This window comes from Gymnoscopelus braueri, assembly GCF_963280865.1.
Source record: "Gymnoscopelus braueri genome assembly, chromosome: 10".
NCBI classification, from domain to species: domain Eukaryota; kingdom Metazoa; phylum Chordata; class Actinopteri; order Myctophiformes; family Myctophidae; genus Gymnoscopelus; species Gymnoscopelus braueri.
Window position 1 is genome coordinate 2,037,801 of NC_137611.1, and position 59,028 is coordinate 2,096,828.

General features: G+C 41.0%; 2 protein-coding genes across 6 annotated transcripts; both read right to left on the reverse strand.

Moving 5' to 3' along the window:
- Positions 1–710: 710 nt before the first annotated feature.
- On the reverse strand, positions 711–22,437 carry LOC308094303 (myosin-7-like). Of its 4 annotated transcripts, none has more exons than XM_080440868.1 (38): positions 22,403–22,437; positions 20,826–21,034; positions 19,632–19,775; positions 18,788–18,944; positions 18,667–18,694; positions 18,472–18,580; positions 18,262–18,354; positions 18,125–18,188; positions 16,858–16,956; positions 16,528–16,631; positions 16,284–16,422; positions 14,385–14,503; positions 14,142–14,291; positions 13,487–13,657; positions 12,347–12,653; positions 11,717–11,790; positions 10,782–10,987; positions 10,542–10,668; positions 10,303–10,439; positions 9,748–10,003; positions 9,410–9,652; positions 9,141–9,317; positions 8,903–9,048; positions 8,722–8,812; positions 8,242–8,631; positions 8,005–8,131; positions 7,804–7,922; positions 7,529–7,725; positions 6,852–7,035; positions 6,600–6,765; positions 6,275–6,399; positions 5,880–6,188; positions 5,586–5,789; positions 4,866–5,162; positions 3,177–3,281; positions 2,970–3,065; positions 2,116–2,250; positions 711–821 (listed from the first exon to the last, which is right to left on the reverse strand). In XM_080440868.1, the coding sequence occupies exons 2-38, from the start codon at positions 21,024–21,026 to the stop codon at positions 801–803; spliced, it is 5,817 nt and encodes a 1,938-aa protein (XP_080296994.1). In that variant the 5' UTR covers positions 21,027–21,034; positions 22,403–22,437; the 3' UTR covers positions 711–800. The 4 variants fall into 4 exon arrangements, with proteins under 4 accessions (XP_080296994.1, XP_080296993.1, XP_080296996.1 ...); XM_080440867.1 differs by having other exon boundaries at positions 22,371–22,437; XM_080440870.1 differs by lacking the exons at positions 19,632–19,775; positions 20,826–21,034; positions 22,403–22,437 and adding an exon at positions 19,188–19,218.
- Positions 22,438–35,162: 12,725 nt separating this feature from the next.
- Positions 35,163–56,517, reverse strand: LOC308094304 (myosin-6-like; the record flags this gene model as incomplete). 2 transcript variants are annotated; one of them, XM_080440872.1, is made up of 37 exons in its annotated part: positions 35,163–35,183; positions 37,047–37,181; positions 38,388–38,483; positions 38,999–39,103; positions 39,615–39,911; positions 40,106–40,309; positions 40,400–40,708; positions 41,314–41,438; positions 42,091–42,256; positions 42,750–42,933; positions 44,895–45,091; positions 45,200–45,318; positions 45,453–45,579; positions 45,684–46,073; positions 46,163–46,253; positions 46,335–46,480; positions 46,938–47,114; positions 47,222–47,464; positions 47,556–47,811; positions 48,025–48,161; positions 48,327–48,450; positions 48,535–48,740; positions 48,835–48,905; positions 49,023–49,332; positions 49,442–49,612; positions 49,744–49,893; positions 50,126–50,244; positions 51,123–51,261; positions 51,946–52,049; positions 52,214–52,312; positions 52,472–52,535; positions 53,121–53,213; positions 53,307–53,409; positions 54,066–54,093; positions 54,373–54,529; positions 55,541–55,684; positions 56,317–56,517. In XM_080440872.1, the coding sequence occupies 37 exons, from the start codon at positions 56,515–56,517 to the stop codon at positions 35,163–35,165; spliced, it is 5,808 nt and encodes a 1,935-aa protein (XP_080296998.1). The 2 variants fall into 2 exon arrangements, with proteins under 2 accessions (XP_080296998.1, XP_080296997.1); XM_080440871.1 differs by having other exon boundaries at positions 53,298–53,409.
- Between the last annotated feature and the right edge of the window lie 2,511 nt (positions 56,518–59,028).

Genomic DNA, 59,028 nt, shown 5'->3' on the forward strand with positions numbered 1-59,028 from the left:
GTCTCTGGAGGGGAGTCAGAGACATGCTACTGCCCCCTACTGTCTCTGGAGGGGAGTTAGAGACATGCTACTGCCCCCTACTGTCTCTGGAGGGGAGTTAGAGACATGCTACTGCCCCCTACTGTCTCTGGAGGGGAGTTAGAGACATGCTACTGCCCCCTACTGTCTCTGGAGGGGAGTAAGAGACAGTGCTAATGAGGGGTTTATGGTGGCAGGTGAGATGTTAACAGCGAGTATTGGCGACACTAGGAGGCGCTCTAGACACTGTGGGTTGACTCCGGGCCTGGCTCCTCCTTCGTCTGACCAGAAGTGAGCATTCTTCTGTGCGTCGCGTCGTCATCATTGCTGCTGGGAAAGAACATCTCATTCTGCCTAGATGGGTTTTTTAAACCCTCCTTGCAGGTTTTACTGCAGTCTGTAGCTTTTGGCTTCTTCCTCTCAGAAGAAGTGGTTTGGGCTGCCAACCCACTCCACCCACTCTGCACCAATAACGCCATCAGCTAGCTCTCTCTCTCTCTCTCTCTCTCTCTCTCTCTCTCTCTCTCTCTCTCTCTCTCTCTCTCTCATATATATCTCTTTCCCATACACAGCAACTCGACTCTCTTTCCAACACATAAACCGATGAAAAACTCTTGCCGCTGTGGTATTGATGCCTTTATACGACACAGCCATGATTATAATTAAAATAATGAGAAACAACACAGGTTCAGATGCAGATACATTTTATTCTACTGAAGAACAACAACATGCTTTAGGGAGACACACATACTGGTGTCTCAGAAGTGATTTGCCTGTGATGTTCACTCTCCATCATGCCCCTTCTGGAAGAGAAGAGAGAAGAGAAAGAGAGAAAGGAAAGCAGTGAGATGGACCGTTGAGTAAACAAGTTGCATCAAAATAAATCTTAATAAAACCTGAGTTAGTACACTATGCCTTTAATTGTTCTGAGAGCAGTTGGTGAAGTGATTGGATAACCTTGTATTCAAACGGTGGCTGATTTAAAGTCCTGCCGAAATGGCCTTTTCTGGGATTTTATTTTGAAGTTTCATTCTGAAACTGTATTTTTTCCGAACCAATCATAAGGTCCGATCCCCTTGGGCTATGGGAAGGCATTAGCCAGCCTGCAATGGCCTGCATCTCCCGCAGCCCAGAGGGAGAAAGAGAAGGGCAGTGTGACTGTGAAGCATGATTATGTTACTATGTAGCTTATTTCTCACCTCCAGTGTATTCAGATGCATATTTTAATGTCCTGTTTTGGCATCTATTGAAAGATACGTCCTCATTATGACCACGGGTTTGCTCTAAAAGTGTGAAACGTGTATTTTTCATTTCACCACGTCTTTAAAGGAGTAGTTCCCCACAAAAATTACTTATTTTCTATCAATTCAGTTTTTTAGTTTTTGCAGCATTCCTAAGCCAATAATTTGATGACCGGCGGAAAGATGCTAATGTGGAGACTTAAAGAGGTGGTGCCATGGTTTTGCACTTTTTCTGTTTTTCATGTGTCTATGAGGTTGATAGAACTTCATTAAGCCCCCTGGTGGTGTTTTTATGGTGTTTTATGTCTTCTCTGACTATTTTGAGTTTCTACCTGGAGGCTGAAACCTTGAGGGTCAAACGTGCCAATAGAGAAACAGCCCTTTAGTGACATAGTAAAAATATACCCTCCCCCTCATTATCATAACACAACAGGTGTGGGCATGAGGAGGAGGAGGGACTAGGACAGGTGGGTGGTGCTAAGGTGGTGGAGGAGGTGCTAAGGTGAGAACCAGGTATACTTAATGAACTGGAGGCGTGTCCACATAAAAACATCATTTTAACAATTTCTGTACACTTTTTTGAAAAAATCTTCCTCCTAGTATAACCATAATACCTGATGATTATGTTTTAAGGGGGGAAAAAACACTGAAAATCACGGCACCCCATCTTTAAAGGAGTCTCCTTTGTGTCTCCTACCAGAAATACACGCGGTCATCAAATTATTGTCTCAGGAATGCGTCAAAAACTAAACAAATCTCCACGAATTCAAGGCTTCATGGGGTGTGTTATTGATAGAAAATAAGTCCTTTTTTGGGTGAACTATTCCTTTAACAGTAATATACTGTATGTACACACCTTGGATCCCACATCACGAGTTTTGGCACGAAGCTTGTTGACCTGAGACTCAGCGATGTCAGCTCTCTCCTCGGCCTCGTCCAGCTCATGCTGCAGCTTACGGAACTTCCCCAGGTTACCGTTGGCCTGCTCCTCCTGTTGACACAATGTGTAGTTCATTGCAAAAACTTTATTACACCCTGTCTTGTTTTTTTTTTACATTTATTAACCCATTAAGACCGGGGACGCATCTGTGTCATTTTAAGATTTCTTTAGTTATTCAAAAAATAGCAGATCTACAAGCTCGAGCTTGTAGATCTGCTATTTGTTTTTTAAATCTTGACAATTTGTGCAAATCTTTGAATATATATTTTTAAAGCGAACATTTGTAACTCAAATCTTTGCTTGTGGGGGGATTCTACAAATGTCTTCTAAATCCTAACAGTTTTCTGGAAAAACGTATGTTGCTATATAGGCTTATCAGTGGGGCTTAAAACCATTTTCATGTCAAGGACGCCCACAATTATATGTGTTTGGCCACGGACCCCCATCTGAAAATATTTTGTTCCAGGGACCCCCCAGAAGCAAGGATTTGAGTAAACAATATTTGCTTTAAAAATATACATATATTCAAAGATTTGCACAAATTGTTACGATTTTTCAAAAAATAGCAGATCTACAAGTTCATAGCGCAGCACTCGGTGCCGCAGCATGAACTTGTAGATCTGCTATTTTTTGAATAGCCAAAGTACAAAATATGGATAAAGTGGTTACACGGATGCGTTCCCGGTTTGAATGGGTTAATAGGCTGAAAGATAAAGATAGTGCTCAGTCTATAGTATTTGAATTTCACATTAAAAGCTCGTAGCACTCACAGATTCCTCGGCCGCTCTCTTGTAGGATTTGACTTTGAGCTGCAGCTTGTCCACCAGCTCCTGAAGACGGGTCAGATGTTTGCGGTCCTCCTCGGTCTAGAGACAAGAAAACAACAAGAGTGTTTAGATCTGACACTGGAGGCTGCTTGCTTTTTGCTTGAGGACTTGGAGGAACCTTTGAACTACATTTGAAAGGGTGCCGTATACCTGATAAGTCAGCTCCTTGATGCGTCTCTCACATTTTCTTATTCCCTTTATGGCATCGCTGGACTTCTTCTGCTCACTCTCCACCTCGGTTTCAAGTTCTCTGACCTACCAGATGTAGAGAAGAAGAATCAACATATTGGCTGCCAAGGACGTACAGAAGGAGCGAGTGCATTTTACGGCAGCGGAACTGCCGCGGAACTGCCGGTGGAGGAGCGGCAAGTGCCGGCAGTGACTGCCGCAACTGCCGGTGGAGGAGCGGCAGTGACTGCCGGCGGTGCAGTGGAACTGCCGCGGAACTGCCGGTGGAGGAGCGGCAGCTGCCGGCAGTGACTGCCGGCGGAGCAGCGGAACTGCCGCGGAACTGCCGGTGGAGGAGCGGCAGTCAACTTATTTTTTCCGCCGATAAAGTATAGTTTTGGACCATGACGGAGGCGCGCCAACTCAGTAGACCTTGAGGCCAAGGAGTCGCGCCCGAGCGCCTCCAGGCGCGAGTGCCCGCGACGACCGGCCGATGGTCTACTAGTCGACTAAGCGCCGTCCGAGTTATGTACCGATAGGCACAGAATCGTAAATAATATTGGTGGGGACTGCGTTACACAAACGCAGCACACTCCCAAAGCTGGCGCCGCCGGCAGCTCCGCGGAAGCTGCCGCTGCCGGAAAATGCACTCGCTGTCCCGCCGTAAACACAGGGCTGCCAACACTCCTGGATCCCGCAGGAGTCTCCTGTTTTTTTACCATGTCTCCTGACACTCTCCTGGATCATCATTTCTTCAGTTTTTCTCCTGGATTTGGTATCAAACTCCCAAAATTCACCAGAAGTTTCTGGGGGGGGGGGGACCCCCAGAACCCCCGGTTTGGGGGTGTGGTCAGTGCATGCCATCATACAGAGATATTAACTTTTAAGTAATGAATGGTTATTATTAAAGATGGGTCTTACATTGCTTCAGTCATCAAATCAATTTCTGTAGGCCTACTTTTTTAATGGATGAAATTGTACTCATTATTTCCCAGTAGCTAGTAAAGCAAGCCTGATAAAAGTATCAAATTCATACATTTCACCAAAACACAGGAAATTACATCTACTCTGTTTTAAAAAATGTGGGGGGAGGACCCCCAGACCCCCCCACTAGCCACGCCCCCAACCAATCTCCTGGATTCTGACAGTCCAATGTTGGCAGCCCTGCGTAAACATAAATCTATTTTTTTTAATCCACAAGAGGGCGCTCTAACGCAACTTAGGAATGATCCCTTGACGCTGCGAGAGAAGGAATGGACGGATGTGACGGCATCCCAAAAAACGTCTTCTCCGTCCACTCCTATGTTAGGATTTGTAGAAAAACACATGTAGCTCGGATTTCTCCTTTTTTTTGGGTGTAAACGAGCCTTATTCAACGGGCGATAGCAACAAAATGGCCAATCGCAGTAAAATGTTTTTTCTCCGGTGGACACCCTCCCCCAGACACTTTTTGTGTACTTCCGTGTCTACAATGTGTTTACAACGTGGCTTCCACGGTTCTCCAAAGATCGTCAATTTAAGGTAAAAAATGCTGGCATGGGGATGAAAAACGATGTTTTAATCTCAGGCAGTCCATGCGTTAAAATGTAATTGTATATTTCTTGTGATTCTTCTGATTTGTTGTCACATTTTGCATTTTTGTTATTATGAACTGTGCAACATTCCACTCACCCTGGCCTCCAGCTTCTGCACCTGCTTCTTGCCTCCCTTCAAGGCGATCTGTTCAGCCTCATCCAGACGGTGCTGCAGGTCCTTGATGGTCTGCTCCATGTTCTTCTTCATGCGCTCCAGGTGAGCGCTGGTGTCCTGCTCCTTTTTCAGCTCCTCTGCCATCATGGCAGCATCAGTGATGGCCTTCTTGGCCTTTTCTTCAGCATTTCTGCACTCCTGCATCGCTTCATCCACCTCTGTCTGAAGCTGGGCCGTATCGGCCTCCAGCTTCTTCTTCTGGTTTATCAGGCCAGTGTTCTGGTCGGAGATGAAATCTTATTAGAGAACTGTGTTTATTCCATCAAGTCACAACAATTAAACATTCTGTCTAATTTCTGAGCCTTTGATTAAGAATTTCGCTGGATTTACTACTATTCATGCAATTTGTCAGTTTTGCACTGACATTTCTCCACCTCTTAAGAGCAATCACCAGAAGCTATAGATTAAGCAGTCATGCAATAATTACTCTGTTGGAATTACTCAAAGTCAACCATAAACCTCACACACAACATCCCCATTTCAACCTACAGTAGAAATAGTTATGCTCCTTTCAACTCAACACTGTAAGGCATCTGGATCATTTCAATCTACAGTTGTCACCACAGGTGGAATGTCACATCCCACATGTTGTGTCCTTTCCCAGGAGTCCTCCGTTAATGCATTGACTCTGTTGACTCTTACCTGCGAGTGCAACAACTGGACCCTTTCACTGACATCCATCAGCTCTTGCTCAGCCAGCTTGCGGCCTCTGTCAGTCTGTTCCACCAAGGATCTCAACTCCTCCAACTCAGCCTGCATGAGGTTGTTGCGTCTCTCAACGATGGCAATGTTCTCCTTCAGATCGCTATTGGCATGAAGAGAATCATCAAGCTGAAGTTGAGCATCCTGAAAGAGAAGAAAAGTTGAATAATTATATTTTGGATGTTTATATTTAGTAAGAGTGTTTTTTCTGGGTTCCCTTTTAACAAACTCTACCTTTAGATGTGCTTGAACAGACTTGAGTTGTTTCTGAGCCTCAGCTGCCTGCCTGTTGGCCTGGCTGAGCTGGATCTCCATCTCATTGAGGTCTCCCTCCATCTTCTTCTTCAGGCGCATGGCTTCATTCCTGCTGCGAGTCTCTGACTCAAGAGAGCTTTGAAGAGTATCCACAATTCTCTGTTGGTTTCTCTTTGCCGTCTCCATCTCTTCGTCCTTCTCCGCTAATTTGCGCTCAATCTCAGCCTTCACCTGACTAAACTCTAGCTGTGCTCGAAGGATCTTGCCTTCCTCATGCTCCAGTGTGGCCTAGCATGAGAAGAAGAATGTGGTCAATATCAATTGTGGAATTTGAACAAATTTTGAGTTAAGTTCAAAGTAGCATCATACTGTACCTCTGCTTCCTCCAAAGCTGCTTGAATCTCAGACTTTTCATGCTCCAGCTGTTTTCGATTCTTCTCAAGCTCATGAATACTCTTTCCAGTCTGAGCAATTTGCTCAGTGAGGTCAACTATTTCCTCTGAGGATGAAGATTAAAATAGTTGAGGCATAATTGTGGCACAATTGCACACTCAGACCGTATCTTCAATCCTTGTATGTATGGGCATATGACCATGATTTGGCCTGAATGTGCGGTTATTTCCCGCTTTTAAAGTTTTAATATTAAAATTGTCCTCATATAGGACGATGTTTTTTATTTAAAACAAATTATCTTCTTACCTTGTAGATTCTTGTTCTCTCTCTTCAGGGTCTCCAGGTGGTCCAGAGATTCTTCATAGGAGTTCTTCAGTTTGAAGAGATCAGTGCTCAGAGACCTGGCCTCCTTCTGGGAGCTCTCCAGCTCTACTTGAGACTCCTCATACTTCTGCTTCCACTCTGCCAGGACCTGGAGGAAACAAGAACACGCGTGTCATGTTCAACCACTAGCGCTCTATTGTCCTGCAGTGAAATACTTTTAGAGATAAATTCAACCTTGTCAAAGTTCCTTTGCTTCTTGTCCAGGGCAGCAGCAGCAGCATTAGATCTCTCCACGTCCACCATGAGATCTTCAATCTCATTCTGCAGTCTGTGTTTGGTCTTCTCCAGGGAGGAACATTTAGCATTAACAGCCTCTACAGCCTCCTCGGCATCCTGAAGACGCTGAGCCAGCTTCTTCCTGGATTCATATAGAATCAAATTGAACGGAATGTGAGATTAGTGTTTAGAATAGACTCGCTCCTTTGAGCTCATGCTCTCCTATTGCCTTGGTAAAATATCCGGTTGGAAACATTTTGATACAAAATAAAGTAACATGACTCAACTGGAATAGACACATTGTGTCCCATTCAAATTCCCTGACATGCTTGTTAACTGCTGTATATGGTCTTTACTCTGCTTTTTAAAATCCATTGTTTGATATTAAGGAAAAGGTACAGTAACTTGAATCTAGCTCATCAGGAACCTTCTGGTTGTTTACAATGTATCATTCATAATGGTTGCACATACTTTACCATGGAATGTGGCTATTCATTTCCATGTAACATGTATGTAGAATTATGACAAAGGACGGTGTTGAAGAGCAATGGTGTTGAAGAGCAATGGTGGAAAACAACATTGCACGAACATGGCCTGCAATGTTACGTGCCGTGCATTTATCATTATTTACTCACTTGGCCTCCTCCAGCTCTTCAGTCCTCTGGATGGCATCAGTCTCGTACTTGGTTCTCCACTGAGCCACCTCAGAGTTAGCCTTGGACATGCCTCGCTGCAGTTCAGCTTTGGCCTCCTGCTCCTCTTCATACTGTTCCCTCAGCAGGTCAGAGTCGTGGCGAGCAGACTGCAGTGCATGGGCTAATGCATTCTTGGCCTGAAGTTAAAACAATTAAAATCAGATTAATCTGTGTCATGTATTTATCAGAGATGTTCTGTTATCATCATCTGTTACCTTGACTTCTTCCTCCAGCTGTCTTTTAAGGTCCTCAATCTGCTGAGTGTAGGATAGTTTTCCTCTGGTGAGTTGAGACACCAGAGATTCCTTTTCCTCAAGTTGACGAGAAAGCTCACCTGATTTGACGCAAATTAAAAATGAATGTGTTTTAGTGTGTCATAATATTTGAACGTGCCCTTATTAAAAATCGACCTTTACCATTCTCAGTTTGAAGCTTGGCTCTCTGCGTGGTGAAGTCATTGATGGAGCGCTGTCCCTCTTCTGCCTTTGTTTTATATTCATGCATCTGGTCCTCCAGAACCCTGCACATTTTCTCCGAGTTTGTCTGAAACAGAAAGCATGGTTGTATGAAACAATCAAGAATAAAGAGGTATTATTTGTCATTCCCTCATACAAGCAGTGAAATGTTGGTGTGCCTTAAATTGGACTCCTTACCTTGGACTTAAGGATCTGCTCCATGCTGGAGACCACATCATCCAACTCCAGTCTGAGTTCGCTCTTCTCCTTCTCCAGTTTCTGTTTGACTCTCTGCAGGTTGTCAATCTGCTCTCCCAGGTCAGCCACACTGTCAGCTTGTTTCTTCCTCAGGGTAGCAGTGGTGGCCTCGTGATGCAGAGTGGACTCTTCAAGGTCTCTGCGGATCTTCTGGAACTCGGCCTCCCTCTTCTTGTTCATCTCAACCTGGGAAGCTGTTGCTCCACCAGCCTCCTCCAGCCTCTCGCTGATCTCCTCCAGCTCTCTGGCCAAGTCAGATCTCTGCTTCTCTACCTTTGCTCGGGCAGCTCGTTCTGCCTCAAGCTCTTCTTCAAGTTCCTCAATGCGGGCCTACAAGATCCAGGTCAATTGCAACTTAATCATGGATTCAGCTGCATGACATAAAAATGTTCTTCTTCAAGTTGATTTAACTGTCATTACCTGCAACTCCTTCATTTTCTTCTGAAGTTGAGTACTCATTACTTGTTCGTCTTCAATTTTTCCAGTAAGTTGGCTGATTTCAAAATCTTTTCTGATGACAAAAACGTTACAGATCATTATACCTTGACAACATACTTTTAAATCGTATTATTCACTGATATAGTCAAGAAGCAGTCAATACTTTTTCAGCCTCTCTTCTAGTTGTTGCTTGTCATTTTCCAGGTCCATGACACTCTCATGAGACAACTTTAAGTCTCCTTCAAGCTTCCTCTTAGACCTCTCAAGATCCATACGAATCTTCTTCTCTTGCTCTAAGGACCCTTCAAGCTGTGACAAGTGATACATCATACTTAGTCAGAATACTTAGTCATATATAAAGAAATGGATTGACCAAAAAAATAAATAAAACAAATTCTTACATCGTCCACTTGCTGTTCCAGCTTAGCTTTGAACTTGGTCAGAGAGTTGACTTTGTCTTCCTCTGACTGCAGGTCATCCAGTGTCTGCTGGTGAGCCTCTTGTAAGGCCTTCTTCTCCTTGGTCAGCTTGGCGATGATTTCATCCAGAGAAGCCATTTCCTCAACCAAGTTCTTCACCTACGATTTTAAGCAGTGACATGTAAACGGTGCCCCAAGCAATAATTGTTCACACAAGCAACAAAGAGATGGCAGTTAATAATATGATATACCTTGTTCTCTGTGGCATGCTTCTCTTTCTCCACTTTAGCCAGAGTTAGTTCCAAGTCATCAATATCCTTCTTCAACTCAGAACACTCATCCTCCAGTTTTCTCTTCTTAGCAGTCAGTTCTGCATTCATCTCCTCCTCATCCTCCAACCTCTCTGAAAACTCTTTGGATTTAGCCTCCAGCTGAATCTTGCTCCTGATCAGACCCTCACATCTCTCTTCGGCGTCACCAAGATTATCTTGCTCCTGTCATAGTTGAAAACATGCAGGATACTCTGTAGTACATTTGATCACATATAATATTTTGTAGATTATCTACAAAATATTATATTTTAACATACCGATTGGACTTGGAGTTGTAGGTCATTCTTCTCTTGGAGAAGAGTGACCATTTTCTCTTCCAATTCCTTCTTGCGAGCTTCAGATTTTGCATAGGCCTCTTTAAGTTTGGCAAACTCCTCCTTCATGTTAGCCATTTCCTTCTCAGACTCCGCTGACTTCAACAGTGGCTTGATCTTGAAGTACATCCTCATCCATGGCCAATTCTTGACCACCATGAAGGCACGGATATTCCACTGGATCACCAGCAGTGCATCCCTGTGGATTGTTTACTGTGTCACTATATTGCCGAGCAGCACAAATGTGAACTAATGGGTTAGATCTGTGTCATCTCAAAATATGTCAGGCATTTTAAAGGATACACTGCAGTGAAATAGTGTACAATCCGAGCTTAACCTGTGTTCTAGGTTGTACAATTGCCCACAAAAGGTGCATTTTACAAAATAACTTACAAACCAACATTATGAATATATGACTGTGAAGGTGACAAAAAGGTAGTATGTAATTGTCCATTAATGTTAATCAAATGAATCTTTAATGTGAGTGTGGTTTCCTACCGGCGTTCTACAATCTTCCCGAACTCCATTCTTGCCAGAAGACCTCGTGACCTGGACTGTATTCTTGTGATAATCAAAGCCAGTCGGTCATCTCGCATCTCCTCTAGCAGACCAAGCAGCCCAGCTTTGAAGAACACCTTAGGGTTATAGGGATACATCATGAATATCTATATTTAATGTGGTCGATTAACCTTTTTATGAGTTATTTACTCATACACGTTTACGTCAATGCTACTAACCTTTGTGTGCCCTAGTTTGTACTGGATATGGTCAATAGCCTCAAGAGAGCCCAACAGTTTCTCTGCAGCTTTCTTGTTATCAATGAATTGTCCATCGGGGATGGAAGATGGGTTCAGAATGCGATATCTTTGTCATAAACAGGAAAGAGATTCACTATTTTACCTGATGTTTTTCTGAAATATACTGAACCGACAAAAACATGTGGAAATCGTGTGTGGCAGCACTTCATTGACATCTACCTCTGTCTGAAATCTCCATAGAGGATCCTGTTGGGGAAGCCCTTCCTGCAGATCCTGATGCCTTCCAGCACACCGTTACAGCGGAGCTGGTGCATCACCAGAGGATTCTCCATGATCCCAGGAGTCTTGGTCTCGTTGGGGATGATGCAGCGCACAAAGTGAGGGTGAGTAGACCTCAGGTTGGTCATCAGTTTGTTCAGGTTCTCCTGTAAACACAGTACGCATCAAAGGGCATTCATTTGGTGTTGAAGCCATTGGCTATATAGAGCACCGAAGTCCTGACATCACTGCCAGTAGAGGGCGCTTTTCAGCAGGTTCGCGGCTTTACTTTTTGTGTTGATATCCTCATTGGGGAATCTTAGATCTTTTCATATAAGAACTGTGTTCCAAACAAACACACCACCCCGGCGATTCTACTCATATGGATATGAAGCATCGACTGAAGGTGTAAATGTACACATTTACCCAAAGAGTAACACAATATAAACACTAGAAATGAGTCAAACAACCCAAAGACTACATTTCCCATGAACGCGGCTGCTGTGGGGACAGTGATTTCAGACCCGGAAGTTGTAGTTCTTTTAAGGCAGAATTAATTCCATTTTCGCCAGAAACAGGCTGTATCAAATATGAATGAATATCATAAACGATGCAGAGCCCCCCCCCCTGACAGAAACGCAGAGGTGGTGTGTTTATGTTTGGAACACAGTTCTTATATGACGTGATCTATGATTCCCAAATAGGGATTTTAACACAAAAAATAAAGCCACGAACCCGTGAAACAGCGCCCTCTAGTGGCAGTGACGTCCGACTTCGGTGCTCTATTCTCCATGCCAAAGGATGTATGGATCAGTGTCCTCACAGACATATGGGTGGTATGACTATTCTCACTATAACTGTGTGCTTTCAATAGAAATAAGTCATCACTATCTTACCCTATGTAAACAAGATACAGTTTGGAAGGATGAGCCTTTCTTCTTGGTGCCACCACCACTTTTCGCCTTGCCATCTTTAGAAAAACATGATATTCATTAATACATTCACAGGTAAGTGTATAAACCAGTATTCATGGACTAAATAGAAAAATTGATATAATTTAAAGACAATGTTATTAATATGATTTATTTTCAGGGGGTCACCAGTCCCATAGACCTGAAATGGTTGTTTTGTCATACTTGTCATAATGTCATACTGTGTCACACAAATTGTAGTAGTCTGTAGTGACACCCCTTGTAGCTGTCATTGTAGCGTTTGTCTATATGGAAGGAACGCTGAAAAATGAATGCTACAGGGCCCTTTGGAAAGCAATTACACGTCCTCAGAAATGTATTTATTATGTAAAATACATAAAATAAATGAATGCATTTCCGACACACATGGATGAAGAAATAATGTGTAATAGTGCTTAGAGAAGTTTTCAGAAACACATTTATGTGGAAAATTATACCAGTGAAAGATGATATCAAAAATATACTTTTGTTCAATTTGAAAAAAAAGTTTACACAGAATGGCTCTTAAGGCTTATCAGAACAACATAAATATCAGTCCGTTTTCTGAATACATACCGGAGTCCCCTGCATAATCTGCAAACAGGATGCCGAGAAGCTTCAGACTAGACTTCTGGTAGAGTCCGACGACCGTCTCGTTCAAAGGGTCTTTGTTCTTCACCAGCCAGTTGTTGATGTTATAATCCACGGTACCAGCGTAGTGAACCAGGGAGAAATGAGCCTCCGCTTTGGTTTTGGAAAGCCTTGGCTTCTGGAAGTTCATGGACTTCCCCAGGTGGTTGTCGTACAGCTTGGCTTTGAAGGTGGCGTCGCTGGCCTTGGGGAACATGCACTCCTCTTCAAGGATGGACATGATACCCATGGGCTGAAAGGTCATTAACGTTAATATAACAGACATTACAGTAGTGTAGATCAGTGGTTCTCCATCTTTTTAAGGGGCGCGACCCCCCAAAATAATCATATTTGAACTGGGGACCCCCCAAAATAATCATATTTGAACTGGGGACCCCCCAAAATAATCCTATTTGAACTGGGGACCCCCCAAAATAATCCTATTTGAACTGGGGACCCCCCAAAATAATCCTATTTGAACTGGGGACCCCCCAAAATAATCCTATTTGAACTGGGGACCCCCCAAAATAATCATATTTGAACTGGGGACCCCCCAAAATAATCATATTTGAACTGGGGACCCCCCAAAATAATCCTATTTGAACTGGGGTTCCCCCATAATAATCATATTTGAACTGGGGTTCCCCCATAATAATCATATTTGAACTGGGGATGACCCCCCCCCCCCCAACCTGACAAGCACTTGTAATTGTAGGATTTGAGGCGTTACATTTAGTTTGACTCGGTTCCCACAGATAAATATAGTGAAAATATTTGCCTCTTTCTTATATTATTTGACAATTTGGCCAATATTTCACCAGTTTTTATAGTATAGTTGGCTATATAGTTTGACGATTACTTTTGCTGCAGTAATTGTCTTTTTTTTTTGTATTAAAAAATTCTTAAAAGTCCTTAAATTGTCACTTCTCTGTCATCTTAGGACCCCCCTCCCCCCCAAATCATGCGGGGTCCCCCCTGGGGGTCCCCGACCCACAGGTTGAGCACCACTGGTGTAGATGTCAAAGGCTGATTCTGCTCATCAAAATAATAATAATAATAATAATAATAATAATAATAATATTTCACCTTTTCAATCAGGTCTATACAAGCCTGTAAGTCCATGCCAAAGTCAATGAAAGTCCATTCAATGCCTTCTTTCTGGTACTCCTCCTGCTCCAGCACAAACATGTGGTGGTTGAAGAACTGTTGCAGCTTCTCGTTGGTGAAGTTGATGCAGAGTTGCTCAAAGGTGTTGAACTGCAATCATATAGGTTTGGGAATTATTGATCAGGTCGTGCAGCGAGCAGACTAGAACACACAGACAATGTCTTTATCTGCAAACCAGTGTGATTTTGTCGACAACAACAAATACAAACTAGACTAAAATGTTAGTGAGGGATCTAGTGGAGAAGAGATCCAGTAGAACTAAAAGACAAGTCATTTTATGTTTGGTTGCCCGTGGATGTTGCGCTCTGAAGATAGCAGATCTGTAGATCGGCTATTTTCAGCATGCAACCAAGTGTAAAATCAGCCATTACGACGCCATCAAGGCACCGCCAACATACATTTCAGTCGACTAAATCAACTGTAGATTTAGTTAATTATAATCTCATGATATTTAATCGACGACTAAAATATGACTAAAACTAAATGGAATTTCATTCAAAAGACTAAAACTAAATCAAAATGTGCTGTCAAAATCAACATTGACACAAACAATGTATTTTTTCTGCAAACTCACATCAAAGATCTCAAACCCGGCGATGTCCAGACAACCGATGTAGAACTGACGGGACTGCTTGGTGTACAGAGATTGGTTGATTCTTATCACCATCCACATGAACATCTTCTCGTACACTGACTTAGACAGAGCACCGATGGAGTAGTTCACCTGCAGCAGCAAAGGAAAATATGTTCTACAAACGTTACAGAATTATTTTTTAAATTACACTAAATAATTTCCCGCCACAATATCCTTCCATACCTGGTCAACACTTTGTCCCTTGGTGACCCACTCGTTTCCTACTTTCACCCTGGGGTGACAGAGACCCTTTATGAGGTCCGAGGAATTTATGCCCATCAGATACGCAACTTTGTCAGCATCTAAGGAGATAAAAATATGTTTTATTCTCAGGTAAGCCTTGGCTGCTCTTTCTCCCATGTATATTTTAGTAATGTTTCTGAAAGGCCAAGACCACTTTAGGTTTGGGTTGTGTAGTTATCTTGCCATGATGTAACTCCAAAGGTGGACAAGAAATCTAAAATAATTGCTCCATTGATTTTGAATTGATAATTAATAATAATAATACATTTTATTTGTAATGCACTTTTCATTCACAAGGAATCTCAGAGTGCCACATGGTAAAACATCATCAAACATATAAAGTTAAAAAGCAGGATTTAAAAACAGATGTGACTAAACAACAATTCAACACGAAAATGCCCTCTGAAACAAAAACGTTTTCAGGCCTATTTCCAGGGTCTGTGGTGAAGGCTGTTCCACAGGGTCTGTGGTGCTCTCAGGTCAATAGGAAGGCTGTTCCACAGGGTCTGTGGTGCTCTCAGGTCAATAGGAAGGCTGTTCCACAGGCGCGGCGCTGCCGAGCAGAAGGCCCGGTCACCCATAGTACGTAGATTTGTACCAGGGGCATCGAGGAGGAATATGCTCGTAGATCTGAGGGTGCGGGTGGAATTTTGTGGGGGCCTAATTAATTTCTGTAGGTAGGGAGGGGCATGTCCATTTATGCAGTTGTGGGTGATCAGCAGGACCTTGTAGTCGATCCTAGCTGAAACGGGGAGCCAGTGCAGTGAAAATAGGGCCGTTGTCATGTGATCATGCTTACGCACTCTCATTAGGACCCTGGCAGTGCTGTTTTGGATGTATTGCAGCTTCTGAATACTTTTGCCAGGAATCCCAATGAAGAGTGCGTTGCAGTAGTCCAGTCTAGAGGAGATAAAGGCATGGACAAGTTTCTCTGCATCTGACAGGGTTTAAAATATAAATAAATAATTCAAAATATGCTCCTCATTGACTTACATTATACGGTGAAACAGCTCTCAAAGTCACTCGTTTAGCACATAAACGAACGCAAACAAAGATGATTCAGACAATATAGAACATCACCAAATCCAGTACTGTTTCTTTTTGTAGGCCTATATAGAAATGTCAACTTCCTGCTGATTTTACCATTTGAAGGTCCGAATCCAGATCTGTGGATCCAGTCCGGGCTTTCTTCTAAATAAAAATAGCAAAATCTACAGGAAGTTGACACAAATAAAACAAAAAGAACAGTACTGGGCTTGGTGATGTTCTATATTGTCTGAATCAGCTTTGTTTGCGTTCGTTTATGTTCTAAAAGAGTGACTTTGAGAGCTGTTTCACCGTACAATGTAAGTCAATGAGGAGCATATTTTGAATTATCAATTCAAAATCAATGGAGTAATTATTTTACATCATGGCAAGATAACTACACAACCCAAACCTCTGCCAAGGTTGCCCTTTAACCACTTGTCCCTCAGCGGTCTATACTTGGCCCACTTTACCAGTTCAAAATGTATACACATCTTTTGAAAATAGCAGATCTACAAGCTCACAATGCGACGCGATGCGACGCATTGTGAGCTTGTAGATCTGCTGTTATCAAACGGCAGAAATAGGTCTGAAGTGGGTAATGTATGTTTTGTAATAATAATCTAAATTTACAAAGTAACTAGTAACTAAAGTTTTCAAATAATTGTAGTAGAGTAAAAGTACAATATTTGCCTCTGAGATGTAGTGGAGTAGAAGTAAAAGTATTGAAAATGGGAAACACCAGTAAAGTAAAAAATCCTCAAAAGTGTACAGTACTTAAGTAAATGTACTCAGTTACTTTACACCACTGACCCTGAGTGCCATCGGCCTCAGCCTGTTCCTCTCTCTGCTTCTGTTTGAACTTCATGTTCCCGTGGTGCATGATGGCGCCGGTCAGCTTGTAAATGCTGTTCTTCTCTTCTTGAGTGAAGCCCAGCACGTCAAAAGCACCCTGGAAACACAAGATGGCATCGGATCATCATAAAGCCATTATGAATGTCGGACATTGGGGATAATTATTCATCTGATTTCGGGGGAAAGTTGACATTTGTCTCACATCCGTAGCATGCAGCTCCTCAGCGTCATTGATGGAGGCGACTGTCGTCTCTCCTTGGGAGATGAAGCCGTAGTCATAGGGGTTGTTGGTGATGAGCATCATTTCTGTGGACAAGATGATTTTTTTAAATTATTGCATTTATTTTATGTTAAAGCTCTATATTCTGATTGCTTATAGACTCTATACCAGTGGTTCGGGGACCACCAGTGGTCCTTGAGGGGGTTCCAGGTGGTCCCCAGCTAAGTGATGGAGAGTTGGTAACCAAATGGACCCTTGATATAGTAAATTGAGTAAATGTTCAGTAACTGAATTTCATATGGTATTACCCACCCAAAAGTTCAGGCTTAACCTGAGACAAGATCTGGTAGAAAATGTGGTAATCTCTCTCATTCTTCAGCTGGAAGGTCACACGCGACTTCTCCAGGAGATCTGTGGAGAGAATAGATACTCATTGTCGTTGTCGTTCTGACTTCCGCACTGTTCACCTCTGTTTGAAAGTTGAACAACACAACCGTACAACCACACGACCGTAGTAGTGTATGTCATAGAAACGTCAACTAGTGGTGTAATGTAACTAAGTACATTTACTTAAGTACTGTACTTAAGTCCAATTTTGAGGTATTTGTACTTTACTTGAGTATTTCCAAATTGCAGTACTTTTACTTCTACTCCACTACATCTCAGAGGCAAATATTATACTGTTACTCCACTACAATTATTTGAAAAGTTTAGTTACTAGTTACTTTGTAGATTATTATTACAAAACATACGTTAACCACTTCAGGCCGATCTACAAGCTCACAGTTCCGAAATTGTGAGCTTGTAGATCTGCTATTTTCAAAGGATTTTTATACATTTGAAAACTGATACGGGACATTCTGCATAATTAGTACTGTTACCGCTGGTACTTTAAGTACATTTTGATGACAATACTTGTGTACTTTTACTCAAGCACATTTTGAATTCCGAACTTTTACTTGGAACAGAGCATTTCTGTATTGCAGAATTGATTGACTTTTAATTAAGTAAAAAATGGGAGTACTTTTTCCACCACTGACGCTAACACAGCTGCCATGGATGGCAGCTGTGTTAGAGTGGGCTGCCACCCCCCCCCCCCTTACACAGCCCTATGAGTAGACTTCCAGCCTGGCGGAAAAATGCACACCACTGTGTGGCAACAGTGTTGCCAGATTTTGCAAGATAAATAAGCAGGTACTACCAGGTCTACGAAACCAAGCCAAAAAGAAGTGACTATATCAGTGTAACCACTTTAAACCTATATATCGGCTATTTTCAAATGAGCTTGTACTGTAGATCTGCTATTTTCAAAACAATCTTGAAACAGATGTGAGATATTTGGAATAGTTTTGCATAACATTGTATGGGGGGACAAATACGTATTACATTGGGGGGGTCCTTGACATGAAAATGTTTCACATCCATGGGTTTAAACAACATTAGGAAGCAAGGCCAAATAAGCAACTTTACATAAAAACAAGCCCAAAGTCGCTTATAATAAGCGGACATGGCAACACTGCTGGGCGCACCTTTCTAGTTGCATCTTATTTAGTCTTTTATTCAGTCGGCTATTACTTACATGTCTCAATATCAGCAGAGGCCAACTTTCCTCGGTTGTCAAAATGAATTCGGATGAATTTACCCTGAGAAGAAAAGAAACGTTTTAGCGCTTTATCAATTTATCGATCAATACGTTTGGCTCAGTCAGACACTCACAAATCTGGAGGAGTTGTCATTCCTGATGGTCTTGGCGTTACCGAAGGCCTCCAGAGCAGGGTTAGCCTGGATGATTTGATCCTCCAGGGTACCCTGTCAAATGTATACTCAATAAATATTGGTATTACCGTTTTAAGATGTATTTGTTCTTTGTTTTTATTGGTTAACAACATACAGGTATTTTAAGATTCTATATTTTACTCTACAAACCTTTTTCTCAGCAGCTGCATCTTTTTTCCCACTTGGCACAGCAGCAATGCTGGCAAAATACTGAATGACACGCTTGGTGTTGACAGTCTTTCCAGCACCAGATTCTCCACTGAAATAAAGAATGATGATGTTAGGTTACCATTATTATACAGTATATGAAATGGTAATTTTGCTGTGTAAATGTATTTGACTTACGTGATGAGGATGGACTGGTTTTCTCTGTCTGTAAGCAAGAGAAATATGAGCCGTGAATAGTGCAGTGGTGGTATGGCTTAAGATGGAAAGACTTTGAACAAATGTAAATCGGACTGTATACCTGACAGCATGTACTGATAGGCATTATCAGAGATGGAGAAGATGTGAGGAGGAGCTTCAGCCCTCTTCTTTCCTCTGTAAGCAGCAACCACTTCTTGGTTGTAGACCGGCAGCCATTTGTAGGGGTTGACCGTCACACAAAACAGCCCAGAGTAGGTCTACGAGATAATGGGATGGAGTAGTGGATATAGCAAAGAATCAGTAGCTTTTTTTTAAATCATTGATTGAAGGAGAATGGTAATGATTAGTCTTACATAGATCATCCATGCAGCATAACGCTCTTTGAGGTTGAACAGTTAAACAGAATGGTAATGATGTTGTAGTCTTACATAGATCATCCATGCAGCATAACACTCTTTGAGGTTGAACAGTTAAACAGAATGGTAATGATGCTGTAGTACATAGATCATCCATGCAGCATAACGCTCTTTGAGGATAAACAGTTAAACAGAATGGTAATGATGCTGTAGTACATAGATCATCCATGCAGCATAACGCTCTTTGAGGTTGAACAGTTAAACAGAATGGTAATGATGCTGTAGTACATAGATCATCCATGCAGCATAACACTCTTTGAGGTTAAACAGTTAAACAGAATAGTAATGATGCTGTAGTCTTACATAGATCATCCATGCAGCATAATGCTCTTTGAGGTTAAACAGTTAAACAGAATGGTAATGATGCTGTAGTCTTACATAGATCATCCATGCAGCATAATGCTCTTTGAGGTTAAACAGTTAAACAGAATGGTAATGATGCTGTAGTCTTACATAGATCATCCATGCAGCATAACGCTCTTTGAGGTTGAACAGTTAAACAGAATGGTAATGATGCTGTAGTCTTACATAGATCATCCATGCAGCATAACGCTCTTTGAGGTTGAACAGCACAGCCGGCTCATGCAGGAAGGTGAACATCGCCATGTCTTCAATTTTATCAAACTTTGGCGGGTTCTGAGGATGGACATCGTCCTCTTTCACGGTCACGGTCTGCAAAAAAAAGATGGTTCATCCTGAGACAAGCAGTGATAAATCATAGACTTGAATCATCATCTATATCAGTGGTTCTCAACCTTTTCAGCCTGTGATATTTGAACTAGGGGGGACCCCCCCCCCCCCCCTCAGGAGTTGAGGCATTCGATTTAGATTGAAAAAGAAAGAAGCAAGCACTCATCAGACGAGTCGTTCAAAGTACAAAAAAGTAAAATAATGGGTGCACAGTTCAGGCAGAAACAGTTTCTTTGAATAGAATACCAGCGCTCATGTTCATCCATTTAGGATCTTGTTTTTTAAATAATTTGTATCCCTCGATTTTGTAACCCTTTTTTCACCCGGTGCCAATTTGCTAAGTGATCCCGGGCACTACACTCCCCCCACCAGCCTAGGGAGGCCAGGGCCGAGCTCATGCCTCCTTCAATGCATGAGAGCCAACTGACCTCCTTGTCACCTGACGGGGGAGTTTCTCTGGTTGGACGTAGTGCTTGGAAGGAACACGTTATTCCAACCAGTTCCTTTCCCCTCCATCAGGCTCCCCGGCTGACCAGGGGGAGGCAGTATAGTGACCAGGATTACTGCATGGGCATTAACTACCCTAGGACACACGAGGAGAACATGCAAACTCCACACAGAGTAAGGATCTTGTTTTTTAATTCAAGTCTTATCGCCCCCAGCAGCACTCAGTTAACCGGACATTTCGGCCTCACAGGCCTTCCTCAGCGTGTGTCAAATTCAATTCAATTTAGATGCCTCAACAAAAAGTTATTGTGAAAATAGCAGGTTGCGAGGCGTTGTGAGCTTGTAGATCGGCTATTTTCAAAACTTCTGCCTCTTTCTTATATAGTTTGACCATTTGGTGAAGGTTTGACCAGTTTTTATAGTACAGTTTGTTGATTGCTTCTGATGCCATAATCTGGGGACCCTCACAAAATCATGTGGGGACCCCCCACCCTGGGGGTCCCGACCGACAGGTAGAGAACCACTGATCTATCATGTCCCCATGCACCTCTAATTCATAAAACATGATATCTATCTTCCGCCTACCTTCTTGAACTCTGTGAAAACGGTGACCTGTTCACCGTCTCTGCTGGTGATGGAGGCCTTGACGTACTCCACCTCGGGGTCAGGGACGAAGCATTCCTTCTTCATGTCAAAGGGTCGAGTCTGGGCCTCCAGGCGCTCCCTGTCCGATTTCCTCAGATAGCAGGCGGCCGGCCCGTAGTCCAACATGGCGGCGTCTCCCATTGTTCACTCTGTTTAGCATCAAATAACAGTTCAGATACAACATTGTGTTTATTCCCTTCTCATCCGGTTTAACAACAATTAGGATTGTGGCTCAACTGGCATACGTCTACAGAATACAGAGCTCACACACATACAGTACAGTAACAACCCTCTCCTTCCTCCATGCGTGTTTTAGTGGTTTAATAAGTAGGTAGTAGTAGGTCGGGAGATGGCTTATTGTCGGTATCAGCCGAGTAACACGCGGGAGTCTGTCCCCGTTACTATGCGCTAGACCCCTGGGAGATGGATTGCTGAGGTGGAGCGCCACACCTATCCTCAGCTCCCAGTACTTACCGCACGACTTACCGCACCCAAGCCGTGCTACTCATGCGCTGAGTTGGCGGTGCCCGGGATCGAACCCATGACCTTGTGGTCTGAAGGCGAGAGCTCTACCGACTGAGCTACCCGGACACAAAGTGTTAGTGGTTTAGTAACAGATCAATTCAAAGAAACAAAGAGGTCAGACGCATACATGGGCAACTGGTGGCCCGTGGGCCACATGCGGCCCCCGGCTTCACTTAATGTGGAATCAGAATAGTGATATATTATTGATTTCAGCTGTTATGATTCCATACATGACCCGCTTTAATTACTTCAGTCCATATTAGTAGCTTAATGACTAGTATTAACATTCTATTGTCTTTTTTTTATGTCCAATGCATTAGTATTTAAGTTCATAAAGTTAACATAAGTATAACTAAATGCATTTGAAATGAAATGAAATGTTACTTTTCAGGATTCCAATTCAAAAGTAGCCAAAAAAATATCTGGATTGCAATTCCAAAATAGCTAAAATAGCAGATCTACAAGCTCAAAAAACGCGCCGCACTGCGACGTGTTTTGAGCTTGTAGATCGGCTACTTTTCCTGCTTTTGTGTGACATAGAATGGCGACTATATGTAAGTACAGTATAAGCAACGTGTCCCTCTGGAGTGAGTGTGTAAATATAGTGGCCCTCTCCATCATCACAGTTGCATCAGCCCTGACCTACAGTATACAGAGCTCACACGTGTGCAGTAACAACCCTCTCGTTCCTTCTGGCGTGTTTTAGTGGTTTAGTAACGGATCAATTCAAAGAAACAAAGAGGTCAGGGCTTTGTTATGCCTTCATTGAAATCCTGCTTCTTTTCTCTTTTCTCTTTTTTTTTTTTACACTATTGTAGATTTATTTCACACTCTACAGTCCACTATGCATTTGAACAAACAAACAAACGTTTGATTGCATCTGTTACATGCTAATTGAAACGGAATGGAAGTTCTAGAAAGTTGGATAAATGATGCTATTATAACAGCACACTTACTCACTCAAATACAGTCAAACAGTAATGATACTGTACCTGGGTAGTCTGTACCTCCCAGGAGATCGGGATCTGCGTTAGCCATGGGAACCAGAGAGAAGCCAATTAGAACGTCAACATCACTTTTCAAAGATGAAACCATCTTCACTGCCATGTTGTGTTTCAAAAGATATGAATTATACCCGGTATTAAATTCCCTGTGTGTGTTTTGCTTACCTTTTGACTCTCGACCTTTCGGTGGCTGAAGTGAAGTGATGGCACCGGTCACTGAGAGCGGGCAGTCTTTCCATTAATAAGTGGGGTTTAGTCCACCAAATATGGGGATGGATTTCAGATAAGCTGCACATTTAAAAAAAAATCCTCCAAAACGGGGCCGGACTATTGTTGCTTAGTGTTTCTATTTGTTGCTCTCACCTTGTGACAGACAAGCGGAGGACACTGAGTGGTACACGGCAAAGCAAGGGGAGGGCAGTGGATCAGAGATGGGGGGCTCATCCATATCAAATGATGCCATCTGCAGTAAATTACATGTGGTTTCTGACAGTGGTGGAAAAAGTACTTTTACTTACTTAAGTAAAAGTGTCAATACTGCAATGTAGAAGTACTCTTGTTACAAGTAAAAGTACGGAATTCAAAATGTACTTGAGTAAAAGTGCAAAAGTAATGTACTTAAAGTACCAAGAGTACTAAAATGTTTGAAAATAGCTGATCTACAAGCTCACAACGCGTCGCATCGCGACGCGCTGTGAGCTTGTAGATCGTCTATTTTCAAATAGCCTAAGTATAAAATACTGCTTAAGTGGTTAATGTATGTTTTATAATGTAATCATTTATATCTGCAAAGTAACTAAAGTTTTCAAATAATTGTAGTGGAGTAAAAGTACAATATTTGCCTCTGAGATGTAGTATTTTTACTTTTGGTACTTTAAGAACATTTTGAAGCCAATACTTTATTAGCCAATAAAATATTTTTTCTCGAGTAAATTTTGAATTCTGGACTTTTACTTGTAACAGAGTATTTCTATATTGCATTATAGGTACTTTTACTTAAGTACAAGAAATCTGAGTACCTTTTTCCACCCACTGCACAAATCTGACCCCCGCCATATTGTAGTGAAAGAACAGCTCTGGCCCGGGAGGGGGGGGGGGATGTTCTGTAAATACTCTGAATTACAAAGGAAGATAAACAGCTCAGTTGAAGCTCTAGCATGTGTTGTGCTGCTAAACGCATTTTGTAGAGAGGCGTAACGTTCCGAGACAATAAAGAAGTGCAGCTGCTGTCTGCTAGAGTTGCGGTCGGAGGACTTGTCACTCACCACTGTTCTAACCAGTTATTGTAGATCTTCAGCGCCGGGTCTCAACTTACCGCCATGGCATTGTTTCCTTGCCTTGGCGACAGAGGATAACCCTGTCAAATTCTCTGTCTGAATTTCTCTCTCTGATTGAGGAGGGCAGCCTGTGTGAGGCTGCTGATATATCTGAATAGATGAGACATAACAGGTGCACAATTGTTCTTATTTAATCCATTCAGACCCGGGGAAAGCATGTGTGTGTCATTTTAAGATTTCTTTGGCTATTCAAAAACAGCAGATCTACAAGCTACAAGCTGCTATTTTTGAAAAAATCGTAAAAAATTTGTGCAAATTATTTTCTTTTTTTTTCTTTTTTAAAGGGACAATGTTTGACTCAAATCTTTGCTTCTGGGGGTCCCTGTTACAAAATATTTTGAGATGGGGGTCCGCGGCCAAATACATGTCATTTTGGGGGTCCTTGACATGAAAAAGTTTGAGAACCACTGATATAGAAACATACGTTTTTCAAAAAACTGTTTGGATTTAGAAGATATTTGTAGAATCCCCCAGAAGCAAAGATTTGAGTTACAAATGTTTGCTCTAAAAAAATATATATCATTCAAAGATTTGCACACACTTTACACGATTTTCCAAAAATAGCAGATCTACAAGCTCATAGCACGGCACTCGGTGCCGTGCTATGAGCTTGTATATCTGCTATTTTTGAATAGCCAAAAGAAATCTAAGAACGACACGGATGTGTTCCTCGGTCTAAATGGCTTAATGGCGATGGATATACTGTATGACGTGCTGTGCCCAAATAACACAGGATGTCAGGGAAGTTCAATTGGAGAAAATCAACTGTCAAAAAACATCAGCTTTCAAACGTCCGTTGTTGTAAAAGCAGTGGCCTAAAGCAGTGGCCTAAAGCAGTGGCCTAGCTAGTTTTCATGATCGTGAACTACTAGTGAAAAACACGTTTTGAATTATGAGTCTACACCATGAATTTTCACTTTTTCTTCTTTTTTGTGTGTTTTTGGTCTCCCCTACCTCTCTTCTATCCCCAAAAATACCCCTGTTTGAACACTCAGGCTTTCACAGCAAATCTGGGGTTTTCTGTAAATTGGTCTCAAAACAGGCCAAACTGATTTGTACCCTGACGTGACGTCACGTCAGGGTACAATCCCTCCCGTTTTTCAGTTCCAACCCCCAGAAAAGAAAGAAAAAAAAGATTGTATTTTATTTTATCTTTTTTCTGTTTTTTACTTTTTTCCACACAGAACCAGGAGATAACATGCATACAAACTGGCTCAATAGCGCCCCGTGCCAAACAGGACAATGTGGTATTGCAGGTGAAAGTGATTTATAAGCCAGAGAGAAGTTAGTTGGAATGAGTAAGCATCTGAGGCTTGATTTAGGCTCAAACCTTTTGAAAAACGTTTGAGGGACATAAACAATATCATATTAAATATATATATATTTTTTTAAATTCATGGTGTAGATCCTTTAACTCATTGGCTTATCGCTCGTAGAAAGTTCTCTGCTAGCAGGTCGATCTACATTTTAAAAGAACAGGCGTTTGTTTTTCCACAATATTTTTGAATGATGACAGAAGTGTTTCTTTGTATTCCATTTAACTCATTCACTGCCAGAATACATACATCATCCACTTGCTGCCAGCGTTTTTTTTTACCTTTTGAAGTAGTCACTTAACCCATTAAGACCTGGAACGCATCTGTGTCACTTTTTCATTTGAGCTACAAAGCATTATTTTACACTTTGGCTACTCATTATATACGAGCTTGTAGATCTGCTATTTTTGAAAAATAGTGAAAATGTGTGCAAATCTTTGAATATATATATTTTGAAAGCGAACATTTTCAACTCAAATCTTTGCTTCTGGGGGGTCCCTGGAACAACATATTTTGAGATGGGGGTCCGCGGCCAAATACGTATCATTTTGTGGGTCCTTGACATGAAAGATATTGAGCACCACTGATATAGAAACATACGTCTTTCAGAAAACTGTTGGGATTTAGGAGACATGTAGAATCTGCTTCATGTCTTAATGGGTTGATATTTATCTCCAGTGTGATCGATCTCCTGATGGAGGGTTTCACTGTGCTTCCACGAAAGAAAAATAAATAAATAATAATAATAATTATATATATATATATATATATATATATATATATATATATATATATATATATATATATATATATATATATATATATATAATATATATAAACACAAAGTCGTCCTTGGCAGTGAATGAGCAAGGGAAACAAAACACAATCCCCCAGGCCCCTGCTGACCCCTGACCCCTTCCTGACCCTCAGTCAGGTGAGGAAAACTCCTTCAAGGAACACATTCCTTGAAGGGAAAAGGAACACATTCCTTGAAGGGAAAAGGAACACATTCCTTGAAGGGAAAAGGAACACAGACAGAGAGTGCAACAGATTTAGTTGAAATATGATCTTGTTCAGGATATAAACCAGTGATAAAACAAACTCTCATGAACCGCTGCTGAAGTTGTAATAATATCTTTTATTAAAAGTTTTAACAAATCTTCAAAATGTCTCAAAAGAATTTCAAACATTTCACCTTTTAATGGCATGGGTTAAAGTGGTTAAAGGTTCGATGACATTCATTTTCACCTTTTTTATTTTTAATGTTTTTTTGGGGGTTTTATGACCTCATTAACCCAAAAAATCTGAACTTTTTTTTCTGTGGTCTGGGGTTTTCTGAATAATTAGGCTGAAAAGTAATCTGAGCTTGGCCCTTCGGCAGTGAGGTCACAGTCGATTAATCCCTCCCACTCTCCTCCTCGCCCCTCCCCTCCCCTATCCTTTCCTTTGGGGGGGGGGGGGCGGAGCAGAGGCGATGATTGACAGGCAAAATCCCTCACCAGCGACACCCGCAGGCAAAGATTTCTTTTTTCATTGCAGTTGAAAAGGCTTTAGAAATGTGAGAGAAAAACACCTGCCATGGATCAATGGAGTGGAATTTTTTGTTGAAACTTTCTATACACGTTTGAAGGACCATGACAAAGACTCTGAATGTGGTGTAAACATGAATGTCATGAAACCTTTAAAGCAATACTATGTAACTTTCTGCTTCTACCCCGGATTTGGAAATGGTTTCCTGCCTAAAAGTGCTGACATTTTTACCATTGAGCTAATAGAACCTGCCTGCTTGCTCAGGGGATAAATGGAATCTTGACCATCAGGTCAAAATTGGTGTCAGATCCTGTGTCTAGGTGAGACATGACCTTTGACACCATCTAAATGTCTCAATAGAAGAACAGGGAGACAAAATACAACCTTGTATAAGTTATATTGTGTTAACTTACTCTACCATACAGATTGGACAAAATCACACTTTATGCATTAAAGAAAAGTTACATAGTGAGAGGCTTTAAATGTATTCATTCAGTCAAAAAGCAACCATTTTTGGTTGCTTCATTCTTTGATTTTCTTTGACATTCCGCCCACTTGTTCTCAAAATCCGAGTTATTGTATTTGGTCAATAGGGCGTAGCAGTGGCGGCCATTTTCTGGTTCCACTTCAAAATAGTCAATGCATTTTTCCCATTGACATTTACAAAAATATTTATATCAATTATTTTAAGCCTAGAATCAAGCCATCCAGGGTCCTGGTGAATCATGACCATAAAACGTTTGATTCTGTGAAAAAAACTTTTTTGAAAACGGCAAAACAAAGGGTATTTATTAAATATAGTATATCATATAATTAAATATTAAATACAAATAAATCACAGAAAAAAATGTCTTATGGTCATGATTCACCAGGACCCTGGATGGCTTGATTCTAGGCTTAAATTAATTGATATCAATATTTTTGGAAACGTCAATGGGAAAAATGCATTGACTAATTTGAAGTGGAACCAGAAAATGGCCGCCACTGCTATGCCCTATTCTTAGCTGTATGGGTCTGGGTTGGGTGTTCATGTGTCATCTGCCCGTCATCCGTTTCACTGTCACTGTGTGAGCAGTGAGAGGTAATCTGACTCCTGTGAGAGAAGGCCTATTACTGGATGTTTTATGTCTTCGCTGACAGAAACACCTTCATAAGGCTCTGTGTGGATGATGGCAACGGCCCATAAACCCCACAGTGAGTGGAAAAGCAACGGCCCATAACCCCACAGTGAGTGGAAAAGCAACGGCCCATAAACCCCACAGTGAGTGGAAAAGCAACGGCCCATAAACCCCACAGTGAGTGGAAAAGCAACGGCCCATAAACCCCACAGTGAGTGGAAAAGCAACGGCCCATAAACCCCACAGTGAGTGGAAAAGCAACGGCCCATAACCCCACAGTGAGTGGAAAAGCAACGGCCCATAAACCCCACAGTGAGTGGAAAAGCAACGGCCCATAAACCCCACAGTGAGTGGAAAAGCAACGGCCCATAAACCCCACAGTGAGTGGAAAAGCAACGGCCCATAACCCCACAGTGAGTGGAAAAGCAACGGCCCATAAACCCCACAGTGAGTGGAAAAGCAACGGCCCATAAACCCCACAGTGAGTGGAAAAGCAACGGCCCATAAACCCCACAGTGAGTGGAAAAGCAACGGCCCATACACCCCACAGTGAGTGGAAAAGCAACGGCCCATAAACCCCACAGTGAGTGGAAAAGCAACGGCCCATACATCCCACAGTGAGTGGAAAAGCAACGGCCCATACATCCCACAGTGAGTGGAAAAGCAACGGCCCATAAACCCCACAGTGAGTGGAAAAGCAACAGCCCATACATCCCCACAGTGAGTGGAAAAGCAACAGCCCATAAACCCCACAGTGAGTGGAAAAGCAACAGCCCATACATCCCCACAGTGAGTGGAAAAGCAACAGCCCATAAACCCCACAGTGAGTGGAAAAGCAACGGCCCATACATCCCACAGTGAGTGGAAAAGCAACGGCCCATAAACCCCACAGTGAGTGGAAAAGCAACAGCCCATACATCCCCACAGTGAGTGGAAAAGCAACAGCCCATAAACCCCACAGTGAGTGGAAAAGCAACAGCCCATACATCCCCACAGTGAGTGGAAAAGCAACAGCCCATAAACCCCACAGTGAGTGGAAAAGCAACAGCCCATACATCCCCACAGTGAGTGGAAAAGCAACAGCCCATAAACCCCACAGTGAGTGGAAAAGCAACGGCCCATAAACCCCACAGTGAGTGGAAAAGCAACGGCCCATAAACCCCACAGTGAGTGGAAAAGCAACGGCCCATAAACCCCACAGTGAGTGGAAAAGCAACGGCCCATAAACCCCACAGTGAGTGGAAAAGCAACGGCCCATAAACCCCACAGTGAGTGGAAAAGCAACGGCCCATACACCCCACAGTGAGTGGAAAAGCAACGGCCCATAAACCCCACAGTGAGTGGAAAAGCAACGGCCCATAAACCCCACAGTGAGTGGAAAAGCAACGGCCCATAAACCCCACAGTGAGTGGAAAAGCAACGGCCCATACATCCCACAGTGAGTGGAAAAGCAACGGCCCATAAACCCCACAGTGAGTGGAAAAGCAACGGCCCATAAACCCCACAGTGAGTGGAAAAGCAACGGCCCATACATCCCACAGTGAGTGGAAAAGCAACGGCCCATAAACCCCACAGTGAGTGGAAAAGCAACAGCCCATACATCCCCACAGTGAGTGGAAAAGCAACAGCCCATAAACCCCACAGTGAGTGGAAAAGCAACAGCCCATACATCCCCACAGTGAGTGGAAAAGCAACGGCCCATAAACCCCACAGTGAGTGGAAAAGCAACGGCCCATACATCCCCACAGTGAGTGGAAAAGCAACTATAAAGGATTTGTAGTGTTCGTTGATGCAAAGACATCCTTAAGGCACACAGAGGATATGGTGTCCATGGCTTGTCAGGCTTGTTAACGCATTAAGACCATGAACGCATCTGTGTCACTTTAAGATTTCTCTTGGGCTATTCAAAAATAGCAGATCTACAAGCTCATAGCGCGGCACCAAGTGCCGCGCTATGAGCTTGTAGATCTGCTAGTTTTGATGCTATAATATCAGTGGTTCTCAAACGTTCTCATGTCAAGGACCCCCAAAATAATATGTATTTGGCCGCGGACCCCTATCTCAAAATATGTTGTTCCAGGGACCCCCCAGAAGCACAGATCGGAGTTAAAAAAGTTTCGCTTTAAAAAACGATTATATTCAAAGATTTGCACACATTTTCAAGATAAAAAAAAAAAAAAAGCAGATCTACAAGCTCATGTGTAGATCTGCTATTTTTGAATAGCCAACAAAATCTAATAATGACACAAATGCGTTCCCAGTCTGAATGGTTTAAAAGGGTCAGGTTAGGGCATTCTAACACTCCACACATGTCTCTCTCTTTTCTCTTTGAGGTTCTCATTAACACACACACACACACACACACACGCACACACGCGCACACACACACACACACACACACACACACACACACACACACACAACACACAACACACAACACACACACACACCACACACACAAACGTACGGGCAGTGGTGGAAAAAGTACTCAAATGTTGTACTTAAGTAAAAGCATCAATACTGCAATGTAGAAGTACTCTGTTACAAGTTAAAGTCCCGAATTCAAAATGTACTTGCGTAAAAGTACAAAAGTATTGGTTTCAAAATACACTTAAAGTTATACAGTGCAGGTCCACAAATAACGATTTTTAGCAGCCTCTGCTGGTCATTACCGTCACTGCAGGCCGTTTGTTTATTCCTCTGTTACCCAGAATTTGTTTTCACCAGACGACGGAAGCGTTTCAAAAAGCGTTCTTTTAATTGTTTTATACGATCTGTGGATCGTTTTTCTTAGCCAGTGGAGCTTTAGTTACCGTGAGCTGTGTTTTCTTTTTCTGTTGTTTTTCGACCTTCAAATCATACAATCTCTTAAAATCAGCGTGAGATTCCCTTTTGTTATTAGCGCGGTAGTTCCTGGCCAAACAGGAAACCGGTGCGGTAGTTCCTGGCCAAACAGGAAACCGGTGCATTTCCGCCTCCGTTTTCCGTTCAGATGACGTCATTTTCGCGGGAAAGTCCCCCTCGACACCATTCAATAGAAAATATATAAATAAAAGGCTTTCGGCGGTGAAATTCATGGAGTGGGTGTTGTGTAACTTTTGCCACTCACAAAAGATATACAATTTAACTTTTGTTTTGTTGAAAAAGTTACCTAGTATTACTTTAAAGTACCAAAAGTAAAAGTACTAAAATGTTTGAAAATAGCAGATCTACAAGCTCACAACGCGTCGCATCGACGCGTTGTGAGCTTGTAGATCTGCTATTTTCAAATAGCCTAGGTATAAAATAGGGCTAAAGTGGTTAATGTATGTTTTATAATATTATAATTTATATCTGAAAAGTAACTAGTAACTAAAGTTTTCAAATAATTGTAGAGGAGTAAAAGTACAATATTTGCCTCTGAGATGTAGTGGAGTAGAAGTAAAAGTATTGGAAATTAGAAATACTCAAGTAAAGTACAAATACCTAAAAATTTTACTTAAGTACAGTACTTAAGTAAATGTACTTAGTTATTTACACCACTGCGTACGGGTGACATAATCAAAGTAACATCTTTATTTATATGTGTGTCTGTCAACAGATCACATGAGAAGCAGCAGACCATGCATGGTCAGGTACCTTCAGGTTCTATCTCTCTGGATCCTCTGACTGACAGACACACACAGTATTGTCGGACCCTCTTCTCAACATCAGCTGCTCCATCGTTTAAGGCACACAAAGTAAGGTAAGCATGGGATTGTGTGTGCAAAAGTTAATTTAACCGATTGATTTAATTGAATATAAAACAACATTATCAATTTTAATACAATAATTGATTTTGGGATTATATTTTTGTATTGTGGTAACTTTCAACCTGGCATCAGTATGTTTCCAAAAATTTCAAAAACTAGCAGATCTACAATCTCAAAACGTTTAGATTCAGACACCGTCATACAACATCGTATAAAATACTATGCATTGATTTGTTGATAAAAGAAAACATGCATCATTTGATTAATTGAAAAGAAAATGTATAGAATAAGAAAATAATCAATAATTGCACCCCTCATGTGATGATTTCAGTCAGCTGAATGATTTAAATTAAATGTTCAGCTGCAGGAGTGATATGGATTAAGGATTAAGGTGTACAGTAGTACAGTTCTCAACTGAATATTAGTTGAACAAATTAGGTTAATGATGAATGTTGAATGATGATGTTTTTCAGGCCAAGGACCCCTTAGCTGAGAGAGAGAGAGAGAGATGAAGCATATTGTATACAACTGTGTTGCAGATTAAACTTCTTCATAGATTTCATAGATGGCTTCATAGACTTGTTCGACAGACACTATCATCAGTGTTGAGTTTAAATCAATGTTTGTTTACGGGTCAGTGACTAAATGGGGTCGGCAAGATGATGCATTTTAAAATCTTTTAAAATCTTATTTTAAAGGCAAAGCCATTTTTACAATGAACATTTCAGAATGTGAAATAAAGGCGTTTTAACTTTTTCACCAGAAGAGTGCCTTGTTTTTTTTTCCTTTGTTGCACGTTTTGAGTCGCCTGCCAAAAAAACACCTTCATTATACTTTACTGGACTTCTGAGCACTCCAGGCCCTTTCTTTTTTCAAAAGGTTAATTTGAAAACAAATAAATAAATATGCACAGAAATAGACATGTATTTATGTGTGTGACAGCTTATTTTTGTATTCATTATTTTATTTCCAAATGTATGTATTTCCCAATCTATTTATTGGCCTGTTTATTTATTTATTTATTTCGCTATTTCCTAACCTATTTCTGTATTTCTTCAACCATATGTTAATGAGGGGGCGTGTCTTGACTATTCAGGCATTAGCAATCAAACCCAGACTGTGATGACATTTTCACAGACGAGCTTGTAGCCCGAGGTGGAATTTCTTATTGTGTGGGTCCTTAGTCCTTTGGGTCATTGCAAATAAATTATTTGAAAAGTTATTTTGGGTGATCACCTTTATCCTATGATGAAACATTTCTATCATTTTGGCCAGTTACACAAATTAGATATATAAATGGATAAAAAGCGCACTTATATAGCACTTTTATCCTATAAGCGCTTTACAATGCACATTAGATTCACACACACACACACACACACACACACACACACACACACACACACACACACACACACACACACACACACACACACACACACACACACACACACACACACACACACACACATCTGTGGTGATGATGATTGGTTAAATCTATGTAAATGTATGTTTATATTTATATACTTGTATTATATGTTATACACCGTACTATGTGCAGTTATCATTTTGATCATATATCATGCTACACAACAAGTAGAGAGTTATTAATACAATTTTACAGTTTCAACTGAACACCTTTTGGTCTTTGTGTGTGCTCCATTTTATAACAGTCAAGACGTGCCCCCTCGTTAACATAATTATGGTTGAAGAAATACAGAAATAGGTGAGGAAATACATAACAACAAACAACAACAACAAACAAATAAATACATTGGGAAATAAATTAATACAAATATAAGTAATTTGTCACAACCATAAATATATTTAATTATTTATTTGTCTATTTCTGTTCGAATTTTTACCGTCCGTCCGTCCGTCCGTCCGTCATTCTGTCTGTGGACAGCTAATCTCCGGCACCGTTGGCTTGCCTTTTTTAGCGCCACCAGGAGGCCGATTTGTGCAAAACATATTTTTTGACAGTACTCCTACAGATTTTGTTCAATAATCCTGCAAATCGGTACACAGTATCTCTATAGTCATTAAACAAAACTGGTCTTTCAGATTTTTCATATTCCATCCTGATTGGCTAAAGATGGCTTCCAAAGTTTGTAGGAGTGCTCCGTTTTGAACAAAATGCCTCAAATCATAAACACAGCATGCAATTTCCTTGAAACTTTGCACTTATATTTCCACTATGCCGAGGAAGAAATGCCACTTGAAAATTTTCAAATCAGCCTCATGGTGGCGCTATAACAGGCCGATTCGTGTTTTTACCTATAACTGCACCGATCTGTGTCAAACTTTGTAAGGGCACTCCATAGAGGTCAAGGAAAAACCTTTGCCCTGCATTTTTCACATCTGCCTTGTATAGCGCCACCAGGAGGCCGACTTATATAAAACAATTTTTTTTATATTACTCCTTCCGATTTTATCCAAATTTCACGCAAATCGGTACACATGATTTCTATAGTCATGTGATCAAGACGGATGTGTTTGATTTTTCATATTCCATCCTGATTGACTAAGATTGACATCTAAAGTTTGCAGTAGTGGCTTGTTTTGAACAAAATGCCGCGAATCATGAACGCGGCGTCCGATTGCGGTCAAACTGCGCGCACATTCACACTATGTTGAGGAGCAAATGTCACCCTTTTCACATTGGCCTATTATAGCGCCACCAGGAGGCCAGAATAACGTACCTGACCTGGTGGAGACCTGTGCTCCGAGGAGCACTTTTTCTAGTTATTTATTGTTTTACATATGGCAGCTCAGGCCCTCCATAGTAAGGGACCTGGGTATTGGATCGGGGGCACTGGCCCCCAAAAAAGTTTGAGAAACAATGGTATATTGTACTATAGACTGTTCTCCACAATGGTAATGCTTTCCCTTCTCAAATCATTGGAACGTGTTTGCCATCTTACCATAAACATAAACAATGTCCCACTTGGCAGCTTGCACTCATTTGCACATTTTGCACATGTACCAATTTTCTTTCGTCTTCGGCATTTTCTGCAATTATATTCTTTCATAAAAATTGGTATTTAAAATATATATATATTTTAGCTTAACTTTCCTCTTCTGCCCCTGATTTGAACACGCCAAGTGCTGACATGTTTTAACCATTGAGCTAATGGAGCCGACCTGCTTGCTCAGGGGATAAATTGAATCTTGACCATCGGGTCATAATCCGTGTCAGATCCTGTGTCTAGGTGAGACATGACCTTTGACACCATCTAAACGTCTCAATAGAAGAGCAGGGAGACTAAATACAACCACCCCAATTATATAAGTTATATTGTATTAACATACTCTACCAAACACATTGGACAGAATTACATTTAAAAAAAAGGTTAGTGATGCTTTAAATCTGTTCTTATGCGTTGTTGTTGGCTCTGAATAAGCTTTTGTTTTGAATACTCTTAATAATACTAATAATAATGATGATTAAAATAATAATAGTTATTATTATTATTATTATTATTATTATTATTATTATTATTATTATTATTATTATTATTATTATTATTAATTGTTACATTTTACCACTGGAAATTTGACCTGACAGATCTGCTGTGAGTAAAGTGTAATTAATCCATGAAATGAATGACTGAACACATTGTTTATTTGAATGAACGTTTACTTTATTCTACAGGTTCTTTGGATACAGAGGGGGAGGAGCTAAACCATATAATAGAAGATGTCATCTGTGAGCTTCACTCCTCATCCAGCCCTTTCTGTGAGGAGGGACAGAAGAGAGAAAAAAACACATTTAATAAGAGAAGGTTGTTGAAAAGAGACACACAGGTGTTGCAAAATGGAAGTCGAACAGATGTGTTGCTGAACTACCTGACTAATTAAACATAACGACCATTAATCGGAAGAAGAACACGCTGGAGCAGCTCGGTCAATTATAAACCTCTTTACACATTGAGTGCCAAAAACGTCAATAGCCGTTTTTTCCATTTTATGTATTTATTAATTTTTTCCCACAAAAATCTCACGCAACTTAGGAATGATCCTATTGGACCCTGTAAAATGGACGGATGTGAATCCAGTCCATAAAACGTCACTTCCGTTTCGCTCCAATGATAGGATCTTGAGAAAAAAGTCTATCTTTTTACAGGGGTCAAAACAAGGCATTGTTGACGTGTGATCTCTCTGCAATGACGGATAGCGCTAGAAATATTATTGTTCCCGTCGTTAGACGGGACCCTGGACCATCGCGCAGACACCCTTTGTTTACATCCGGGGCCTCGTGGAGGCTAAAAACATCGGCGTAAAGGGTAAGAAGTGCTGGCACTGGCGGTACCCTGTTTAAAAAACCTCTGGCACTCGATGTGTTAAAGGGACTGTAAACAGGAAATGGCCTGTTTTGGGCATCTCATGCTGAGAGCAGTTTTTCTGGGCGGGGCTAAACACCTCACCTCACCAGTCACTGATGGCATAATTACCCTAGAGTGCATCGCCATCTTCTGGCTAAAATGATTCTTTCACTGCCTTCGGTGGACTACAGCTTATTTTACAGCCTATGTTTCATGACTTTGAAACCAAATTTTAAATGCTTAACTTTCTTTTTTTTTCTTTTTAAAATCATTCTAATTTGGCTGGGTGGTTTATAACGTATTTTTCTTTTGTCTGACAAAAATGGAATAGGTTCTCAAACTAAACGTTGCGACCAACATGAAGAGAGTACGGTCACTTGACTTCAGTTTACAAATGTCATGTGTGTACAGAACCAGGGGGGGGGGGGTTCTTTTCCCCCCATAATATGGATAAGTTACCCCATGGAGAGACTTGAATTCATGGATATCTTTGTGTTTTTGTTACATTCCTGAGCCAATAATTTGATGACCAGCGGACCAGTAGGCAGCGGTTCTGGTAGGAGACACAAAGGAGACTCTTTGTGTCTCCTACCGGCACCGCTGCCGGTCATCAAATTATTGGAAAAAAAAAAGTCATTCACCGTCATAAATAAAATGTAGGTTTATAAACTGGTCTGGTCTGATTTCTTTGATAAAGTACATTTCATGAATAAAGATCAGTTATCTACTGTTGGAATAACATTTAACCCATTAAGACCTCGAACTATGTCATTTTTAGATTTGAGCTAAAAAGCATTATTTTACACTTTGGGCTATTCAAAAATAGCAGATATACAAGCTCATAGCGCGGCACTCGGTGCCGCGCTATGAGCTTGTATATCTGCTATTTTTGAAAAATCGTGAAAATGCGTGCAAATCTTTGAATACATATTTTTAAAGCAAACATTTTTAACTCAAATATTTGCTTCTGGGGGGTCCCTGGAACAAAATATTTTGATGGGGGTCCGCGGCCAAATACATATAATTTTGGGGGTCCTTGACATGAAAAAGTTTGAGCACCACTGATATAGAAACATACGTTTTTCAGAATACTGTTGAGATTTAGGAGACATGTAGAATCGGCTTCAGGTCTCAATGGGTTAAACTAGTTAATGCTAGTGATTTTACTGTCATGATATACTGTACCTCTAATGTACATCATGCTTTCTTGATTATTTTTAAAATAATCATGGTAAAGTATGTATAGTTCATTAAAAGGGGATTAGATCTGCTAACCTTGGATCCCACATCACGAGTTTTGGCACGAAGCTTGTTGACCTGAGACTCGGCGATGTCAGCTCTCTCCTCGGCCTCGTCCAGCTCATGCTGCAGCTTACGGAACTTCCCCAGGTGAGCGTTGGCCTGCTCCTCCTACAGCATTAGAAGAAGACGACACAGCATACAATGTTTACACAAATTCCAAACTTGACAAACAAGGTGCAGTAAGAAGTACGAAGTGACCACATGCACTATAAGGCTTTAAAACAGTGGGTCGGGACCCATGGGTCGCAGACCAATTTTTGTGGGTCGTGAGTAAATATAAAATAAAAACAATAATAATAATTATAATTTAATAATTTTTTATTTTATTATTTTGAAGACACATCGTGAGACTCGTTGAGAGCTTGTAGATCGGCTATTTTCACTAGTTGGGGTCCCGAGCTAAAAGGTTTGGGAACCACTGCTGTAAGGACTTAAAGGTTCGATGACATTCATTTTCACTTTTTTTATTTTTAATGTTTTTTTTGGGGTTTTATGACCTCAATTACACCCAAAAAATCTGAACTTTGAACATTCAGTGGATTTTCTGTGGTCTGGTGTTTTCTGAATAATTAGGCTGAAAAGTAATCTGAGCTTGGCCCCTCGGCAGTGAGGTCACAGTCGATTAATCCCGCCCACTCTCCTCCTCGCCCCTCCCCTCCCCTATCCTTTCCTTTGGGGGGGGCGGAGCAGAGGCGATGATTGACAGGCAAAATCCCTCACCAGCGACACCCGCAGGCAAAGATTTCTTTTTTCATTGCAGTTGAAAAGGCTTTAGAAATGTGAGACAAAAACACCTACAGTGAATCACTGGAGTGGAATTTTCAGTTAAAACGTTTTGTACACGTTTGAAGGACCAGGACAAAGACTCTGAATGTGGTGTAAACATGAATGTCATGATACCTTTAAGGTTAGAGTCACTCGACAAAAAAAATGTATTGTCGACCAATATCGAAAGTATACAAAGTATAGAAATCATCTTTCAGAGATACAGGTATAGTTCAAGGCAACCCTAGAGTCGTGTAGCCAATGTATCTTCTGATACGTCTGAGGAAATATAAATGGGATGTAGGGGTAGAAAACAGCAGAGAAAACCTCCGCTAACAAACGTACGCCCACGGCTTTGGAAACCAATCCTGATACAGTCCCAGTATGAAGGACCGCCTTAGAGTCCTTTGCATTGGTTCTGCCATGCCGTTCTTTTTTAAGCCACTGAATTGTTTCCACACGGTTTTAGCCACTACTGTACATTGAATTCAGACGTCGTCGGTAGTCTGATGGTTTGTTGATTGTTTTTTTGTGGAAGTTTGCACTTACAGACTCCTCAGAAGATCTCTTGTAGGCTTTGACTTTCATCTGGAGCTTGTCCACCAAGTCCTGAAGACGCACCATGTTTTTACGATCCTCCTCCGTCTATGAAGATGAAAAGAATAGGAAAGAGCAACAGTTATATGTATTCGGTACGGAGTATTCCGCTTCTGAGTCGTGTTTTCAACAACCACGATGAATAATTAATGACTGACTGGCTTATTGTGTCAAACAAGCTCAGTTATTCTTGTGGTTTTACCGTCCGCCTTGAGGCCGGGAGGTCAGGGTTTAATCCCCGGGCCGAGTAGTACCAAAGACTATAAGAATGGCATCCATTATTCCTCCCGTACTTGGTACTCGGCATCAAGGGTTGAATTTGGGGTTTAAGTCCCTGTGCCATACTACCATACTTGAAGGTCTAACGACCCGAAATGTCGATTTAATAAAGAGCATCCTTTTTCCAGACAGTGTGTGGGACCTTTTTCTTTTATTTGATATATCATAGATCCCTTTCTGAACATGTGGGCCTCCCTGGTTGTCCTACGCACCGGCTGTCTTTAAAATAACTTTAAGTCAAGAACAAATAACATGAGATACAGAGGATAGGATAAATGAATTACCTGGTATGTTAATTCTTTGATGCGTCGCTCATATTTACGGATTCCCTTGATGGCGTCGCTGCCCTTCTTCTGTTCACCCTCCACCTCAATCTCCAACTCTCTTACCTGGCAACGTCATGGCATTCATTATTTACAATCCAATGATCCACAGGATAAGCATAACGTAGTATTAAGTATATGTTGCTCATTAGTGATTGCAGTATATCACTTTACACATAAACGATCAATTCAGATTTTATATCAGTTCTGCAGATACTGTACAACAATAATTAACTGTATAACATATCCAATGTGAGAGTGTGTGTGAAATATATCAATATATCAACCAATAACTCATTCCAAATATCAACAACGTTTTAGAAACTCGGACAAAGCGCAACCACCAGTCTTTACGAGCACCTTCACAGAAAAGCAATGTCGCTTACAATAAGCAGACATGGCAAACAATCATGACACGTTGCAGAGCCTTTTTTTTTTACCAAACACGCCCCCACCGTGTATATATGAACAGAAGTGCACGCCCACAATTCAGTCTAAACACATCCCACAAATGGACAGGGTGTTTCTTAGAGAGTGTTACACACACACTCTCTATAGCGAACAGTATAGCACTCACCCTGGTCTCCAGCTTCTGCACCTGCTTCTTGCCTCCCTTCATGGCGATCTGTTCAGCCTCATCCAGACGGTGCTGCAGGTCCTTGATGGTCTGCTCCATGTTCTTCTTCATGCGCTCCAGGTGAGCGCTGGTGTCCTGCTCCTTTTTCAGCTCCTCTGCCATCATGGCAGCGTCAGTGATGGCCTTCTTGGCCTTTTCTTCAGCATTTCTGCACTCCTGTATCGCTTCCTCCACCTCTGACTGAAGCTGGGACGTATCGCCCTCAAGCTTCTTCTTCTGGTTTATCAAGCTGGTATTCTGATTTCACATAAATGATAATGTAAAATTACATTGTGCGCAAAACAAACATGTCTAATCAAGTGTAATTGATGTACAGTAAAGGGGTGCTCAGCGGAGCACAAATCTCCCCCAGAAGGTATCCTCCTCCATCGTTGTGGAGGTAATAATACTCAACATAATAATAATAATAATAATAATAATACTAATAATACCTGTGAATGCAGTAGCTGCACTCTCTCACTGACATCCAACAGCTCTTGCTCAGCCAGCTTGCGGCCTCTCTCGGTCTGTTCCAGAGCTGCTCTCAGTTCCTCCAGTTCGGCCTGCATGAGGTTGTTGCGTCTCTCAACGATGGCAATGTTCTCCTTCAGATCATCATTGCCTCGAAGAGAATCATCAAGCTGGAGTTGGGCGTCCTTAATGGAAAGAAGAAGAACACATTGACGAGTGCACGGGCATTGTTAAATCAGAAACACCTGACGACAACAGTATGTGTTGTCTTTTACCTTCAGATGAGCATGAACAGACTTGAGCTGTTTCTGAGCCTCAGCCGCCTGCCTGTTGGACTGGCTGAGCTGGATCTCCATCTCGTTGAGGTCTCCCTCCATCTTCTTCTTGAGGCGCATGGCCTCGTTCCTGCTGCGACACTCGGCATCCAGAGAGGCCTGCAGGGTGTCAATGGTCCTCTGCATGTTCCTCTTGCACTGCTCCGACTCCTCGTCCTTCTCAGCCAGCTTACGCTCAATGTCGGCTTTGATCTGGTTGAATTCAAGCTGGGCTCTCAGAATCTTACCCTCTTCATGTTCCAAGGAAGCCTGGTATAGATAACAGAGTTAATATTTTTTTCAGTGATACAATTTAAGACACTTTAGAGGTGTGAATTAGTTTTTTGTTTTTCTTAAAGACGGGTGCCGTGATTTTCAGTGATTCCCCCCCCCCCCTAAAACAATAATCATCAGGTATTATGGTTATACTAGGAGGAACATTTTTTTCAAACATTTGAACAGAAATGGTTAAAATTATGTTTTTATGTGGACACGCCTCCAGTTCATTAAGTATACCTGGTTCTCACCTTAGCACCTCCTCCACCACCTTAGCACCACCCACCTGTCCTAGTCCCTCCTCCTCCTCATGCCCACACCTGTTGTGTTATGATAATGAGGGGGAGGGTATGTTTTTACTATGTCACTAAAGCGCTGTTTCTCTATTGGCACGTTTGACCCTCAAGGTTTCAGCCTCCAGGTAGAAACTCAAAATAGTCAGAGAAGACATAAAACACCATAAAAACACCACCAGGGGGCTTAATGAAGTTCTATCAACCTCATAGACACATGAAAAACAGAAAAAGTGCAAAACCATGGCACCACCTCTTTAACATTGAATACAATAAAAGTGTCATTAAACACAAAGGGCCTGTTACCTCAGCCTCCTCAAGGGCAGATTGAATCTCACTCTTCTCCTGCTCCAATTGTTTCCTCTGTTTCTCCAGTTCGTGGACGTTCTTTCCTCCCTCACCAAGTTGCTCAGTGAGGTCAGAAATCTCCTCTGTGAATATAATTGTCATCAGTTTTGATTATTATGAAGGAGACTCAGCGCCGTCCAAGTTATGTGACTTACAGTTCAAATCTGACTGGTTCTCCAATCGTACTGTACAGGTGCGACAGGTGCGTAAGGGAAGACCAACCGAGGGCCCCAACATACTGACAGGAAAAACTCCTGCTCCTCCTGTCTTCAAATGCAAGAAAAAGGTTTTAATGGGAATACAACAACGTTTCGGTCTGTTAGACCTTTGTTAGACCTTCATCAGGTTATCTTAACAACGTTGTTGTATTCCCATTTAACCCTTTTCTTGCATTTGAAGACAGTGTGCAGGAGTTTTTTCTTTCAGTTAAGATTTCTAGAATATAATTAGATCACATTATGAATATTTACCTGCCAAGTAACCACAGCCGAAATGTATTTAGGTTAGTTTTTGGCTCCTGGTATTTTCACACCATGGAAACTTAAAGCTTAAGGTCATTACACACCGGCGATTATGCGAATATACGCAAAATTCGGACTCGTTCCGAATGATTAAAAGACGCGTTTTCGCTTCGCTTTTTCGCTCCGTGGAAGCTTGCATTGACTTTATAAGGTTTTTTTAAAAAAACATATTATTCGCATTAAAAAAACGCCCCCGGTGTGTAAGCAGCTTTACCCTGTAGATTCTTGTTCTCTCTCTTCAGGGTCTCCAGGTGGTCCAGAGCTTCTTCATAGGAGTTCTTCAGTTTGAAGAGCTCAGTGCTCAGAGACCTGGCCTCCTTCTGGGAGCTCTCCAGCTCACATTGGGACTCCTCATACTTCTGCTTCCACTCTGCCAGGACCTATGGAGTGGATGGACAGAAAGGCATTAATATGAATGCAAACATAATTAATAACTGTATCAACTGAATGGAGACACTGATAAGGCTATAGGGTCGTAACGATATCATTTAGAAAGTGCCTCAGCATGGTAATGAAAAGCATGCTATTATCCATGGATTTTCAGTTGTATGAATTCATACAGTTGTATGAATTCATACAGTTGTATGAATTCAATAACGGTTCTTAACTTAAACCCTATACTGTATATTTAGCTGAGCACTTAATTAGGTACCCCCAGGGTTCTATACTAGGATTTATGTTGTTAACTATTGTTACCTATTTAACAAAAAGCTTTCCATATCATATCAATACCGAAATGTTATGCATTCCAATTTGGATTATAGGATAGTAGTTAGAAACTACAATAGTTCTTTGCATTTGTCAGTGGTTTTATGAGATGTCGTTCGATGCTAAACTTAATGTCCACCCATATCTTTGCCAAAAACACATTACCTTGTCAAAGTTCCTTTGCTTCTTGTCCAGGGCAGCAGCAGCAGCATTAGATCTCTCCACGTCCACCATGAGATCTTCGATCTCATTCTGCAGTCTGTGTTTGGTCTTCTCCAGGGAGGCACATTTAGCATTAACAGCTTCAACGGCCTCCTCAGCATCCTGAAGACGCTGAGCCAGCTTCTTCCTTCAGATATTAAACAATGAAATAATTAAAGGTTTTAGCTTTTGCTCCCTGGATAAGTTAACTGCAATAGTTTGCCCTACCAAGAGTAGCTGCTTAGTCATCTAACAGACAAACTTTGTGTTCGTCTTACATTTTAAAAAGAACATAACACAAACAAAAAGCTGGTCTGCTAGACAAAGTGAAATGGCTTGTGTAGGAAGCATCTGCACTGACTGAATGGACCGTTTTCTGTGGGCATTGCACTGGTAATTATTATTATATGTTTTATGGCGAGATGCGGTGAGACACTTATGAAGCACTGACTGTAATGGACACTTCATTTGTTTTTACTTCCGTTTACCGTTGCCCTGTATTGTTGATGCTTCTTGTTTTTCTTTTTGCCTTGTATTGCTGTACACCAGTGGTTCTCAACCAGTGGTCCTTGGCTGGGTACCAGGGGGTCCCCAGGGAAATGAGTTAACATAGAGTCACAATCATTTTAACCACTTAGCTTTGGCTATTCAAAAATAGCAGATCTACAAGCTCATGACAACAATGAGCTAGAAGCTATGAGCTTGTAACTCTGCTATTTTTGAAAAATCTTGAAAATGTGTGTATATCTTTGAATATACATTTTTAAAGCGAACATTTTTAACTCAAATCTTTGCTTCTATGGGGTCCCTGGCACAACATTTTCAGATGGGGGTCTGCGGCCAAAAGTATATCAATTTAGGGGTCCCTGGCATGAAAAAGGTTGAAAACCACTGCTGTACACGACAATACTTTTTCTTCTCCTTACTCTTTACCTGTAACCAGTGTTGCAATGCTGAATTGGAACGTGGTTGCACTGTATTTTAATGACGTGACGCGCACGTCCCTTAACACCTACACTACAGGTCACACAATGGACAATTGATATGCATCTATAGGCTCATTCCTATGTTAATCCACCTGGTGTGAGTCGGGAGCCTTGGTAAACTTTGTTGAGGTGTGAATTTTAAGTCGTTTTAAATCTATGCGTGTGCACCCTGCGCGTGCTCCTGGTCAAATAGATTCCTGCACGCAGGGCCGCAGGAAGGGTGGTGCGAGCGGTGCGGCCGCACAGGGCCCCGCACTTGGGGGGGGGGGCCCGCAAAAAAAACAGAATCACATTTATTAAGAGTTATAAAAAGAAATAACCCGCAAATAACCACCAAAAACTCGGAAATATCCGCCCAAAACGGCAAAAGCGGCCCAAGCGCGCACGCGACTTCGCACAGGGCCCCGCATTTCTCCCAGACGGCTCTGCCTGCACGGCGTGCAAGGCCGTCCCGTGAGCAATGCAACCCTGCCTGTAACTCTGTAACCTTAACTGCTGTGCCGCCTCTGGGCGACTGAATTTCCCCTGCGGGATAATAAAGGTATATATCTATCTATGTTATATGATTAGTAAGCAATCAGCTTGATTCCTAATAGTGTTGATTTTGACAGCACATTTTTATTCAGTTTTAGTCATAGTCTTTTGAATCAAATTCCATTTAGTTTTAGTCATATTTTAGTCATCTGAAATATTTTACTGTTAATCTAGTTTTAGTTTTAGTCTAAATATCATAAGATTATAGTCAACTAAAATGTATGTTGGTGGTGCCTTGATGGAGTCGTAATGACTGATTTTACACTTGGTTGCATGCTGAAAATAGCCGATCTACAAGCCCACAATGTGTCGCAGGGCGACGCGTGGTGAGCTTGTAGATCTGCTATTTTCAGAATGCAACACCCGAGCGCAAACGAGCATAAAATGACTCGTCTTCTCCACTAGCATTTTCGTCTAGTTTTTATTTGTTGACGAAATTGTCAATATATTTAGTCTCAGTTTTAGTCATCATAACTTAGTTTTTATTTAGTTTTCGTCAGTGAAAAAAGGTGGTTGACGTAAAAAAAAAACGTCATAGTTTTATAGTCGACGAAATCAACATTTCGATAACTAAGCTGCAGTGTCTTACTTGGCCTCCTCCAGCTCTTCAGTCCTCTGGATGGCATCAGTCTCGTACTTGGTTCTCCACTGAGCCACCTCAGAGTTGGCCTTGGACATGCCTCGCTGCAGTTCACCTTTGGCCTCCTGCTCCTCTTCAAACTGTTCCCTCAGCAGGTCAGAGTCGTGGCGAGCAGACTGCAGTGCATGGGCTAATGCATTCTTGGCCTGGTGAAATATAGTCATGCAATTGTATAATGATGTATGAACGTAACTCAAGACATTATCTACTGTTGTATTTGTGATGGCCAGACGAAGCAGAATACTTAATGTCACCTTTGTCTCCTCCTCTAGTTGCCTTCTAAGGTCCTCAATCTGTTGAGTATGGGACAGTTTTCCTCTTGTCAGTTGAGACACCAGAGAGTCCTTCTCCTCCAGCTGTCTTCCGAATTCACCTGGTATGAATGAATACAATCATTATTGTCCTGCAAAAACCATGTAGCTCCAAACATAATTAAATGTTTTCAGGAATTTATTCTTTTTAAATATATATGTCCATTATTCTTTGCATGAAGGGGAAAAAACATACCATTTTCAGTTTGCAGCTTCGCTTTATGCATGTTGAAGTCATTGATGCTACGTTGAGCCTCTTCATATTTTGCCTTGTATTCGTTCGCCTGATCTTCTAAAGTCCTGCACGTCTTCTCTAGGTTTGACTGAAAATGAATTGAATCACAGTGTAATCAATATTCCATCCAGATAATGCGGGCTTTGTCCAAGTAAACAGAATAAATGTCTGATTCATAGCAATTTCTCCAACCTTTGTCTTCACAATATGCTCCATGCTAGAGACCACATCATCCAACTCCAGTTTCACTTCGCTCTTCTCCTTCTCCAGTTTCTGTTTGACTCTCTGCAGGTTGTCAATCTGCTCTCCCAGGTCAGCCACACTGTCAGCTTGTTTCTTCCTCAGGGTAGCAGTGGTGGCCTCGTGATGCAGAGTGGACTCTTCAAGGTCTCTGCGGAGTTTCTGGAACTCGGCCTCCCTCTTCTTGTTCATCTCAATCTGGGCAACCGTTGCTCCGCCAGCCTCCTCCAGCCTCTCGCTGATCTCCTCCAGCTCTCTGGCCAAGTCAGATCTGTTCTTCTCTACCTTGGCTCGAGCAGCTCGTTCTGCCTCAAGCTCCTCTTCAAGTTCCTCAATACGGGCCTTAGAAGAGAAAATGATTAAATGTCACATAATAATAATTATAATTATTATAATAATTGTGTGATTATATACCAAGTAACATTACAAACCTGGAGCTCCTTCAGTTTCTTTTGAAGCTGAATGGAAATTGCCTGTTCATCTTCTATTTTGTTGGTGAGTTGACTGACTTCAAAGTCTTTCCTGCGGTGAAGGACTAAGAGTCAGAACAAACCTACTTCATCTCAAATGTTCAGAATGTGTGCATGATTGAATTTCTCTTACTTTTTAAGACGTTCTTCAAGTTGTTGCTTGTCATTCTCCAGGTCCATTTGGCTCTCCTGGGTCAATTTCAAGTCTCCCTCCAGCTTTCTCTTTGATCTTTCGAGATCCATTCGAACCTTTTTCTCTTGTTCTAAAGAACCCTCGAGCTGGAGAACATCATAAAGATTAAATCAACTGTGACATGCAATGTGCACAACCTGTCAAACTACTTCAAAAGAGTGAGAAACACCAGAGGGAGCTTCACTGATAGCATTCCCCCCTGATTCGGCACAAACATGGGGATGAATTCATTCTACTATCATGCCACCAAAATGTGGAATGCCCTGCCACCAGCCATCACAAAGTGTGACTCCCTACACTCCAAAACTTCAACTTCAACATTCCTGTGTGCAGTTTAAATGTCTTGATGAATTGAATACATAGGACCATAATGGTAACAAGCCCTGAGGGCTTTTTGTGTTATCCCTTTAGCATTATTGTATAACTTTACCTCTGTACTTTGTGCAAACTGTTAATAAAGTATTCAATTAATTAATCAATCAATCAATCAATCAATCAATCATAAACAAGCTGTTGCGACATGCATTCAGCTGCCCTACTTACATCGTCCACTTGCTGTTCCAGCTTAGCTTTGGCCTTGGTCAGAGTGTTGACTTTGTCTTCCTCTGACTGCAGGTCGTCCAGTGTCTGCTGGTGAGCCTCCTGTAAGGCCTTCTTCTCCTTGGTCAGCTTGGCGATGATGTCATCCTGAGAAGCCATTTCCTCAACCAAGTTCTTCACCTTAAGAAGCAGTGGTGGTTAAAGCAGTGACGTGATGTAAACGGCGTCCCGATCAATTGTTCACATAAGCAACAAAAAAATATTTCAGTTAATATGATATAGGCTACCTTGTTCTCGGTGGCATGCTTCTCTTTCTCCACTTTAGCCAGAGTTAGTTCCAAGTCATCAATATCCTTTTTCAACTCAGAACACTCATCCTCCAGTTTCCTCTTCTTCGCAGTCAGTTCTGCGTTGATCTCCTCCTCGTCCTCCAACCTCTCTGACAACTCTTTGGACTTTGCTTCCATCTGAATCTTGTTCTTGATCAGGCCCTCGCATCTCTCTTCGGCGTCACCAAGATTATCTTGCTCCTGTTCAAGTATCAAGTTACTTGTTATAATTATAAACACTATATATAATGTAAGCATTTATTACTGGAGCACACACAACATTCCGACTTACCGCCTGGACTTGGAGTTGCAGATCATTCTTCTCTTGGAGAAGCGAGACCATTTTCTCTTCTAGTTCCTTCCTACGAGCTTCAGACTTTGCGAAAGCCTCTTTCAACTTGAGGAATTCATCCTTCATGTTGGCCATCTCCTTCTCTGATTCGGCAGATTTCAAGAGAGGCTTGATCTTGAAGAACAGCTTCATCCAGGGCCAATTCTTGACGCCCATGAAGGCACGGATGTTCCACTGGATCACCAGCAGGGCATCCCTGTGAATTAAAAATGATTCTCACTAAATCCCGGCAAAATGTTGCTCATCGAAAATTATGATTGAATGATGATTGTTGATAAATAAGGGTGTTTGAGAAACAAAGTCAAATACCAAGCCAATGATGAAAGTGTAATACTACATTCTAGCAATAAAGAGAAATATTACATTAAAATTACAACTAGAAAAGGATAATCATCTCAGTGTTTCTGACCTTCGTTCGACCATCTTCTGGAATTCCGCTCTTGACAGCAGACCTCGTGATTTAGATTGTATTCCAGTGATGATGAGTGACAAACGATCATCTCTCATCTCCTCTAGTGCTCCTAGAAGGCCAGCCTTGAAGAACACCTTTAAGATATAAGGAGCAACCAAATTAAACATTTTCTTTATTTACGTGATTTCTTTGTAACTGACAGTGGCTGTATGAGTTTCTAATATGAGATTAAATGTTTATCTTTGTCTGTCATTGAAAAGAATAGATTCAGAACAGACTTTTTTAAATATCATAGTTACCTTTGTGTGTCCAAATTTGTATTGGCTATGATCAATGTCCAGAGAGCCAAGTAGTTTTTCAGCTCCTTTCTTGCTGTCAATGAACTGGCCGTCTGGGATTGCAGCAGGATTCAGGATGCGATATCTGCAAAATAAATGCCAGAACTTTGTAGTCCACCTTTATTTTTACATTAAATAGTATAACTATTAGCAATGTACATGGTGCTACCTCTGTTTGAAATCTCCATAGAGGATCCTGTTGGGGAAGCCCTTCCTGCAGATCCTGATGCCTTCCAGCACACCGTTACAGCGGAGCTGGTGCATCACCAGAGGATTCTCCATGGCCCCGGGAGTCTTGGTCTCGTTGGGGATGAGGCAGCGCACAAAGTGAGGGTGAGTAGACCTCAGGTTGGTCATCAGCTTGTTTAGGTTTTCCTGTGGAATTAAGGAAATCCTGTGAGTAATTCAAAATTCTTAGAAAAAAATAAGAAAAAAGCTAGCTAGTCATTTTCAAGTAGGTTTTACTTACTCTGTGCAAGGCCGATACGGTCTGGAAGGAGGAGCCCTTCTTCTTGCTTCCGCCTCCCTTCTTGTCTTGTCCTGAATAAACAGTCAGGATTAGATTTATTTGCATAGTCATAGATGTGTGGTTAAAATGAGATGGCAGCATTGATATTCCCCATGAGCGTTGACATGGTTTAAGCAATTAAGATTCACCTGACTCTGCTCCAGCATAAGTTGCAAAGAGGCCGCACAAAAACTTCAGATTAGACTTCTGGAAGAGTCCGACGACCGTCTCGTTCAAAGGGTCTTTGTTCTTCACCAGCCAGTTGTTGATGTTATAATCCACGGTACCAGCGTAGTGAACCAGGGAGAAATGAGCCTCCGCTTTGGTTTTGGAAAGCCTTGGCTTCTGGAAGTTGTTGGACTTCCCCAGGTGGTTCTCATATAGCTTAGATTTGAAGGTGGTGTCACTGGCTTTGGGGAACATGCACTCCTCTTCAAGGATGGACATGATACCCATGGGCTGAGGAGAAGAAGGTAATGTACTTTGAAGAACAAATAACAACTCGCTAGATTGCCTAGAGACATAGTTTTGTATTGATCCATGAACACAGTGTATTTCAAGCTCTCACCTTTTCAATCAGGTCAATACAAGCCTGTAAGTCCATGCCAAAGTCAATGAAAGTCCATTCAATGCCTTCTTTCTTGTACTCCTCCTGCTCCAGCACAAACATGTGGTGGTTGAAAAACTGTTGCAGCTTCTCGTTGGTGAAGTTGATGCAGAGTTGCTCAAAGGTGTTGAACTGCAAAAGGACAAAATACAAAACATTAGCATAGGTTTCCTTCACATGCTTATTTGGGTTTTTCTTAACTCAAAGTGAAAATTACAGTTAATTACACCAAGTCCTTATTTTCAAGTATTGTCTTAACTCACATCAAAGATCTCAAACCCAGCGATGTCCAGTACACCAATGAAGTACTGACGGGCCTGCTTGGTGTCCAGGGATTGGTTGATTCTTATCACCATCCACAGGAACATCTTCTCATACACTGACTTAGACAGTGCACCGATTGCGTAGTTCACCTATAGCATGGAAACCCAAATGTATAAAAATAACGTTCATGTTTTATAATAGTCTTTGTCATGTAAAGGTAACCTCATATTCTATCATAATCTCTTATTCTCTCTCAACAAAACTCCCTAATATAATAAAGACGATTCATCCATAATATTGTGCCAACTACCATTCATACCTTGCATTTAAAAAAACGGCAAAGACCAACAAAAATGCATAATTCTTTAATATAAGTCGTACCTGGTTCACATCCTGTCCCTTGGTCACCCACTCGTTTCCAACTTTCACCCTTGGGTGACAGAGGCCCTTGATGAGGTCAGCTGAGTTCAGGCCCATCAGATACGCAACTTTGTCAGCATCTGAGGAAAGTAATGGATTTGATGAAGTGATTTTATATACAGTATATATATCGTTGCTGTCAGGCAGAACCTCATATCTCCATATGTAAATGAATGCCCAACGTGATCATACCACAGCGTCACACAAAAGTATCAAAAATAGCAGATCTGCAAGCTGGAAGCGCGGTGAGAAGTGTTAAATAGTGTTGCAGAGAGCTATATAGAGCGTTAACAGGGGTCTCCTCATCTCTCCAGCTCTTTAGTAAAATAAAACACATGTTCAGGTTAAAATGTCATCCAATCAGGAGAGAGAACTCATACACAGTACCTCAGGATACAGGATAAACAAGTACAATAGGAAATGATTAAACAAATGAATGAGGCTGAAACCCAAGCTGATGAATGATCTTCATGGCGTTCTGTTCTTTGATTGGATGTCATTGATTTGATTGGAGCTGGAGAGACAGGGAAACCCCTGTAACTGAACAAACAGTCTGTAGAAATGATTACTATCGAGATATGATCTTTTTTTGCGATAAACATTTCTGTCTACTCGGTCTGTGTCTCAGAGGAGGGCTGTGGACAGTTCAGAAACCCGTCTACCAGTGACATCATCGATGGGGAATCCAAGCTAATAGAAACTGCAGGCTTTCTGTTCCTGGAAAGTTAGCGTGCTATAATGGAAGCCATTGTTCTCCAGTTATGAAATAAATGAAAAACCTGCCTAACGATGATGTCACTGGTAGGCGGGTTTCTGAAGTGTCCGAGTAGAAAGAAATGGTACCATTTTATCATGAGCGTTAGTGAGGACCTTTTAAATGAAGAGAGGTTGATAGGTTGTCTTGTCATCATACACCATCTTTACTCCTGGTTGTTTTGTTTCTTCACAACAGTCTCACCTTCAGTACCATCAGCTTCAGCCTGTTCTTCTCTCTGCTTCTGCTTGAACTTCATGTTCCCGTAGTGCATGATGGCCCCGGTCAGCTTGTAGATGCCGTTCTTCTCTTCTTGAGTAAAACCCAGCACGTCAAAGGCATCCTGCAGTAGGTGAGAAAATAAAAGACTGATTGAAGATAGAATGGTGTTGTACAGTATTCAGCCAGGGTAATGTATATCATTCAGTCTGACTATAAGGCATGCTTCCACTGAGCTGCCAGGAGTTCCCACAATGCCATGGTTAATGGCAAAGTGGAGTCATTAACAATTAAATCAAACCAAAAATCGGCCTCCTGGTGGCGCTATAATAGGGCAATGTTAAAAGGGTGGCATTTGTTCCTCAACGTGGTGTGAATGTGCGTGCAAAGTTCCACCACAATCGGACGCTGCGTTCATGATTTGCGGCATTTTGTTCAAAACAGGCCACTCCTGCAAACTTTAGATGCCAATCTTAGCCAATCAGGATGGAATATGAAAAGTCAAACAGATCCGTCTTGATCACATGACTATAGAGATCATGTGTACCGATTTGCGTTAAATTTTGATAAATCTGAAGGAGTAATATTAAAAAAATATGTTTTCAAAGACAGAAGGAGGGACGGACACAGGGATGGACGGACGGACGAACGGACAGGGTGCAAAACAGTCTCGGCCATGCCTTACGGCCTGGCGGAGACAACTATTTGTCTTTCAGTGACTTTCAGTTGATGGTTAAAGGCTATTTTGTTCCCCAATAATTCTTGGCTAGCAGGCTACTTTAATCAGAATGCTAAGGTTTGGACTCACATCGGTTGCCATCAGCTCCTCAGCATCATCGATAGAGGCGACCGTTGTCTCTCCTTGCGAGATGAAGCCGTAGTCGTAGGGGTTGTTGGTGATCAGCATCATCTCTACGAGGATTGCAATTGTCGAGTTAGGTTTCAGCTGTTAAGTATGATGCTTCATTCTCTATGTACTGTTACTTTACCTAGAAGCATCATTTTATATGTACTGTACCTAGAAGCATCATTTTATATGTACTGTACTTAGAAGCATCATTTTATATGTACTGTACCTAGAAGCTCAGGTTTCTTCTGAGAGAGAATCTGGTAGAAAATATGGTAGTCTCTCTCAGCCTTGAGCTGGAAAGTGACACGGGACTTTTCCAACAGATCTACAGTATGAACAAACATGCACATAGTTTGTTTTTTAACTGTACTGTACACAGTAGCCTGCTATGCATTTTCTGTGTATAAATATACTATAGGTACATAGATTGAGTAACTCCAGACTTGACTATGGTGTGGATGAGATGATATATGCGAGTGCTTACATGTCTCAATATCAGCAGAGGCCAGCTTTCCACTGGCATGAAAGTGAATACGGATGAATTTTCCCTAAGAAACACAGAAAGAGAGATCATAAAGAAGATCATATAAATGTAAATTGTGGAAATTAGATTCAATTAAATTAAATCTATAAATGCAAAGAATGTGTGTGTGTGTGTGTGTGTGTGTGTGTGTGTGTGTGTGTGTGTGTGTGTGTGTGTGTGTGTGTGTGTGTGTGTGTGTGTGTGTGTGTGTGTGTGTGTGTGTGTGTGTGTGTGTGTGTGTGTGTGTGTGTGTGTGTGCATATCTTGAGAACCACCCAACCAATCAATTTTAAACTTGACATGTATATTGTAGAGGATCCAAGATGCTGAGTGGGACTGTCTGTCTGTCTGTCTGTCTGTCTGTGTCCCATAATATGGAGATTCCTGTCATTGTACTGACGTCATAGACTGGGCTCCAAGATCAATGATAATTGGTACTGTACTAAGTACTCTGGGGTATTGGTACTGTACTAAGTGCATAACCTGAGGGGCTTGCGTTCCAAACAGGCATTTCCCCAGTGAAACACATTGTAATTTAGATGATTTGTTTAGACTTGATTAGCTGTCAAATTGAATGACATGCACATACAGTACTTAGACAAACACTCACGAATCTGGAGGAGTTGTCATTCCTGATGGTCTTGGCGTTACCGAAGGCCTCCAGTGCAGGGTTAGCCTGGATGATTTGATCCTCCAGGGTACCCTGAAAGAATGAAATACTGTGTCATTATACTGATAAGCCATGATAATAGCGATTTACATATTGGTTAATTTGTATTCAGAGTACGGTATAAACCTTTTTGTCATTGCTCCCTTCCTTCTTGGTTACGGCTGCTATGCTGGCAAAATACTGGATGACTCTCTTAGTGTTGACAGTTTTCCCAGCACCGGATTCTCCACTGAACACACACAGTGATATATATACAGTACAGTTAACAATGTAGTCACACCAACATAAGCTTTACTGATACTGCCATTATTCCAGTTAACCATTGGGTATGGCACTGAGCGCACTGGCCAATACAAACTAATAGGCGAGTGCGCTCCCGGTGCGCATTTCCGACCGCACCCGATTAAGTTAGTTTAATATAGTTGTGTATGTATGTGCAAGTCTAGCCTTACATTTCTCGCCTATTTTTTACATTTTTGTTAAATAATACTTGATATTTTCAGGCACTTTAGCTCACCAAAAAAACATTAATTTATTATTATTATTATTATTATTATTATTATTATTATTATTATTATTATTATTATTATTACATTTATTATTATTATTATTATTATTATTATTATTATTACCCTCTTCATTATACATTATACATAATGTACTTTATTGTAATCGTTTACATTTCTGTGTACCTACCAGAATGTCACGTTATACCCACCATGAATCAAATATTCAGACAAATAAGTTAACATAAACATAATGAGGCCAGAATTCATAATATATCATGTAAATTCCCTTTGTTTACATTGAAACTCAAGACAGACTCTCGGTTGCTATAGGCGACCAAATGTGCACAGTGAAGGGAAAAGAGAAAAAAGAACTCACGTGATGAGGATGGATTGGTTTTCCCTGTCTGAAAAAGAGAAGATGATGCTAATGATCATTTAACTCAGTACTACTATTCATGAATATATATATATATATATATATATATATATATATATATATTTTATTTTTTTTCTATTTTCTTTTTCTGGAGCCCGGGTATGGCGCCTGCCATACCCAATTGACACCCCTGATCTAACTGGACTTCATCAGTAGTTACCAGGCTTCTTTAGCATTGATCCACTTTACTTTATATAGTTGATGTGTGACTGAACACAATGTTACAGTCATGTCATGTTTAATGTACCTGCCAGCATGTACTGATAGGCATTATCAGAGATGGAGAAGATGTGAGGAGGAGCTTCACTTCTCTTCTTGCCTCGGTAAGCATCGACCACCTCTTGGTTGTAGACCGGCAGCCATTTGTAGGGGTTGACCGTCACACAGAACAGCCCAGAGTAGGTCTACGACAGTGGTGGGAAAAGCACTCAAATGTTTTACTTAAGTAAAAGTATCAATACTGCAATGTAGATATACTCTGTTACAAGTAAAAGTCCGGAATTCAAAATTTACTTGAGTAAAAGTACAAAAGTATTGGTATCAACATGTACTTAAAGGACAGAAAGTACAAGTACAAAAATGTTTGAAAATAGCAGATCTACAAGCTCACAATGTGTCGCGATGCGACGCGTTGTGAGCTCGTAGATCTACTATTTTCAAATAGCCTATGTATAAAATAGGGCTAAAGTGGTTAATGGATGTTTTATAATGTAATAATGTATATCTGCAAAGTAACTAGTAACTAAAGTTTTCAAATAATTATAGTGGACTAAAAGTACAATATTTGCCTCTGAGATGTAGTTGATGTAATTGGAAATACTCCAGTAAAGTAAAAAAAATACCTCAACATTTTACGTACAGTACTTGAGTAAATGTACTTAGTCACTTAACACCACTGGATATAGCAATGAGTGTGTAACTTGTTGAGTCATTGAAGGAGAATGGTAATGATGTTGTAGTCTTACATAGATCATCCATGCAGCATAACGCTCTTTGAGGTTAAACAGTTAAACAGAATGGTAATGATGTTGTAGTCTTACATAGATCATCCATGCAGCATAACGCTCTTTGAGGTTAAACAGTTAAACAGAATGGTAATGATGCTGTAGTCTTACATAGATCATCCATGCAGCATAACGCTCTTTGAGGTTAAACAGTTAAACAGAATGGTAATGATGCTGTAGACTTACATAGATCATCCATGCAGCATAATGCTCTTTGAGGTTAAACAGTTAAACAGAATGGTAATGATGCTGTAGTCTTACATAGATCATCCATGCAGCATAACGCTCTTTGAGGTTAAACAGTTAAACAGAATGGTAATGATGCTGTAGTCTTACATAGATCATCCATGCAGCATAACGCTCTTTGAGGTTAAACAGTTAAACAGAATGGTAATGATGCTGTAGTCTTACATAGATCATCCATGCAGCATAACGCTCTTTGAGGTTGAACAGCACAGCCGGCTCATGCAGGAAGGTGAACATCGCCATGTCTTCAATTTTATCAAACTTTGGCGGGTTCTGAGGATGGACATCGTCCTCTTTCACGGTCACGGTCTGCAAAAACAAACAGTATAGTCATCAATACAGGGATGATAGACGAGGTAACTATACTCATAGTCATAGGTCTGTACGCTGTGTTGGTGGTGCCTGGGATCTGATGGTACTGCAGGCAGCGGTGGAAAAATAACTTGAATGTTTTACTTGAGTAAAAGTATCAATACCGGAATGTAGAAGTACTCTGTTACAAGTAAAAGTCCGGAATTCAAAATGTACTTGAGTAAAAGTACAAAAGTATTGGTATCAAAATGTACTTAAAGTACCAAAAGTAAAAGTACTAAAATGTTTGAAAATAGCAGATCTATAAGCGATGCGACGCGTTGTGAGCTTGTAGATCGGCTATTTTCAAATAGCCTAGGTATAAAATAGGGCTGAAGTGGTTAATGTATGTTTTATTATGTAATAATTTATATCTGCAAAGTAACTAGTAACTAAAGTTTTTAAATAATTGTAGTGGAGTAGAAGTAAAAGTAATGACAACTGGAAATACTCCAGTAAAGTAAAAATACGTAAATAAAGTAAATGTACTTAGTTACTTTTTACCACTCATATCACCTCTAGGCGTGATGCAAATCAGAAACCAGTCACATCCTTGCATGATGACAGAGCAGATGTTTTGGCGCTCATACCTTCCCCTTCTCCGTGTCGGCGGTGACCTTGTCGCCCTCCCGGCTGGTGATGGAGGCCTTGACGTACTCCTCCTCCGCGTCCGGGACGAAGCATTCCTTCTTCATGTCAAAGATGCGGGTCTGGGCCTCCAGACGCTCCTTGTCCGACTTCCTGAGGTACGAGGCGGCCGGGCCGAAGCAGGCCATCATAGCGTCACCCATGGTGGTTCAGCTTCTCTGCAGGAGACGAGGTTCTTTATGTAGAATTAAAACCATTCCATCCGGGAACGCATCTGTGTCATTCTTAGATTTATTTGGGCTATTCAAAAATAGCAGATCCACAAGCTCAGAATGCTGCGCTATGAGCTTGTAGATCTGCTATTTTTTTTAAAGAATCGTGAAAATGTGTGCAAATCTTTGAATATATATATTATTATTTTTTCAAGCGAACATTTGTCCAATAGGTTGATCCAGGGACCCAGGGATCCAGGGATTAACTGTCCCTGCATTCAGCACCATGACAGATCTAAATACATAAGGCGTATAATACGTGTCATATATAAGTTATAACATTAGTTATAACAACACAGAGATCGTAGGCTATATTTATGTTTTAACCAAGCAGTAACATAACCTTTGTGTAACGTAACTTTAATTAGCTATTCAATCAATTATATATTTTTTCAATTTCTCATACAGTTACAGTTTCTAATGATGATGAAACATGTTCTAGTCAGAGATGTGCTCCTACCAGTGGTGGAAGAAGTACTCAGATATTTTACTTAAGTAAAAGTAGCAATACCACAACATAGCTACAAATACTCTGTTGCAAGTAAAAGGCCTGTGTTCAAAATGTTACTTGAGTAAAAGTACAAAAGTATTGGCATGAAAATATACTTAAAGTACCAAAAGTAAAAGTACAAAATGTTTGCAAATAGCTGATCTACAAGCTCACAACGCGACGTGTTGTGAGCTTGTAGATCGGCTATTTTCAAATAGCCTAGGTATAGAATGGGGCTAAAGTGGTTAATTCATGTTTTATAATATAATAATTTATATCTACAAAGTAACTAGTAACTAAAGTGTTTAAATAATTTTAGTAAAAATACAATATTTGCCTCTGAGATGTAGTGGAGTAGAAGTAAAAATATAGAAAATTGGAAATACTATAATAATAAAGTAAAAACAAATACCTCAAATTGTACAGTACTTGAGTAAATGTACTTAGTTACTTTACACCTCTGGCTCCTACCTTATCAACCCCTTAATGAGAAGACTGGAGGTGTTGAAGGTCCTGAAAGATGTAAACGACACAAACCAGTGAGACATCATTGATATTATATACATTAATATATAATATGTATATCATAGTTCATACAAAAGCTTCAGTATTCAAACCTATAGTGGCTGTAATGTACAGCCATCTTACCTTGAGATAGTATGACGACCTATTGGGGGTCCATGCCATGCGTTCCTCTTTATAAACCAAGTCCCTCGGCCAAATATGGACGTGAGTTTCAGGGGCCAGGAATGTTATTGTGTCTGTGCTGGGGCGGGGGGGGGGGGTGGTTGGGGGGGGGAGGGGGGCTAATAAGTGGTGGAAAGCAATATAGAAATCCAGCAGGTCGGGAGGTCTTATCAGTGACTTGACGGTGGACCATAATAGGAGCTCCATACAGGGCTGTGATTAATCACTGGGTATCTTCAAGTATTCATCTTTAAATAGAGACAAGGGGAATTCCATCGGCTCCGTCAGAGCGTTGCATCTGCTCAAAGGAATAGACATTGAGGTGGATATAGACGTATTCTATAGGTGTGGATATAGACGTCCTGACTTGAGAAATTCACATGTTTTCTAAAGAGTTCACAATTCAACAGTCAAAGGTCTTCTGAGTTTAAGCTGTGTCCTTTTTCAAGATTCAATATTATGATTAGTTACATCCTATGTAAAGGTATATGAGAGTAAAATGATATGGTTTCATTAATCAAATATTCCCATGATCATAATAGATTGATACTGTACATTTAAAGGTGTCAACCTATTTTATTTAGATTTTTTTACACGCTTGCTTATTTATGTATTTATTTGTTTATTTATTTAAATGATATTCAACCAGGCAGGTCAAGAACCACTAATTGATTATTGGCGTTCATTCAAATAGTTTTGCCAGTTAAACTGAATCTGGTAAAACCCAGGTATTGGTTAAATTAAAGAAAAGAAAAGAAAAAATTGTAATAACAAAATTTGTTATAGAGTAACCTGAAAAACTTAAATACAGTACATTAAGTATGTTCTGTGCGGTACCAGAATAAAGGCATAATTTAATTCAGATTTAGTTTGCATAGCTTTATAACACAGCATACCACTAACGCAGATGTGGAAAAAGTACTCAAAATGTTTTACTTATGTAGAAGTATGAATATTGCAATACAGAAATACTCCGTTACAAGTAAAAGTCCGGAATTCAATTTGTACTTGAGTAAAAGTACAAAAGTATGGGTATCAAAATGTACTTGAAAAGTAAAAGTACTCATTATGCAGAATGTCCCATTAAAAGTTTTCAAATGTATAACAATCTTTTGAAAATAGCAGATCTACAAGCTCACAATGTGTTTCATCGTGACGCATTGTGAGCTTGTAGATCGGCTATTTTCAAATGGCCGAAATGTATATAGGGCTGAAGTGGTTAATGTGTGTTTTGTAATAATAATCAAAATCTACAAAGTAACTGG

Excerpts from the sequence above, each read along its gene's own strand:
- LOC308094303 (XM_080440868.1), bottom strand. The coding sequence starts at position 21,026 with ATGGGAGACGCCGCCATGTTGGACTACGGGCCGGCCGCCTGCTATCTG. Across the intron at positions 5,163-5,585 it reads TCCAGTTGTTGCACTCGCAG|AACACTGGCCTGATAAACCA; the intron begins GTAAGAGTCAAC and ends ATCTCCGACCAG. Across the intron at positions 3,282-4,865 it reads TGCAGAAGCTGGAGGCCAGG|GTCAGAGAACTTGAAACCGA; the intron begins GTGAGTGGAATG and ends TACATCTGGTAG.